This window comes from Eubalaena glacialis, chromosome 3 (genome assembly GCF_028564815.1).
Source record: "Eubalaena glacialis isolate mEubGla1 chromosome 3, mEubGla1.1.hap2.+ XY, whole genome shotgun sequence".
NCBI classification, from domain to species: Eukaryota; Metazoa; Chordata; class Mammalia; order Artiodactyla; family Balaenidae; genus Eubalaena; species Eubalaena glacialis.
In genome coordinates, this window is record NC_083718.1 from 101,573,565 (window position 1) to 101,645,653 (window position 72,089).

The window sequence follows — 72,089 nt, forward strand, 5'->3', positions numbered from 1 at the left end:
CTTATCATTCTGTGGGTCAGGAATTTGGGCAGTGCTTGGTTGGGATCATTCCATTGGCTTCATTCAACTGGTGGCTCGCCTGGGCCGGAAGAGCCAAGAAGACCTTACTCATATTTTTCTCACCTCTCTCTCTCTCTCTATGTGTGTGTGTGTGTATATATGTGTATATATATATATATATATATATACACACACATATATATATATATATATATGTATGTATGTATTTGGCCAACTTTGATTTCTCATAGTACAGTGGTCTCAAAATTGTCAAACTTCACCCATGGTTTCAGGAATGGTGAAGGTTCAATGCCCCAGCATCACATTCTCACATTCTCTTGGTCAATGCCAGTCACAGGGTCAGCCCAATGTGAAAGAAAGGAAGAACTGACACAACACTTTATATGAAGAACAGTTAAGGAATCATGACCTTACTCAATCCACCACACACAGGACCTGCTTTACAGGCATATAAGCTGTTTGGTTGCAGAGGGCTCCGCAGAAGGGGACTGCACTTGGTTTAATGAATCACTATTCACATTTCTAATAATTTTTGGACAATGGGTCTCATATTTTCATTTTGCACAGGGCACCACAAATTATGTAGCCATTTCTGACCACACACATTAACCAGAGAGGTTAAAAAAAAAGTGTCAATCTTATTCTTCCAATGATAAAACAGATTCATAAATGTTAAGTAATTTGTGAATTTCCATATACTGTATAGCAAGTGGTAGAATAAGATTTCTTATTCCAGATCCAGTATTCTTTCTACTACTCTATTTTACTTTGATCTTTTGTTATAAAATTGATCTTTCTCAAGTATAAAATAACATTTTCAAAATTTTATGATGTGTCTGTTCCTTGTCAAGCTAGGAACTTTAAAATCTTTTATGTATAATTAATAGCATTATTCTTTATCACCATTATGTTAGAAGGAGAAAAACTCTCTCTTTAGAAGCCATAGCAATCCCCATTGGCTCACTTTGGTCACATGCCCATCGCTGAGATCCAGCTCTGAGTAACACATTCCGATTGACCAGGTTTGAGTCTCTGCCCTAAACTGGAAGTCATACAAAGTACCACTCAAATCTTATGAACTAATATGGAGGACAGCTAGTTCCCTAAAACATTGGTTGACAGGCAGATACAATATTTCTACTAAGTAGTTAAGAAGGAATGTTAAAACATATTTATCATATTATAAAACCCATGTTCTTCTTAAAACCACAATGTATATTTCTGGGACTAACTCTATGTTAGTATTACCATCTCATGGTTCAATACATTCTCAGTGATACTACGTGGAATGATTTGCCTATGTTAGAAAAACTCCTTACACATAGTTATTGCTTAAATGTGATATTTCATAGGACATTTATAGAAGCAAGTATTGTTAGTAAATGGGCCATCCTAATACCTTATGAGTTTATATGCGATTTGAGGCTAGTCATTTGTAGACTGCATAGTTTATGATATTTTTATGTGGACAGAGTCTGTGATCATGGCCAAAAGAAAAATGTTATTGCAGAGTGACTGTGAAAAAATTAACTGTCATCCTTACCCCTTTGCTTTATACCAGTTTCTATACCAGCTAATTTTTGTATTAATTCATTGCAATTGTGGTATTCTAAACTGCATATGGAAACTAGCAGTCTTCTTTTCATCATGAAATATTTTGGCTCAAAGCAGTCCTGTGGGTTTTCCTTTCTTTGCTGTATCTTATTTCTTGTAATTTTTTGTGACGTATATAACATTATATAGTCATTTCCTGGGTAGAAATAGAAAGATACATACTGTGGACATTTTAAATGAAGTATTACTTTTTAGATACAATCCACTTATACTGAGAACAAGTAAAGCAACAAAAATAAAATATGTTGATAAAACCTAGAACAAATTTTTTTAAAATTGAATTTAAAGCATAACCAGAAAATGCATTTTTAGACATATCATAGCTAGAACTAGTCCTGACTTGGTGCTGATGAACTTCTGAGTAGTTACATTTTTTATTCCTTTTTTATCAGAAAGACAAGTCTTTGCCATCCTTTCCAAATAGTTCAACAACAGAGTAGAATAACTATCTTGTAGATTAAATAAATTTTTATACTCCTTTACCTTCTTATAATGGGAGTTCACTACTTGTGAATCTAGTATATATATTCTTCCTATCTCCGTTTTTGTTTTCATTTGGATGAAGAAATGCACTAAGCTTAACAAAAAACAAACAAATGAGGAAAAATTCTCCAAGTCATACTTTCACACAGGTTGGACAATGAGATAGAACTGAAATTTCTGGGAAAGTCTTTATAAGGGATTTTCTCATCTGGAAATGGCACCCACGTGTGATTCCTACAATGTGTACCTAATGGTGAGCGTTCCAGTAGCCATATTGTGTCCCTGAAGTTGGAAACTATGGTAATCAGAGAGAGAGAAAAAAAAACAAACCAAACCAAACCAAACCAAACAAAAACTTCAAGCTCTTAAAGTGTTTTCAGAACCATCAAACCAGTCCTGGACTAGCTACCTCTGGAACTCTTTCACATGAGAGTATAAACTCTTATTATAAACTGAAAGCTTTACCAATTTACGGCTTTGTTTGAAATGAAATCCCCAGGCTATAAATTTGTTCTCTTTGTATATCTGAGATTCTGGGGTTTTTTTTAAACTTATTTCTTCCTTTTTTGAATATTCAAATCATCTCTCCACACTAACATCAACATAATTAATTATTGTGCTTCAGTTCTATTCAGATTTGCATATTTTTCTTAGAATATAGCTCATGTAAATGGATTGGGGAATGTAAATTATTTATCCAAATGGATTCAAACAACACTAGTTAATTGATGTTTTTAGTAATATAGTTGTAGGAGCATACAGATGCTTTAAACATATTTGTGGGTTGATACAGCACTTTAAAAAAAATCCATGTATTTAGGATTCATATATAAAATCTAAGTTATAGTTGCTATTTATAAAGAAAAGTGTGATGGACTTAAATCTACATATATGGGTGAAACAATAATGATCAGCCCCTAACAGAGTTGTGCTCCCTGAAGCATACAGAGTCTCAATTGTGCTTTACCCACAGCTCTTCAAGAGATTTTTGATCCTTAGATAAAGAATTTGTTAATACTTTAAAGTTTTAAACTTAAGATCTGTAAAGATTTTTCTTTTTCTGAATCTGATATGTGATAGTTTTACTTAAGCAAGAAAATTCCTGCAATATCTAGACCAACGACTCACCCCAGGCATTTTTGGGATACTAACATTACAGTGAAAAAATATAAGAGATGTCCGAAAAAATATAGTTAAGGATATAATGCAATGAAAGAAAGAAATGACCTAAAGATTAGGTATTTTATGAATTCACATTGAGAGAGATTTAATTCTTTTCCTGTCCTTAAAACTGCTATTATTGCCCCTTCATAATGTTGCCTAACTCAAGGTGTAAATTTAATTTCATGTTCGTCATGAAAGACGTTCTTGATATCTCTTAATAACAATGAATTTGATTTTTCTTTTCTGTCTATTGCATGTTGGTTTTGCCTTTTTTTCTGGAATCTATCTCATTTTAACTTACATCATTGTTACCTGTGATTTTTCTTTTCTTCCCTATTGGATTTTAAGTTATTAGAACCCATCTATATTTTATTCTTCCTTGTAAACCCCACCATCCAGTTTCTTTCAATTGCAGGTGCTCAATTAATATGCTTGAGCACATCCATGAATGACTAAAAGAAATCTCATACTATAATTGCATCTAGAGAGGAAAGTACTATCACAGCATGTGAGGCTGAGAGAGATTATCAAGTTCACATACCCAAGTACTTAGAGAGTGTTCGTTGCTCAGGTGCTTCCTTAAGACATCTAATAGCTACAATTGTTCTTTGCAGCAGTACCTCCATCGCCTGAGGGATGTAAATAAAGGACAAATATTCCTTTTGCTTGATCATTCTTGGCCTATGATCTTTCATAGGCCTATGAAATTATTTTTTTAAATGAATATTCCTGGGAATATTCACCTCCCATTTCTGATTCAATTACAGATATCCCCCGCTTTTTGAAAGTCTGCTCTATGCCATTTCGCTTTTACAAAAGACTTGTCTTAGTCTTCTTTTTAGTACTTGTTTTCACTAACCCAAAGAAATCTGAAAAGGATTTTCCCTCTTACAAACAAAGGTGAAAAATGAAAATGGCATTCAGAGATTATTTTGCAGCTGGCGCGAACCCCAAGCAGCAAGAGTGGCACCACCAAGCTCCTTCCCTGGGAACTACGCTCAGCAACTCAGCATTAAGCCTCCATAGCTTAATGAACTAACTGTGAGCATCTGTGCTTTATCTTGATGTGTCCTGAGGTAACTGGTTCTTCTTTTTACAATATTTCCACTTACCATCGATGTCATATTTACACTCTATTTTCCGACGGTGGGGGAAATCTATACTATGGAGTGAAGCCCTGGGATCTGAATTGTTAAAAACAATTTAGGCAGTATTGAGGTAGATGGCTCAGACACTATCTTTTGGGAAACATTGTTCTAATTCTTTTCTTCCTCATATGGTTGGTTGTTAGCTTCTAAATACATCCCAAATTTCCTTTACATCTGTTAGAGCAAAAAGGAAAAGAAAAAAAGAAAGATGTATCCTGGCATAACTACAATTGTAATGGTGGTAGAATTATTTGACAAGAACTCAAACAGAAATTATAATTTCTTACTATCAACCCAGCTACAAATGAATTCTACCCGTGAGCAAGGTAGCACATCTTATTACTAACATTTTCATAGTTCACAACTTTTTTATGAAGAATGCATGATAGACTTAATTCTGGATATATAGTTGAAACAATAATGGCCAACCACAGGCATTCATATGACTCCAACTCAAAATGCCCAATAATTTCAACATTAGCATAATTTTCTTTACTGAGAATTAGAAAACACAAACTTGTTTTAGAATGACATTTCTTCATTTTGTGAAATCTAAATCCTCTATAGGAATATTGCAAAGAATAGAATTCCCACTTTTTGCTTCCTGTTAATAGTTTTATTCATTATAATTTCAATATTTAAAATTAGAAAGTGTTAAAGCAAAAATCAAGTATCTGCTTGGTGGAAATCTTTTCTTTTTTCATTCCAATATGATGCATTTTATTTATTTATTTTTTATACTATATGATTTATATACCTTTTTTTTTCATTTTTTGGGGGGAATCTCTATTTCATTTTAAAGTTCTGATTGCACAGGGTTGCATTTTGCTTTAAAATATTATTTCTCTTTTCGGACATTTAATTATCTTCAGTAAAATTAAAATTTAATTAGTATCTTTTGTTGGCTGTACTAAAATATTAATTTATTTTTCTATGTGTATCTAATACAATGTGATTTATCAGAAATTTAGATCACTTTTCTTGTGGAAATATGGTCTATTTAAAAATTTATTCGTATTTAACACTGATATAACATTTGTGGTATACTCTTGGAAATACATTTCATGATAATAATTTTTATGTCATATATTCATTTAAAAAATGGTTCTGGTAAAGTTGTATTATGGGATAAATTGATTGCTAAGCTGTTAATCCAGTGACTACATCATTTAAGTAGCTATTGTTCTTCCAGCTAATAAATTTTTGTTCAATAAATATTGTTTTTAATCCCTAAATTATTTTCTATATGGGTTTTCCCACTGGTAACTTTCAGTTTTCTCATAATGTTCTGGAGGGGGAAAACTGTAAGAAAGTATTTATGACAGAATTAGTTTTATTTCCAATGAAAATCTGAATTTGTGGTTAATCATCATGGTACCTAAAATTTATTGGCTGCCTAATATATCAGGATCTAGGCTAAGTGTTTTACATATACTATTTTCTTTAACATTTCAAAAATCTCATAAACAAGGTAAAATTACTGGTACATTGTAACAAGGTATTCATGAGTAACAAGGTACTCATGTTACTGCTGAAGATAATGGCATTGATTCAAGTAATATGCCTCGAGACATAGAACTAGGAAGTAGGAGTTAGGATTTAAACCCAGCCAGTCTAAGTCCATGGACTTCACTATATCTGTAATGATAATGGGTATTTGTATAAAATTCATTTTTTATGAAAGGAGGACATTTCCTGTTCTTAATTTTGTATTTTGGAGATATGCTGTCATATTTTGGAGGCTATGTCACTTTTTCTAATCAAGAAAAAGAAATACAAGCATTCTGAGAAGAGTAGTTTATGTGGAAAAAATTGCAAGAGTTTCAGGCTTTTGAAATATTGACTCACAGAAAAAAAAAATGTGAAAGGTATTTGTAGAGAAAAACAAAAACTCCAAAATATTTTGCAATGTAGTTAACAGTTAGCTCTTCTGAGAAGAAAAACAGCATGTTTCTCATAGAATTATCATATCTGCAAATGTTACATATCTTCAGATGTCACCATTCCAAAGTCAAGGATGAAATTATCTTTTCAGGAAATCTATAATTTACAGGGAAAAAAAGTTTTATTTTAATTTGAGGATGAGAACCAGACAAGGTGAATAAAGGGTCTTTTTTTTTTATTGTTTCTTTTTAATTCACAGTGCAAGTGCTTCTTTTCTCCCCTCATTTGTGGGATCTTATCTGCATGTCTATTTATAATGGAAATAGGACAAGAGTTGTCAATTTTGCTTCCCTGTTAGTGATCTTGGACAGATAACATCATCAAACACAATATCAAAAGACAACCAAATAGAATGCCATTTAGTTTACTGTATAATATGGTCACAGGTAAACTCAATTGAAAAAATACTCTTAATAATTTCTGCTGGGGTCAATGTATAAGAGATAATTTAAAGCTCATGGATCCAAAATAATTTATGAAGTTCATGCATCCAAGGTAATGTCAAGGAGTGGAAAAATGGTCTGCAAAATATAGGCAAGAACATTTATTAGGCCATATGGATAGAGACAGGAGCTTTTAGGATGGCAAATGAGGATTTAGAAGCTCTGATTTCTGTGGGGATGGCATCATTCTTTGCATTAGTCACTTGGAATTTGTGATCCTTGATCCTTTGAGTTGTAGTAGTGAAACAGAGAGCCTCTCATTTAAGAAGGATGGCAATGGGCAGATGAGACTAGCTCTGATTTGTGTCTTGGGTGAAACCCCTATTTCTTCTACTTTTTTTAGGGGTGACTAACCTCAATGTCTGACACCAGGCTGACATTACTTCAAGACTGTGGACCCATCAAATTTTACAATCTTGTAAGTTGGCTTTAGAGAACAATGCTACAGTCGCCAGACTAAATCTTCCTTCCCAATGCTACCTAAAATCATGTGAGTGGAGAGAAGAGCATTTTTCACTAATGCATATGCCTTTCCAAATTCCAAATCATGAGAAAAATCAGTTGCACAATTGGGGAAATGCAAAAAAGTTTTTGGGCTGAAAATAAGAAAACACTGATAGGTGGAGTCAAAGGTCAAGGTTGTCATTTTTGGGAACAGGAACAGGAGCTAGTTGAAAAGAAGCTATCAGGATCAATCTGTCACTCTTTCTTGTAGCTGATGCTATGCAATATGTACGTGTTTGTGATTGCATTTTCTGGTAATGATAAGTCATACTTGTAAATAAAATTAATATTAATAGGGAAGATTAATAGGCATGTATGCTTTACATAAATCCTATGAACATTGTTCCAAGATATAGAAAAGTTTTGAAAGAAAAGTTACTCATTAAATTCACAGTTTTGACATTTGATTCTGTGTCATGCTATAATCCTTGCTAGGAGATTTAATTGCTATTCGAATACCCAATAACACTCATTGGTATTTTCCAGTGTTTGAATTATTCATTATGGGTTACATTTCTTTGTAAAAACCATAGAAGAATTGATAATTCTTCTATATTAAACAATTTTCAGATATATCTAATAATTAATAAAAAGTATGAAGAATGTTGGTTTTGTTTACAGTTTCCTTTGCTGTGCAAAAGCTTTTAAGTTTAATTAGGTCCTATTTGTTTATTTTTGCTTTTTTTTCCATTACTCTAGGAGACAGATCCAAAAAAATATTGCTGCAATTTATGTCAAAGAGTATTCTGCCTTATGTTTTCCTCTAAGAGTTTTATAGTATATGGGCTTAAATTTAGGTCTCTAATCCATTTTGAGTTTATTTTTGTATATGATGTTAGAGAATGCTCTAATTTCATTCTTTTACATATAGCCATCCAGTTTTCCCAGCACGACTTATTGAAGAGACTGTCTTTTCTCCATTGTATATTCTTGCCTCCTTTGTTGTAGATTAACTGGCCACAAGTGCATGGGTTTATTTCTGGGCTTTCTATCCTGTTCCATTGATCTATGTGCCTGTTTTTGTGCCAGTACCATACTGTTTTGATTACTGTAGCTTTGTAGTATAGACTGAAGTCAGGGAGGCTGATTCCTCCAGCTCTGTTCCTCTTCTCCAAGATTGTTTTGGCTATTCGGAGTCTTTTGTGTTTCCATACAAATTTAAAATTTTTTTCTTTCAGTTCTGTAAAAAATGCCATTGGTAATTTGATAGGTATTGCACTGAATCTGTAGATTGCCTTGGGAGTATGGTCATTGTAACAATATGGATTCTTCCAATCCAAGAACACAATATATCTTTCCATCTGTTTATGCCATCTTCAGTTTCTTTCATCAGCGTCTTCCAGTTTTCAGAGTACAGGTTTTTGCCTCGTTAGGTAGGTTTACCCTTAGGTATTCTTTTCTTTTTGATGTGATGGTAAATGGGATTGTTTCCTTAATTTCTCTTTCTGATATTTTATTGTTAGTGTATAGAAATGCAACAGATTTCTGTATATTAATATTGTGTCCTATACTTTACTGAATTCATTGATGAGCTCTAGTAGTTTTCTGACGGTATCTTTAGGATTTTCTATGTATAGTGTCATGTCATCTACAAACAGTGACAACCATAAACAAAATGAAAAGACAACCTACAGAATGGGAGAAAATATTTGCAACTGATACGACCAACAAGGGATTAATTTCCAAAATATGCAAACAGCTTATACAGCTTCAATATATTTTAAAAATATAAATAAATCAAAAAATGGGTAGAAAACCTAAATAGATATTTCTCCAAAGAAGACATACAGATGACCAACAGTCACATGAAAAGATGCTCAACATCGCTAATAGAGAAATGCAAATCAAAACTACAATGAGGTATCACCTTACACCAGTCAGAATGGCCATCATTAAAAAGTACAAATAATAAATGCTAGAGAGGGTGTGGAGAAAAGGGAACCCTCCTACACTGTCAGTGGGAATGTAAATTGGCTCTGTCACTATGGAGAATAGTATGGAGGTTTCTTAAAAAACTAAAAATAGAGTTACTGTATGATCCAGCAATCCCACTCCTGGGTGTATATCCGGAAAAGATGAAAACTCTAATTCGAAAAGATACATGCACCCCAATGTACACTGCAGCACTGTTCACAATAGCCAAGACATGGAAGCAACCCAAATGTCCATTGACAGATGAACTGATATTGATAAAGAAGATATGATGTGTGTGTGTGTATATATATATACATATAAAGGAATGAAATAATGCCAGCTGTAAAAAGGAATGAAATAATGCCATTTGCAGCCACATGGATGGACGTAGAGATTATCATACTAAGTACAGTAAGTCAGAGAAAGACAAATATCATATGATATCACTTATATGTGGAACCTAAAAAAATGACACAAATGAACTTATTTACAAAACAGAAATAGACCCATAGACATAGAAAACAAACTTATGGTTACCAAAGGGGAAAGAGAGAGAGAGATAAATTGGAGTTTGGTATTAACAGATATACCCTACTATATATAAAATAGATAGACAACAAGGAACTACTGTATAGCACAGGGAACTATATTCAATATCTTATAATAACGAATAATGGAAAATAATCTGAAAATGAATACACATGTCATATATATATATATATATATATAAAATAACTGAATCACTTTGCTATACACCTGAAACATTATAAATCAACTGTACTTCAATTACAAAGAAGTACGAAGAATGACGGGAATATTTTTAAGAAAGATAGGGACTTCTCTGGTGGCACAGTGGTTAAGAATCCGCCTGCCAATGCAGGGGACATGGGTTCGAGCCCTGGTCTGGGAAGATTCCACATGATGCGGCACAACTAACCCGTGTGCCACAACTACTAAACCTACTCTATAGAGCCCATGAGCCACAACTACTCAGCCCACGTGCCACAACTACTGAAGCCTGCGCACCTAGAGCCCATGCTCCGCAATGAAGAGAAGCCACTGCAATGAGAAGCCCACGCACCGCAACGAAGAGTAGCCCCCACTCGCCGCAACTACAGAAAGCCTGCATGCAACAACGAAGACCCAACGCAGCCACAAAAAATTAATTAATTAATTAAAAAAATATATATAAAGGAAATCCCTTAGTTTATTGCCGGATATGTTTTAAATCACTGCAATAGAAAGTATCATTGACTAATGCACTTCATAGGCATCCTGAACATACTGATAACATACGAAGGACAAAACTCTGATAATCTTTTGAGCCAATGCCTACTGCTGCTTAGAAATAACACATAATTTTGCGGTATATCAAAGGACAGTATTTAGAAAAAAAATAAGATACTTTCTTTAGTTAACAAATTATCTATCAACTCCACCTCAAAGATAAGTGAGTTCTTGAGAACTCTAAGTAATTCTGATTTCTTGTTTCTAAATCTCAAACACTGATATCTTTCGGAACTTTAGAAACGCTGGCTAAGATCAAGTAGGTTCTGCCCAAGTTAGGTGCATGAAAATCTCTGACTTCTGAATGGAAACAATGCTGACCCAATAGCTTTGGTTCCCTGATGTTATTTTTCCAATTCAGTGAAACGGCTACTTATTGGTTATTTTAAAAATCTCTTCTTCTGTTCTAACATTTGCATTTAAGTTTATATATTTTCCTATAAACTTGTATTTTATAATTCAAACATTTCATTGTTATTCAGTTCAAAATAACAATGCCTAATACCCACTGTGATTTCTTTTTTAATCTATGTATTTCTTAATTGTAAATTACATAAGGAATTTTATAGTTATCTCTTTGTTACTGTTTCCAACTTATTTCCGCTGTGGTTAGAAAGTATACTTTGTATAATCTTAATCCTTTGAAATTATTTGAGGCTTGATTAATGGCCTAAGATATACTTATTTTTTGAAAATGTTCCAAGTATACTTGTAAAGAATATGCATTCTGACTTCTGGGAAGCAGTTTTCCTATATTTCTCAATTAGACCTTTTTAGTTAATCAAGCTTCTCTAAACTTATAAATCCTTAGTGATTTTTGTAATTATTTTTCATAATCATTCATAAGTGTGCTAAATCTCACACTATGCATATAGATTTGTCTGTTTTCTCTTTTATTTGGATTTGTTTTGTTATCTATTTTGAGGCTGTTATTGATTGAATATAAATTTATAAAAGTAAAATCTTCCTAATGACTGGATCCTTGTATTACTATGAAGTGTTCTTCTTTATTAGAATACTTTTTGCTTTAAAATCTACTTTTCTAACATAACTACAGAAGTTTTATTTTGATCAGTTATTTAGTGGTGATATGTTTTTTTAATTTTTTTTAACTTCTGATTTTTCTATATTCTTATATTTTAAGTGTTTCTAAGTGTCATATAGTTGATTTTTCATGTATTTATATTTAATGTAACCACAGACATTTTGGTTTCAATATACCCTCTAAGCATTTGCTTTGTTATTTTGGCCGCACTGCTCAGATTGTAGGATTTTAGTTCCCCGACCAGGGATGGATGGAACCTGGGCCCTTGGCAGTGAGAGTGTGGAGTCCTAACCACTGGACCGCCAGTGAATTCCCTAAGCATTTGTTTTCTATGTCTTTGTTCTATTCTATTTTTTTCTCTCATTTCCTTCATATTTCTAGATTGACTGAGCATACTTAACCATTTCTTCTCACCCTTCCATTTATATTGTTAATAATACACTCTTTTAATATTCTTTTTTTGTAGTTCTTTTAAAAATAACAACTTTCAACCTTACTTATCAAATATAATGTAAATTAATACTTTCCCCTCTTCCTTCGTAACACAAAGACTAGTTTAACAGTTTAGAACAGTTTAACTCCATTTACATACCTTCTGATTTACCTGTTTTAAGGCTTGCATTTGAATTCTCTGTATGCATTTAATTTTTAGATGTTTACTACTGCTTATAACTAGTTTAGATTTAGTTCTATATTTACTCTTTTTCTGTTTCTCAATATCTTTACTTCCTTTTGAAATTATCATTGTTCCTGAAGAACATCCAGTTTTTAATCTGAAAATTAATCTTATTTGACCTCCACTTTTGTAGAATCTTATTGAATTCTAGGTCGAATATTTTCAATTTTTTCAGCATTTTAAGATATAATTCCATTGTCTTTTGCCTTTTTTCTTTTCTTTTTTTATTAGAAGCCAGATATCATTCTACTTCTGCTCCTTTTGAGTAGTCTATAATTTTTCTCTGGCAGGTTTTGCAGTTTTCACCTTGACTTTGACTTTTGCAGTTTTACAATGATACGCCTGTTTGGTTTCTTTTGTATTTATCCTGCTCTAGGTTCATAGGCTTAATATCTTCCAAGGGTTTTGAAAAGCAAGCAGTCATTATTGACTCATTTATTGCTTTTGGCCCACTATTTTTCCCTTCCTTCTAGGATTCTAATTCCATGTATGTTAGGCTTTCTCAAGGTACCCCTTATATCTCTTTACCTCTCTTTTGTTTTTTCCTTTGTTTGGTCTCTCTCAGCTTCATTCTCAGGATTTTCTTTTGGTCTTCTAATATATATTCTGATGCAACAATTATCTTTTCAGCTGTGTCTAATCCCCTGTTAAAATTATGCACTGACTTCCAGGACACCATCGTATCCTGATTATTTTCCTACTTTACTAGATGATTCTCTCCATTCTCCTTTGATGGTTTATTCTCCTTTACCAAATCTTTAGGTGTTGGATTTTCTTTATTCTTGATCTTAGCCTCTCTCTTACTCTTTTAAAATTAATTATGAAAGTCATAAAGTCAAATATTATCTACCTTTTAACTCATTTATATCTTCCACTCCATTTTCTCTTCTGAGTTGAATGTCTATGTATGAAAATGTCTAAATTCTTCAGGCATCTTGTCCCATAAATTTTCTTCTTTTACTTCTGTTTATTCATGATTTCCATTTTTGCCGACTCCTTCCCTTCATGCCCTTCGTGAGTTTAAAATACTTATATCTTAATAAAAATATATCAGTGAAATTTACACAATTAGTTCAAACAGTGGAAGAAAGACAGTGCTTTCCAACAGAAATATAATATAAACCATATATATAATTTACATTTTTCTAATAGCTATACTTAAAAAGTTAAAAAATGGGTAAAATTAATTTTATTAATATATTTTATTTAACACAATATATCTAAAGTATTATCACTTTGACAGTATAAACATTTTTATTGTGAGAGGGTTGGGGGAGGGTGAACTGGATGAAGGTAGTCAACAAACTTCCAGTTATAAGATAAAGAAGTACTAGGGATGTAATGTACCCATCATAAATACAATTAACACTGCTCTATGTTAGATATGGAAAGTTGTTAAGAGAGTAAAACCTAAGAGTTCTCATCATGAGGAAAAAAAAATTTTTTCTTTATCTTTTATTTTGTATCTATATGAAATGATAGATGTTCACTAAACTTATTGTGGTAATCAGTTCGTAATGTATATAAGTCAAATTATTATGCTGTATACCTTAAACTTATACAGTTCTGTATATCAATTATATCCCAATAAAACTTAAAGAAAAATATTATTGAGATATTTTACATATATTTTTATTTCTAATTCTTATAATCCAGTGTGTATTTTATAATTACAGCATATCTCAATTAAGATTTTGAATTTTTATTGAAAATACATGACATATATGCAAGTTTCATAAAATTTGCAGTTAGAAAAGTAGATTCATTCCCACCAACAGTGTAGGAAGGTGGGAATGTAAACTGGTAGAGCCACTATGGAGAACAGTATGGAGGTTCCTTAAAATACTAAAAATAGAGCTACTCTATGATCCAGAAATCCCAATCCTGGGCATATATCCTGAGAAAAACATGGTTCAAAAGGATACATGCACACCAATGTTCATTTCAGTGCTGTCTACCATAGCCAAGACATGGAAACAATCTAAATGTCCATTAACAGGTGAATGGATAAAGAAGATATGGTACATATATACAATGGAATATTACTCAGCCATTAAAAAGAATGAAATAATGCCATTTGCAGCAACATGGATGGACCTGGAGATTATCATACTAAGTGAGGTAAGTCAGACAGAGACAGACAAATATTATATGATATTGCTTATATGCAGAATCTTAAAAAAAGATACAAAACAGAAACAGACTCACAGACTTAGAGAACGAACTTATGGTTACCAGGGGGGAAGGGCTGGGGGAAGAGATAGACTGGGAGTTTGAGATTGACATGTACACACTACTGTATTTAAAATAGATAACCAACAAGACCCTACTGTATAGCATAGGGAACTCTGTTCAATATTCTGTAATAACCTAAATGGGAAAAGAATTTGAAAAAGAATAGATACATGTATATGTATAACAGAATCACTTCGCTGTACACCTGAAACTAACACAACATTGTTAATCAACTATATAAAATTTTAAAGAACAAAGTGATTATTGATAAAAAAAAAAGTAGATAGCCAAGTTTTTCCAAATGTTTTACTGCAATGTTTTCTAAAAACCAAATCAAGTACCAAAAATATAGTTTTCCTTAATATCTGCATCCTATATAAAAAACTAGTTCTTTTTTTAGTAGAATTGATTTGGATTTAAATTAAAAGCATACGTATTTAAAAACTACCTATGTCCAAGTTGAACAACTTCTCTAATTCTTTTGTTACCCTCGTATTATTTTCATAAAATTCAAAATGGTGTTGCCTAAACTGAAAGCCATGCTAACTTTATCAATAGCAAAAAAAAACTTAGAATTTTCCTTTTTGCTCTTTTACAAAAGAAAAATCTTTTGCATATTGATTCATGTTAGAAGAAATACATGGAATCATTATTATTGACTGTATTACGTATGGTTTCAATTTCAACAGTGTGTTTTCTATTACACAACTCAAACTGTCCAGCTAGATCACAATAAGCACCATTCTTTGGTGCTTCAAAATGTCAGTGAAAAAATATGAATCACATTGTCATTTTTTGTCTCTGATTATTGAATAACTAGCAAGCATTTTTGTTTTATGAAAACTCTTGAATTTGAATTAACAATATACTAAATCTTTGTAAGACTCTTCACAACTCAACCAATGAACACTGACAACAGACAGGATATCAGTAAATAGATTGTCTATCATTTCTTTCAGTGGCTCCAAAAACGTGATTTTTCATGGTATTTGCATATATATACTGAAAAATTTTAACAACTATATCCTGACACCTTTTATATTTTTTATTTCAGAAAACTGAGTACAAATATTTTTAATATGGATCATACAATGCAATAAAGCAAGGTAAACATTAGTCTCTTCTTTTAAAATTCCAATAAATCTGGAACACAATCTTTAATCCAGCAGTAATTTTTCTTCGACAGATGTAAATGTGAATATGAGAAAAAAACATACTCAAATATTAATTGGTCAATGTCTCTTATATTGTAATCTAAACCTAAAATATGCAAACTTTAAAATTTTGAATCAATTCATCATTGATATTTTTAGAAAGATCTTGTATTATGTGAGCAATTGTTTGTCAACTTAATTGAAAGTCTTTCACTTTTTGTAAAATAGCTATATCTTTTTCTTTCACTCATAATTTTTAAACAAAATTTCCATAATTGAAATAATTTATTTTTGTCATCTACTCATATAATCATAATACTTTACTATTTTGAATGAGTTTTGAAGGTCGACAATTTAAACGAAAATTAAATTACTGGATCTGCACACAGCAAAGTTGTTGCTAGAGGTATCTGGTGTAACTTTTAAAAGGAAGTCTTATAATTTGGATTATTTCTCTTAGCCTATGCTTTGCCATATTTTAAATGTGTATTACCTAAGATTATTTAATTTAGCCCATGATCTGCCCTTCAGCTTAGGAAACAATAATTAGTGTCTTTCTGAAACAGACTCATATTAAGTGTCCCCAAAAGACTGATATATTAAACCATAAATTTTATGCATTTATGTTTTAGTCTTAGATAAATTTGTCACATGGGTGAAAATACTGATTTCAGTCAGTGTGGAAATATAACTAATAAACAGAGTGAGGATATTATCAGATAAGGTAAATTAGATAAGGCAACCTTATAAATAATTTCTCAGTGGAATGATCTAATCAAATCGAACAAACTCAAAATGCCCACATCTCCTTATATATCTTCACAACACAAAGAGCCATACCAATAGCACCGAAGCCTCTACACTCTCCTCTCTGTCAGTGTTAGCTCTCTTCCCCACTAGGGCTTGATTGAGAACTTTTGACTTTTACTTCATTTACTATCCTTCTATGAATCCAAGCTTGATCAACTCATCCTTACCCTCCAGCCTTTCCTCTTCTCACTACTTTTTCACTAGTTATGAAAATTCAACGAGGATAGTCAATTCTCATAAACCTGGGAGTTAGTTTCCTTGGGATGACTTTGTTTGGATATTAATGTATTATTTTTACAGTTTAAATTCACAGGATGTTCTTATATTCACATTTCCAATTTTTTGAGAGAAGTCTCAGTGTAATTCTCCAAGTACTGACAAAAGGCCTAAAAAAAGGATATACACAGGAAATTTAACATTTCTCTGCAAGTGCTGAGTCCACAGAATAAATGTGTGAGATCTGAGAAGTATTTGAAAGTATCAGTTGACCCGACTCATTGTCTTGACTTTCACATATTCCTCCTTTACCTATGAAATAGTTTCAGACCGAGAGACCTTTTAATAGTCATTCTCAGGATTTTGGTTTCTGATACGTGAATGAGGACAAATGATCAGAAATTGTCTCTCAGAACTTCCATAAAAAATTGAAACAAAACAAATCTAAGTACAATAGAATTGGTTCTAAAGTGTCTTGATTTCTCTTTTATTTTCTTTTTAAATACCTAATGAGCATTATTTATGGCAGAGGCATAAGTCTAATGAAAATTAGTATTCAGGAGTAATTCAAGCATGCCAGATTATCATTCATTGAATTTATAACCTTTTAATAAGAGCTAGTTCTCAAAAGCCAGGGTTGTTTTTACACATTTTTTTTTTTCCATTATACCTAGTACATTTAATAAGTGACTATCATATTTTGAAAAACAGTATCTTTTTAAAATAAAAAATAATATTGTAATCTTTTATTAAGAAAAAATATTAGATTCATCATCTCTTGGGTTATTAAGAAATATTACAATATTTCCATATTCTTCTATTTTTATGAAAAAATATTACATTAGCAAAGTTTAACACCTTGGCTTCTTGGCCTATCAATTTTGAGATTGTTTCCTATACCGTTAGTGTTTTGTTTCCAAGTTATTTTACTGCAGCAGGCAGGACATCTAACTGAATACACTGCTTCACTGAAACAGCCCGGACTTTAATTCTGTAACAGTCCTGTTACATTACCATCTTTTAGGAAGCCTGTCACTAAGCCATGGCAGTAGGAAAGAGGAGCAGGAAAGGAACGTTAATGAAGGCAGTTGTATTCTGGTGATTTCCCAAGAGAAGACAAACACCAATATACTGAAGGACTTTGGTTGCCAGCAGGTAAAATCAGGACACTGCCTTTATTTCCAGCATATTAGGGATGTTTCAATTCTGCCTTCCTCAGCTCGATGGAGAACCTGCTGACAGACTCTGACCTTTCATCAGTGGAAGCAGGGAATCTGAAGGTTATTTTAGAACTACCTAGCAACAAATTCATAAGCCTTACAATTTCTAAGAATTAAGTCTGTGGCCTCCTCATTTAGGAAATGTGGTAATCTGTTTCTGTTATAACTTTAGAAAAAATAATATGTTACAATATTTGTTAGTTTTTTTTCCCTTTTGTCTATTAAATGGAGATGATTACTCCTACTTCAGAAGTAAGGTTTTCCTATCTTTCTGGTGTTCACTGGCCCATTTTACAGTAGGTAAGGAATATATACATATCATCTATAATTTCAAGATGCAAACTGGATTTTCTTATTTGTGCAACTGGCTACTGAGGTTTATCACTCTCCAGCCAGCTTCTTGTCCTATTGTTCACCTGCGAGTGTCCTTCCCTCCATTCACAGTGAAGTTGTTCGCATCCATCCCATGCTTTTCACACCTTCCGTGACTTCACCCATGCTGCTGCTCTGACTGCAACATTCTCATCCATCTTTGCCCCTCTGCTAGACCACACTTCAACTTCTCCAGGAATCCTTCTTTAAATGCTATAATTAACTGAAGTGTCTTTTTGTTTGCAATGCATAGCAAAATGCAGTAGGCACTTATTAATTATTTAAATAAATGTACTAATAGTGATTTGTTATTTAATGTTTCCTAAAGAAGAGAATAATTTTTATAACTTTTTCTCCTTAAAGTGGGCCTCATTTCATAATTTTAATGCTTAAGTTTTTTCTACGTTAAAAGTTTATTAGAGAAAAGACCTACATATTTTTATTTCCATATAAATAATATGCCCTCTAAGTTTTAGAGAGATTTACCTCCACTCCTTAACTCTTCAATTATATAAAAATATTTAAACAAGGGTAATGTTATATACTATTTATTTATTCATGGATTTTACCACTTTTTCACTGTCTCTCACTGCCTTATGTCCTCTGTTCTGTCTTTTCAAGACCACAACCTGAAACCCCTTGCACCTTTTATCCAATTACGTCTATTGGCAAAAGCCCATGAGTTAAATCCAACTCTGCTAACCCATCCAACTGGCCTATAAATCCATCACTTGCTCTATCTGATCAATAATTTTACTCCCTTTTTCTCTATCATCTCCTGTAATCTTTACTCCTCTCTTTTTTACCCCTCTTGCTGAATGATTTCCCCTGAGCATGGAAATATGCTATCCCTTCTATCAATATAAGTATTTTTCCAGTCTATATCCTCTCCTGCTGTTAATTAATTTCTTTTCTCTCCCTTAGAGCAAGAACCCCTCAGAAGTTGTCTGTGCTCACAAATTCAATTCCTTTTCTTCATACTCCCTAGAACCTTCTCTGGTCAATGTTTTCCCCAGACCACTGAACTGCTCTAGTCAAGGTCACCCGTGACCTCCATTTTGGCGATTACAGAGGCTAATTCTCAGTGCTCAGATCAGTGTTTATTATAATTAACCATCAGCGGAATTTAACTCAGTTGATTATTACCTCCTCATTAAAAAAATCTTTTCATTTGACTTTTATAACACCACATCTCTAGTTTCCAAGAGGGATGTATTTGCCTAGATGCAGTGAGAAAGATTATGCATAGTCCATAGAGAAGTTAAAAATAATAATACAACTTACTAAAATGTTCTGTTTTTACTGTCACAATTCACGAGCAATACTCCTTACTGGAAAAAAAGGCATTTTGTTATGCCTATATTTAAGAATTGCTATAGTTCCTGTAGAATTTTAATAATTTATACTTAATCTTCAAGTTAGCACCTTTTCTGCCTTTGACTCACACGGACTAAGTTATAAGCCTTCCTTCTCAGAATGAGCTTGTGATGATTCAGAATTGTTTGAGCTCTTTTCCAGTGTGGTGTGTATCTCCAACCCATGTGAATCCTGCCTTTAAACAATAGATTCAAATAGGAGTGATGCACCAGTGACTGTAAAGGTGAGGAAAAAGGCCATGAATTACTTCAATTCTATTATTCTATATTACACTGGGATTTTTAATTTGTGTATAGAATTTAAAACAATGAAATAGCTAGGAAACTTCAATGTGTAATGTTTTTGTTTGCTCTATGTGAGCTTTAGGTCATAAGGGAAATAGTCTACTGAATTTGAATAATATCTTTAAAATTGGAATTAACTGGAATTTAGTCTTATTTTAATTATTTGTTTTAAAAATAAAAATGATTAAGAAAACTTCAGTATTATTATAAATTACTGTGATAGACCAATATGTCTTCCCTTTTTTCAAAAAATGTTATTAAAAATAATGAATTCATTTCATTAGTTGTAGTATAAAATTATTTTTATGTTCTACTTCTTATTGAAACTGACTACTCAAACAACAAAAATTTATTATCTCTAGAAGTTCAAAATCAAATGTCAGCAGGGTTGGCTCCTTCAGAGGGCTGTGAGGGAAAGATCTGTTCCAGGCCTCTCTCGTTGGCTTATAGATGGCTGTCCTCTCCCTGGAGGACATGTCATGTCATCTGCATACAAAGACAGTTTTATGTCTTCCTTCCTGATTTGCATATGCCCTTTATGTCATTTTCTTGCCTTACTGCATTACCAAAACTCTCAGTATGATGTTGAAAAGGAACGGTGAGAGGGGACGTCCTTGCCTTGTACCTGATCTTAGTGGGAAAGTTTCAGGTTTTTCATCAATGTTAACTGTAGGTATCTTGTAGATGGTCTTTACCAAGTTAAGAAAGTTCTCTATTCCTAGTTTCCTGGGTTTTTATCATGAATGGGTGTTGGATTTTATCAAATGCTTATACACTTATTGATATGATCATGAGATTTTTTTCCCTTTGAGTCTATTGATGTAATGGATTACATTAATTGACTTTTTTAAACATTTTTATTGGAGTATAATTGCTTTACAATGGTGTGTTAGTTTCTGCTTTATAACAAAGTGAATCAGTTATACATATACATATACCCCCATATCTCCTCCCTCTTGTGTCTCCCTCCTCCCACCCTCCCTATCCCACCCCTGTGGTCACAAAGCACCGAGCTGATCTCCCGGTGCTATGTGACTGCTTCCCACTAGCTATCTATTTTACATTTGAAAGTGTATATATGTCCATATATACACTACCACTCTCACTTTGTCCCAGCTTACCCGTCCCCGTCCCCGTGTCCTCAAGTCCATTCTATAGTAGGTCTGCGTCTTTATTCCTGTCTTGCCCCTAGGTTCTTCATGACTATTTTTTTTGCTTTAGATTCCATATATATGTATTAGCATACAGTATTTGTTTTTCTCTTTCTGACTTACCTCACTCTGCAGGACAGACTCTAGGTCCATCCACCTCACTAAAAATAACTCAATTTCATTTCTTTTTATGGCTGAGTAATATTCTATTATATATATATGTGCCACATCTTCTTTATCCATTCATCTGTCGATGGACACTTAGGTTGCTTCCATGTCCTGGCTATTGTAAATAGAGCTGCAATGAACATGGTGGTACATGACTCTTTTTGAATTATGGTTTTCTCAGGGTATTTGCCCAGTAGTGGGATTGCTGGGTCGTATGGTAGTTCTATTTGTAGTTTTTTAAGGAACCTCCATACTGTTCTCCATCGTGGCTGTATCAATTTACATTCCTACCAACAGTGTATGAGGTTTCCCTTTTCTCCACACCCTCTCCAGCATTTATTGTTTCTAGATTTTTTGATGATGGCCATTCTGACCGGTGTGAGATGATATCGCATTGTAGTTTTGATTTGCATTTCTCTAATGATTAATGATGTTGAGCATTCTTTCATGTGTTTGTGGGCAATCTGTATATGTTCTTGGAGAAATGTCTATTTAGGTCTTCTGCCCATTTTTGGATTGGGTTGTTTGTTTTTTTGATATTGAGCTGCATGAGCTGCTTGTAAATTTTGGAGATGAATCCTTTGTCAGTTGCTTCATTGGCCAATATTTTCCCCCATGCTGAGGGTTGTCTTACGTTTTGTTTATGATTTCCTTTGCCGTGCAAAAGCTTTTAAGTTTCATTAGGTCACATTTGTTTATTTTTGTTTTTATTACCATTTCTCTAGGAGCTGGGTCAAAAAGGATCTTGCTGTGATTTATGTCATAGAGTGTTCTGCCTCTGTTTTCCTCTAAGAGTTTGATAGTGTCTGGCCTTACATTTAGGTCTTTAATCCATTTTGAGTTTACTTTTGTGTAGGGTGTTAGGGAGTGTTCTAATTTCATTCTTTTACATGTAGCTGTCCAGTTTTCCCAGCACCACTTATTGAAGAGGCTGTCTTTTCTCCATTTTATACTCTTGCCTCCTTTATCAAAGATAAGGTGACCATATGTGTGTGGGTTTATCTCTGGGCTTTCTATCCTGTTCCATTGATCTGTATTTTTGTTTTTGTGCCAGTACCATACTGTCTTGATTACTGTAGCTTTGTAATATAGTCTGAAGTCCAGGAGCCTGATTCCTCCAGGTCCGTTTTTCTTTCTCAAGATTGCTTTGGCTATTCGGGGTCTTTTATGTTTCCATATAAACTGTGAAATTTTTTGTCCTGGTTCTGTGAAAAATGCCAGTGGTAGTTTGACAGGGATTTCATTGAATCTGTAGATTGCTTTGGGTAGGATAGTCATTTTCACAATGTTGATTCTTCCAATCCAAGAATATGGTATATCTTTCCATCTATTTGTATCATCTTTAATTTCTTTCATCAATGTCTTATAATTTTCTGCATACAGGTCTTTTGTCTCCTTAGGTAGGTTTATTCCTAGGTATTTTATTCTTTTTGTTGCAATGGTAAATGGGAGTGTTTCCTTAATTTCACTTTCAGATTTTTCATCATCAGTGTATAGGAATGCAAGAGATTTCTGTGCATTAATTTTGAATCCTGCTACTTTGCCAAATTCATTGATTAGTTCTAGTAGTTTTCTGGTAGCATCTTTAGGATTCTATATGTATAGTATCATATCATCTGCAAACAGTGACAGCTTTACTTCTTCTTTTCCGATTTGGATTCCATTTATTTCTTTCTCTTCTCTGATTGCTGTGGCTAAAACTTCCAAAACTATGTTGAATAATAGTGGCGTGAGTGGGCAACCTAGTCTTGTTCCTGATCTTAGTGGAAATGGTTTCAGTTTTTCACCATTGAGGATGATGTTGGCTGTGGGTTTGTTATATATGGCCTTTATTATGTTGAGGAAAGTTCCCTCTATGCCTACTTTCTGGAGAGTTTTTATCATAAATGGGTGTAGAATTTTGTCAAAATATTTTTCTGCATCGAGATAATCATATGGTTTTTATTTTTCAATTTGTTAATATGGTGTATCACATTGATTGATTTGTGTATATTGAAGAATCCTTGCATTCCTGGGATAAACCCACTTGATCATGGTGTTTGATCCTTTAAATGTGCTGTTGGATTCTATTTGCTAGTATTTTGTTGAGGATTTTTGCATCTATGTTCACCAGTGATATTGGTCTGTAGTTTTGTTTTTTTGTGACATCTTTGTCTGGTTTTGGTATTAGGGTGATGGTGGCCTCATAGAATGAGTTTGGGAGTGTTCCTCCCTCTGCAATATTTTGGAAGAGTTTGAGAAGGATAGGTGTTAGCTCTTCTCTAAATGTTTGATAGAATTCGCCTGTGAAGCCATCTGGTCCTGGGCTTTTGTGTGTTGGAAGATTTTAAATCACAGTTTCAATTTCAGTGCTTGTGATTGGTCTGTTCATATTTTCTATTTCTTCCTGGTTCAGTCTCAGAACATTGTGCATTTCTAAGAATTTGTCCATTTCTTCCAGGTTGTCCATTTTATTGGCATACAGTTGCTTGTAGTAATCTCTCATGATCCTTTGTTTTTCTGCAGTGTCAGTTGTTACTTCTCCTGTTTCATTTCTAATTCTATTGATTTGAGTCTTCTCCCTTTTTTTCTTGATGAGTCTGGCTAACGGTTTATCAATTTTGTTTATCTTCTCAAAGAACCAGCTTTTAGTTTTATAGATCTTTGCTATCATTTCTTTTTCATTTATTTCTGATCTAATCTTTATGATTTCTTTCCTTCTGCTAACTTTGGGTTTTTTTAATTCCTCTTTCTCTAATTGCTTTAGGTGTAAGGTTAGGTTGTTTATTTGAGATGTTTCTTGTTTCTTAAGGGAGGATTGTATTGCTATAAACTTCCCTCTTTGAACTGCTTTTGCTGCATCCCATAGGTTTTGTGTCATCGTGTTTTCATTGTCATTTGTTTCTAGGTATTTTTTGATTTCTCTTTGATTTCTTCAGTGATCTTTTGGTTATTAAGTAGTGTATTGTTTAGCCTCCATGTGTTTGTATTTTTTACAGATCTTTTCCTGTAATTGATATCTAGCTCATAGCATTGTGGTCAGAAAAGATACTTGATACTGTTTCAATTTTCTTAAATTTACCAAGGCTTGATTTGTGACCCAAGATATGATCTATCCTGGAGAATGTTCCATGAGCACTTGAGAAGAAAGTATATTCTGTTTTTTTTGGATGGAATGTCCTATAAATATCACTTAAGTCCATCTTGTGTATCATTTAAAGCTTGTGTTTCCTTATTTATTTTCATTTTGGATGATCTTTCCAATGGTGAAAGTGGGGTGTTAAAGTCCCCTACTATATTGTGTTATTGTCGATTTCCCCTTTTATGGCTGTTAGTATTTGCCTTATGTATTGAGGTGCTCCTATGTTGGGTGCATAAATATTTACAATTGTTACATCTTCTTCTTGGATTGATCCCTTGATCATTATGTGGTGTCCTTCTTTATCTCTTGTAATAGTCTTTGTTTTAAAGTCTATTTTGCCTGATATGAGAATTGCTACTCCAGCATTCTTTTGATTTCCATTTGCATGGAATATCTTTTTCCATCCCCTCACTTTCAGTCTGTATGTGTCCTTAGGTCTGAAGTGGGTCTCTTGTAGACAGCATATATACGGGTCTTGTTTTTGTGTCCATTCAGCCAGTCTATGTCTTTTGGTTGGAGCATTTAATTCATTTACATTTAAGGTTATTATCAATATGTATGTTCCTATTACCATTTTCTTAATTGTTTTGGTTTATTATTGTAGGTCTTTTCCTTCTCTTGTGTTTCCTGCCTAGAGAAGTTCCTTTAGCATTTTTTGTAAAGCTTGTTTGGTGGTGCTGAATTCTCTTAGCTTTTGCTTGTCTGTAAGCTTTTAATTTCTCCATCAAATCTGAATGAGATCCTTGCTGGGTAGAGTAATCTTGGTTGTAGGTTTTTCCCTTTCATCACTTTAAATATGTTCTGTCACTCCCTTCTGCCTTGCAGAGTTTCTCCTGAAAGATCAGCTGTTAACCTTATGGGGATTCCCTTGTATGTTACTTGTTTTTCCTTGCTGCTTTTAATATTTTTCCTTTGTATCTAATTTTTGATAGTTTGATTAATATGTGTCTTGGTGTGTTTCTCCTTGGATTTATTCTGTATGGGATTCTCTGTGCTTCCTGGACTTGATTAACTATTTCCTTTCCCATATTAGGGAAGTTTTTAACTATAATCTCTTCAAATATTTTCTCAGTCCCTTTCTTTTTCTCTTCTTCTTCTGGGACCCCTATAATTCGAATGTTGGTGCGTTTAATGTTGTCCCAGAGATCTCTGAGACTGTCCTCAATTTTTTTCATTCGCTTTTCTTTATTCTGCTCTGCAGTAGTTATTTCCACTATTTTATCTTCCAGGTCACTTATCCGTTCTTCTGCCTCAGTTATTCTGCCTGATCCCTCCTAGAGAATGTTTAATTTCATTTATTGTGTTGTTCATCATTGTTTGTTTGCTCTTTAGTTCTTCTAGGTCCTTGTTAAACGTTTCTTGTATTTTCTCCATTATATTTCCAAGATTTTGGATCACTTTTACTATCATTATTCTGAATTCTTTTTCAGGTAGACTGCCCATTTCCTCTTCATTTGTTAGGTCTGGTGGGTTTTTGCCTTGCTTCTTCATCTGCTGTGTGTTTCTCTGTCTTCTCATTTTGCTTAACTTACTGTGTTTGGGTTCTCCTTTTCGCAGGCTGCAGGTTCGTAGTTTCCATTGTTTTTGGTGTCTGTCCCCAGTGGCTAAGGTTGGTTCAGTGGGTTGTGTAGGCTTCCTGGTGGAGGGGACAAGTGCCTGTGTTCTGGTGGATGAGGCTGGATCTTGTCTTTCTGGTGGGCAGGTCCCCGTCTGGTGGTGTGTTTTGGGGTGTCTGTGACCTTATTATGATTTTAGGTAGCCTCTCTGCTAATGGGTGGGGTTATGTTCCTGTCTTGCTAGTTGTTTGGCATAGGGTGTGCAGCACTGTAGCTTGCTGGTCGTTGAGTAGAGCTGGGTCTTAGCGTTGAGATGGAGATCTCTGGGAGAGCTTTCACCATTTGATATTATGTGGAGCTGGGCGGTCTCTTGGGGACCAATGTCCTGAACTTGGCTCTCCCACCTCAGAGGCACAGCCCTGATACCTGGCTGGAGCACCAAGAGCATGTCATCCACACGGCAACTATGAGGTGTCTCCAAAGAATCCACAAGTGCACTTGAACACCAATGGGGTAGTGAGACAACTGAATGAGGAGATGCAATGCTGAGCTTGAGACCATCCAGAGGCATAGGGAGAACACTGGGTACCACTAGGGAGCCATGTGCAGAGGCCTTATACCTAACATGTCAGACTAGAGTTCACAGTACAGAACTACCACATTGACACCCCAACTCCATGGACCCTGTGCCAAAGAGCTGCTTGGGGCACCTCAATTCAAGATGACTGCACCGGGCACCTCCCATTAATTGACTTTTGAATGTTGAACCAACCTTACATACCTGAGATAAGTCCTACTGGGTCATGGTGCATAATTCTTGTCATACTTTTTGGATTCCATTTATTAATTTCTTGCTGAGGATTTTTACATTTGTTCATGAAGGATACTAGTCTGCAGTTTTCTTGTAGTATCTTTGTCTGGTTTGGTTTTAGCATACTGGTAGCCTTATAGAATGAGTTAGAAAGTATTCTCTCTGCTTTTATCCTCTGACAGAGATTGTAGAGAATTGATATAACTTCTTTTTTAAATGTTTGGTTAGAATTCAACAGTGAACTTATTTGGCTTTGGTTTTTTTTTTCTTTTGGAAAGTATTAATTATTAATTTATTAAAATACATATAGGCCTATTCAAATTCTCTAATTCTGGGGTGAGTTTTGGTAGCGTGTGTCTTTCAAGGAACTGGTCCATTTCATTTAGGTTATCAAATTTTGGGGCATGTAATTGTTCATAGTATTCCTGATTATCTTTTTAATTTCCATGGGATCTGTAATGATGTCCTCTCTTTAATTTCTCATATTAGTAATTTGTGTTCCCTCTCTTTTTTTCTTAGTTAGCCTGACTAGTGTGTTATTGATTTTATTGAACTTTCCAAAGAATTAGCTTTTGATTTTGTTGATTTTCTCTATTGATTTCCTGTTTCAAATTTCACTGATTTCTGCTCTAATTCTTATGTATTTATTTATTGCTTACATTGGGTTTAATTTGTTCCTCTTTTTCTAATTTCCTATGGTGGAGACTTAGATTCTTGATTTTAAATCTTCTTTTCTAACCCAGGTCAGTTAGGCTTTGCTACGGCAGGTTAGGCTCTGGTTAAGTAGTTCCCTCTGACGGCAGACCTTGTTAAGAAGGACAAGATGCTCTGGATTATTTCAAAATGGTTCCTTTCCCTCTCTCTGCTGGAAGCCCAAGGAGATTTTCCTGTGATATTTACCATGGGAACCTGGTCAAACTCCTAGAGATAAATTTTAAAATATTGTATGGGTTCCTCTATGATTCCTGGGACTAATAAGTGATTACACCAAGGTTACAGAATACAAGGCTAGTGTACAAAAGTCAATTGTTTTCCTATATACCAACATTGAACAGGTGGAATTTGAAATTTAAAACACAATACCATTTATATTAGTATCCTCCAAAATGAAATAATTAGGTATAAATCTAACAAACTATGTGCAAGAGCTATGTGAGGAAAACTACAAAATTCTGATGTACAAAATCAAATAAAAAATAATAAAGAGCTAGTCCATGTTCATTAATAGGAAGACTCAATACTGTCAAGATGTCAATTCTTAACTTGATCTACAGTTTCTATGCAATCCCATTCAAAATTCCAACAAGTTATTTTATGGATATGGACAAACCTATGCTGAAGTTTACATGGAGAGACAAAAGACCCAAGAATAGCCAACATGATATTGAGGAAAAGAACAAAGTTGGTGGACTGATATTACCTGTCTTAAAGAATTACTATAAAGCTACAATAATCAAGACAGTGTGGTAACACTGAGAAAAGACAAACAGATCAATGGAACAATATAGAGAACCCAGAAATAGACTCCCATAAATATAGTCAATTTGATATTTGGCAAAGGACCCAAAGCAATGCAATGGAGCAAAGACAGTCTCTTCAACAAATGATGCTGGAACAATGGTACATCTACTTTCAAAAACATGACTCTAGAAACAGACCTAACACACTTCACAAAACTTAACTTAAAATGGATCTTAGACATAAATCTAAAATGCAAAACCATGAAACTTCTAGAAAACAACATATGAGAAAAATCTACATGACCATGGGTATGGTGATAGCTTCTTAGATATAAAACCAAAGGCACAGTCCATGAAAGAAATTGATAAGCTGGGCTTCATTAAAGTTAAAAACTTCTGCTATGTCAAAGACCATGTCAAGAGAAGCTGAAGATGAGCCACAGACTGAGAGAAAATATTTGCAAAATACACTTCTGATCAAGGACTACTATAGAAAATATACAAAGAACTAAAAAACTCATAATATTGAAACAAACAACTCCATTTAAAAATGGGCCTAAGACCTTTAACAGGCATCTCATCAAAAAAGATGTACAGATGGCTATTAAGCATATGAAGAGATGGTCCACATCATACGTCACTGGAAATGTAAATTACAACAGTGAAGTACCACTACACACCTACTGGAACGGCCAGAACCCAGAACACTGACAACATCAAATGTTGGTATGGATGTAGGGCAAAAGGAACTCTCATCCATTGCTGGTGGGAATGCAAAATGTTACAGCTACTTGAGAAGACAGTTTGACGATTTGTTACAAAACTAAACATATTTTTACCGAATGATTCAGCAAATCACACCCCTTGGTATTTAGCCAATGGATTTGCAAACTTAGGTCTACACAAAAACCTGAACACAGATGTGTATAGCAGCTTTATTAATAATTGCCCAACCTTGGAAGCAACCAAGATGTCCTTTAGTAAGTGAATGGATACATAAACTGTGGCAATATCCAGACAATGGGATATTATTCAGTGCTAACAAGAAATGAGTTATCAAGTCACAAAAAGACATGGAGGAACCTTAAATAAATACTATTAAGTGAAAGAAGCTAATCTGTGAAGGCTACCTATGTTGATTCCAGCTATATAACATGCTGGAAAAGGCAAACTATGGAGGCAATAAAAAGGTCATTGGTTGCCAGGAGTGGGGGGGGGCATGGGGGAGAGATGAAGAGGCACAGCACAGATTTTAGGTCAGTGAAAATACTCTGTATGATATTAATGATGGATATATGACATTATACATTTCTCCAAACCCATATACCGTACAAAATCAACCCTAACCAACCCCATAGTCAGATAAACTATGGACCATGGGTGATATGTCAATGTAGGTTCATCAATTGTAACAACTGTACCATTCTGGTGAGTGATACTGATACTTGGGGAGGCTATGCATGTGTGGCGGTTAAGGAAAATCTCTGTACCATCTTCTCATTTTTGTTGTAAACCAAAACCTCTCTGAAAAATTAAAGTCTTAAAATAAAATTATACACTCTGGGTGTCAAATATGTCAGGTATGCTATTACACAGTAATCTGATTTTGCACTTAACTTACTGCTTACACCTCGATCTCATGTTCTTAAATACCTCTATGAACTGTCTTGCAAATGTAAATCTCTAGCCCCAACTTCACCCCTGAACACTAATTTCATAATTCCAAATGCTTTCTGCTATATCACTTGAATGTCTTATAGATGACACAAAACTAACAGGTCCAAAATGGTACTCTCAATCTTCCCCTATCAGACTTGATTTTCCCTCAGTTTGATCCACATAGTAAATGGCAACTGTATTCTGCCAGTTACTCAGGCCACTTTCTGGAGTCATATATGGCTCTTTCTTTTTCTATTATACACCATATCTAGACTATTAGAATGGTACCCTATTTTATTATTTTACTTTATTTTATATAGTACTGATTTACTATGTAGTTATATATTTATTTACCTGTTCTATCTCCACAGCAGCCTTGCTAACCTCCAGTGAATGGAAACTTCAGGAATACTTTGGTTGTCTGTTTTTCATTTTTAAAAAATTCCTTTATCTGCAAGGATTTATCTGGTACATTGTAAGTGCTCAATAAATATCACTGAATTGGGACTTCCCTGGCAGTCAGTGGTTAAGACTCCATGCTTCACTGCAGGAGGCGTGGGTTCCCTGGTCAGGGAACTAAGATCCCGATGCCGTGCAGTGTGGCCAAAAGTTTAAAAAAAAAAAAAAAGTTAAAAAAAATCACTGAATTTATTGAAAAAAACTTTGAACTTAGAAACAAATATCAAAATTGTAAATAGATCTCAGTATGTCACACACAAAAAATGACAGGGGTTCTATAACAGATATACCTGAACTGTCAGTCGCTAAACTTTGCTTAAGTAATAGTTTGAGAAATATGTTTGAAGTCAGTAATTCTTCTCCAAACGATGATTTAAGGATTCTGACTCCTTCTACAGTGTGAATCAACCATTTTCACATGCAGTTTCCAAGATTATCTGGGGAACTGCACTCATTCTGGGAACATTCTGGGTACATTTTAAAGGGCTAAACCTTGAATTGGTTTACAACGCTTTCACTCACATTCCATGGGCTAGCATTCAGTCTGATGGCCACATTAGAAGAGGAAATGGCCAGTTAGAAGAGGAAATGGGTTTGATAAAGAAGTAATGATGGCCAGTTAGAAGAGGAAATGGGTTTGATAAAGAAGTAATATTCTCTGACACAGCAAGTAATTAAAAGGACAAAATAAACATAGGGTATCTGCTTAAATATGAATGCCTAATAATACCCATTACATTTCAACAAATTATGAGGTCATAACTATATAACTGTCTTAAGGGATTTTTTTTCTAATTATCAGTGTTTAAAATATATAATTTTGGCCATTTTGCTTATTCCATGAAAAATTCAAGGAGAGAAGAAAAGAAATTATAAAGATCAGATCAGAAATAAATGAAAAAGAAATGAAGGAAACAATAGCAAAAATCAATGAAACTAAAAGCTGGTTCTTTGAGAAGATAAACAAAATTGATAAACCATTAGCCAGACTCATCAAGAGAAAAAGGGAGAAGACTCAAATTAATAGAATTAGAAATGAAAAAGGAGAAGTAACCACTGACACTGCAGAAATACAAACGATCATGAGAGATTACTACAAGCAACTCTATGCCAATAAAATGGACAACCTGGAAGAAATGGACAGATTCTTAGAAATGCACAACCTGCCAAGACTGAACCAGGAAGAAATAGAAAATATGAACAGACCAATCACAAGCACTGAAATTGAAACTGTGATTAAAAATCTTCCAACACACAAAAGCCCAGGACCAGATGGCTTCACAAGCGAAGTCTATCAAACATTTAGAGAAGAGCTAACACCTATCCTTCTCAAACTCTTCCAAAATATTGCAAAGGGAGGAACACTCCCAAACTCATTCTACGAGGCCACCATCACCCTGATACCAAAACCAGACAAAGATGTCACAAAGAAAGAAAACTACAGGCCAATTATCACTGATGAACATAGATGCAAAAATCCTCAACAAAATACTAGCAAACAGAATCCAACAGCACATTAAAAGGATTATACACCATGATCAAGTGGGGTTTATTCCAGGAATGCAAGGATTCTTCAATATACGCAAATCAATCAACGTGATACATCATATTAACAAATTGAAGGAGAAAAACCATATGATCATCTCAATAGATGCAGAGAAAGCTTTCGACAAAATTCAACACCCATTTATGATAAAAGTCCTGCAGAAAGTAGGCATAGAGGGAACTTTCCTCAACATAATAAAGGCTGTATATGACAAACCCACAGCCAACATTGTCCTCAATGGTGAAAAACTGAAACCATTTCCACTAAGATCAGGAACAAGACAAGGTTGCCCACTCTCACCACTATTATTCAACATAGTTTTGGAAGTGTTAGCCACAGCAATCAGAGAAGAAAAAGAAATAAAAGGAATACAAATCGGAAAAGAAGAAGTAAAGCTGTCACTATTTGCAGATGACATGATACTATACATAGAGAATCCAAAAGATGCTACCAGAAAACTACTAGAGCTAATCAATGAATTTGGTAAAGTAGCAGGATACAAAATTAATGCACAGAAATCTCTTGCATTCCTGTATACTAATGATGAAAAATCTGAAAGTGAAATTAAGAAAACACTCCCGTTTACCATTGCAACAAAAAGAATAAAATATCTAGGAATAAACCTACCTAAGGAGACAAAAGACCTGTATGCAGAAAATTATAGGACACTGATGAAAGAAATTAAAGATGATACAAATAGATGGAGAGATATACGATGTTCCTGGATTGGAAGAATCAACATTGTGAAAATGACTCTGCTACCCAAAGCAATCTACAGATTCAATGCAATCCCTATCAAACTACCACTGGCATTTTTCACAGAACTAGAACAAAAAATTTCACAATTTGTATGGAAACACAAAAGACCCCGAATAGCCAAAGCAATCTTGAGAACGAAAAATGGAGCTGGAGGAATCAGGCTCCCTGACTTCAGACTATATTACAAAGCTACAGTAATCAAGACAGTTTGGTACCGGCACAAAAACAGAAATATAGATCAATGGAACAGGATAGAAAGCCCAGAGATAAGCCCACGCACATATGGTCACCTTATCTTTGATAAAGGAGGCAAGCATATACAGTGGAGAAAAGACAGCCTCTTCAATAAGTGGTGCTGGGAAAATTGGACAGGTACATGTAAAAGTATGAAATTAGAACACTCCCTGACACCATACACAAAAATAAACTCAAAATGGATTAAAGACCTAAGTGTAAGGCCAGACACTATCAAACTCTTAGAAGAAAACAGAGGCAGAACACTCTATGACATAAATCACAGCAAGATCCTTTATGACCCAGGTCCTAGAGAAATGGAAATAAAAACACAAATAAACAAATGGGACCTAATGAAACTTAAAAGCTTTTGCACAGCAAAGGAAACCATAAACAAGACCAAAAGACAACCCTCAGAATGGGAGAAAATATTTGCAAATGAAGCAACTGACAAAGGATTAATCTCCAAGATTTACAAGCAGCTCATGCAGCTCAATAACAAAAAAACAAACAACCCAATCCAAAAATGGGCAGAAGACCTAAATAGACATTTCTCCAAAGAAGATATACAGATTGCCAACAGACACATGAAAGAATGCTCAACATCATTAATCATTAGAGAAATGCAAATCAAAACTACAATGAGGTATCATCTCACACCGGTCAGAATGGCCATCATCAAAAAATCTAGAAACAATAAATGCTGGAGAGGGTGTGGAGAAAAGGGAACACTCTTGCACTGTTGGTGGGAATGTAAATTGATACAGCCACTATGGAGAACAGTATGGAGGTTCCTTAAAAAACTACAAATAGAACTACCATACGACCCAGCAATCCCACTTCTGGGCATATACCCTGAGAAAACCATAATTCAGAAAGAGTCATGTACCAAAATACTCATTGCAGCTCTGTTTACAATAGCCAGGACATGGAAGCAACCTAGGTGTCCATCATCGGATGAATGGATAAAGAAGATGTGGCACATATATACAATGGAATATTACTCAGCCATAAAAAGAAATGAAATGGAGGTGTTTGTAATGAGGTGGATGGAGTTAGAGTCTGTCATACAGAGTGAAGTAAGTCAGAAAGAGAAAAAGAAATACAGTATGCTAACACATATATATGGAATCTAAGGAAAAAAAAAAAAAAGGTCATGAAGAACCTAGTGGCAAGATGGGAATAAAGACACAGACCTACTAGAGAATGGACTTGAGGATATGGGGAGGGGGAGGGGTGAGATGTGACAGGGTGAGAGAGTGTCATGGACATATATACACTACCAAATGTAAAATAGATAGCTAGTGGGAAGCAGCCGCATAGCACAGGGAGATCAGCTCGGTGCTTTGTGACCACCTAGAGGGGTGGGATAGGGAGGGTGGGAGGGAGGGAGATGCAAGAGGGAAGAGATATGGGAACATATGTATATGTATAACTGATTCACTTTGTTATAAAGCAGAAGCTAACACACCATTGTAAAGCAATTATACTTCAATAAAGATGTTTAAAAAAAAAAAAAAATTCAAGGAGAACATGTTCAGTAGGAATCTTGCCCAACCGAATATTTGAATTGTTACATTTGGTGTTGCTTTATGTTTACCTGGCGGGTGGATTCTTGAAACTAATATGGTATTATGTTCTTACAGATGTTCTTGCCAATCTGAGAGGGTCTGGTTTTGTAAATTCCGCTTCCAACAAAAATTTCTCAGGCTGAGATTTACTATCAAGTGCACAACTGGCGTTCAGAGAACTTCTAATGGAAATGTATATTAAGGCTAAAGAATGAAGCACAATTAAAAGGTTCACTGATTCAACCTGAGGGAAAATGATGTTCTTTGAGTTTTCTAAGTATTATAGTGATTATTTAAATTTAAACACTCTATTTCTGCATTCCACAAATTCTGTTCCATAGAGCAGTAGTTATGTGACATGACCAATGCGGAAAAAGTTTTATACCATTAACAAATATTTTTAAAAATATTTTATTCAGGGCTTCCCTGGTGGCGCAGTGGTTGAGAATCTGCCTGCCAATGCAGGGGACACGGGTTCGAGCCCTGGTCTGGGAAGATCCCACATGCCACGGAGCAACTGGGCCCGTGAGCCACAACTACTGAGCCTGCGCGTCTGGAGCCTGTGTTCCGCAATGAGAGGCCGCGATAGTGAGAGGCCCGCGCGCGCACTGCGATGAAGACTGGCCCCCGCTTACCGCAACTAGAGAAAGCCCTCGCACAGAAACAAAGACCCAACACAGCCAAAAATAAATACAAAAATAAATTAAAAAAAAAAAAAAGAAATATTTTATTCAATAGTTTCACTCTAGGAACATCAAAATAAGGGTTGATACAGTGAAGTCACTGAGATATTCTTAAATTCCGTCTAGTTGTTTGTAAAAGTATGTTTCTCACTTTGTTTTGACCATGAAATTATTTTCTTACCTCAGTATCTATTGTATTAGTTTCCTAGGGCTGCCGTAGCAAAGTACCATAACTGGATGTCTTAGAGCAATAGAAATGTATTATCTTACAGTTCTGTAGACTACAAATCTGAAATCAAGGTATTGGCAGGGACATGCTTCCTCTGAAACCTATAGAAAAAGGATATTTTCTAGCCTCTTCCAGCTTTTATTAGCCCCAGACATTCCTTAGTTTGTGGCAGCATAATTCTAATCTCTGTCTCCATCTTCACATGTTCAAAATACCCCTTTTGGTCATACTGGATTATGGCCTAGCATAATGCCCACATTTCAGCTTGATTACTTTGATAAAGTAATAAAGTTTGGAAACACGGTCACATTCTGAGGTACTGGGGGTTAGGACTTTAGCATATATTTGGGGGGTAGGGTGCATAATCTAACCCATAACACCTATCTACGTATTTTCTGAGGAATGCCATTTGGAATATATTATGCTACATAATTGCATCTCAACTATTGCAAGGGGAATGTGTTGTATGACTTTTAAAAAAATTCTGAAGTTATAAAAACATCAGAGCCAAATACAAACAGATGAAGTTAATAATTGTTCCATAACCACAATTTATCTGATCTATCTCCATTTATGTCTACTCAATTACTAATACCATTACTAAAAATTACTCAAAATTTATTACCTGCTGATACTTGATTAGCAATATCTATGTAAAATATTATAGCAAACCATATCCCTTTGTATACCATATAAGTTTACAATATAAGGTTCACACTCAATTGTTAACACTTGAGAATGTACATACATTTTAATCTTCATCTTGAGTCAAAGCCTCTCATACACTAGAATGTTGACACGTACATTGTATACATTGCCTGGTTGTCCTTTAATACTTTAGTTCATAATATCTTTTCCCATATACCTTTCAATCTATAGCAACATATGCAAATTGAAACCCCACTCACTATTCAATCCTTACTGAAATGTTACTTCTCTCTTCAGCCTTTCTGAAGAGAGTCTTCTAACTAATAAGTAATCATTCCTCCTTCCTGCCCGCCACCCCCCCCACCTTTCCCCTACACACATACCTCTTGGCAACCACTGATCTTTTAATTGTCTATTTGTCTATTCTTTCACCAGTACCACATTGTCTTGATTATTGTAATTTTATAGTAAGTCTTGAAGACAGGTAGTATGAGTCCTCCAACTTTGTTCTTTTCCTTCAATATTGTGCTGGCTATTCTGAGTCTTTTGCCTCTCCATATAAACTTTAGAGTCAGTTTGTCCATATCCATAAAATAACTTGCTGGGATTTTACTGGGATTTCACTGAATCTATAAATCAAGTTAGGAAGTACTGACATCTTGATAATATTGAGTTTTCCTATCCATGAACATGGACTATCTCTCCATTTATTTAGTTCTTTCTTTATTTCACTCATCAGAGTTTTGTAGTCTCAGGCACAGAATTTTCTTAGTACTGTAATTCCTTCAGATAAGTCAGGAACTGGACTTGAAGAATTTTCTGTTCTTTTTCTGAAATCTCAGATATCAGCTCAATACTTCCTCACTATCTTCATGTGTTATCTCTTCCAATCAACCCCTTGTTTGGGCCATGCCATTATCTTTTTCTTATATTTTTCCTGCTATTTCCTATAATTTTTGTCATCTCACTTAGGGTTTGGCTTCATGAACATGATAGGGGAAAAAATCCTGTGCTGAACTGTATCCAAGGTAGAAATTTATAGTGCCAAAATTTAACAGAAACATTAACACATTTTGTTCCAAGATTCCAGAAACCACTCCCAGATTGGTAGGAAGACTGGCTGCAAAATTTCTCTTTGTTTCAGAGTCTTTAAATCAATATTTGCAACAACTGCAAATGGTGAAGGCAAAACAAGAATATTCTCCAGGAATTATAAACTGCATATGTTCTGAAAGTGCATTTTCACTGAACTCTATACATCTTTGTTCAAGTTCATTAAAAGCCCTATTTCTTGTTATTTGAACTTTAAAATTGTCCTCAAAGCTAAGAATTAGTTCAATAGGTTTTCCCTCTTCTAACTCACCATTACTTATTCTACCCATGAAAAACTGAAAATTTTTCAATGTGATGATATTATTGTTGTAAATTTCATAAAGAAAATCAGAATTAATAATTTTCAATCTATGTTCTGCTTATTTTCATTATATAGCTTTAAGATACTTAGTTAATAATCTTCTTCCTGTCCCTTGTACTCGAGTTCTGGCATCTGATTCCTAACCTTTTTACCTTCTCTATCTTAAACAATTCTACTAACCTAATGAGTATCATTAGTTCCACCAGAACTAAAGTTATGCCTTCCCCCTCACCCACTGTTGTCCTATTTTATTCCTTCATTGTGAACAATGTTTTAATTTGGGTTCCCCAGAAGCAGAGCCTGAGAGGAGGATTGGTGTGAAAGAGATTAATTTGAAGTGTTCCCAGGGGAAACTGGTAGGAGAGTGGGGAACTGGGACTGAGAAAGGAGGAAGTCCAAGTAAGGGCACCCTACTAATCTATGTTTACGAATATTACTTTTGGCTTAATGATACAGGAGAAATTTGGAGATGGTATATGTTACAGTGCAAACTTTTCTTTATTAGTATACAAGAAACCTGAAATATTTGTATCTCTTCATCTTTCAGTCATTAGTTAAATGCTAGTTCTGGGGAGACATTAATTCCCAGACATTTTCAACTCTTCCTGCAGGCAAATGGGTATGTGAAGCCCAACAACAAAGAGCGGCAAGTACTGCTCTTGGGAGTGTAAACAAACTGGGATTCAGGCAAAGACTTCTTTAAGCTACCTCTCTTAGGATTCCATGCTATAACACTCCACTTACTTGTTTGAACACTCATATTAAAACATGGTCTATCTCTCTAGAAAAGTCTGCTTACACAAACCACCACCTGTGGCATGCTGCTATACCTTCTAGATACAATGCTCTGTCTTTAGATTTGAATTATCTAGTGTAGTGTGTATTAAAAATCCACTGATGGCAGATCTAATCTACTCCCCATACTAAACAATTAGCTTTCAAAGTCCAATCATATGGCCAGACATTTGTGCCCAGAATAGTATGTAACATCAAAATATAATAATAATAATAATGTATTAATTTAATAATAATATAGTACTCTATGTTCATGGAGAGCACTAAATACCTGGCTTTCCTAAGGTGGAAAATACTCTAAAATCTAATCTTCTGATTTCTACTTTAGATATGTTTATTCAAAACAAACTTTAATCCTTACTTTTAGGACAAATTTAAATTATATATATTTACATATAAACATATGTAACCCTACATATATTCTTACATTAATATATATATACATATTCTTATAATATGTTCCCATTTTGTTATGTTATTATTCTAATATTAACCCATGTATACATATATTAATTCAAATAGTCATATATATGTATATATATATATATGTATTTCACCCTATATATATTCTTCAAGTTAATCACTTAATTAACACCGACCTGAAAAGTGGTAACATTGTGGATCTAACTTGGTAGAGATGGAAGACATTTTTCACATATTGAGGTATGGGGAAGTCGTTCTGACTTATACATGATTTAACTTAAATTTTAGGCTAACCAAAACAACTTCTTCATGGCCTATTAAACATTCATTATACATTGGCTTTAACCATTAAAGAAAACAAAGCATTTATAAATCAGAATGTAGTACTGTGGTTCAGGCATTCAAAATGGAGCTGGGTGGCCATTGTGGTTGTGGCTTCAGATACATTCCTGTATTACTGAGAATTTGAACTTTCTGAACTGTATCACACTCAAGGACATCACCAGCTGTTCTTAAAACAATATCTACTAGTAGCTGCAGGATCCTTACTTCTTGCCAGCTCCAAACCTAACTATTGAAAAACAGTTTATGTAATTTTGTGGGTTTTGCCTTTATAAGCCTCCTTCATTTTGTATTCCAGTGTAACACAATTAAAATGCTTCTTGAATCTGTGTCTCCCAGGCTATAGTCCTCAGTTTGGCTCAGAAAAACTCTTTTCTATTCCTATTATAGATTAATTCATTATTTCCATTGACAGTGCTAACTACAAGACATAAATATATGTTAATGTGAAAATATGTATTTTTATTTTAAAGTTAATGTGTGATGTCAAAAAAAAAAATTCTTGCTTTAAAACACCATACTGATTAATTGGAGATGTAAAAATAAACTAAATTTTTAAAATTGATAATTTCTTCTGCCTTTTTTTTTTTTTTGAATGTCTGTAATTATTTTGTGAATAAGTGTTGTGAGGTACACAATTTTTTAAAAGATCTAATATAAGAGGTAGTTTTTCCTTAGAAACTAGATTTCCTATATAAACAGTACTAAATTAAATTTTGTATAAAAGATGCAACCTTGTGATTTATAATAATAAATATATATTTGGTCTTCATCTCTGTTTCTGGCACAGAGATTCTAAAACCCTTATAATTTCCTAAGTGATGACAGCAAAACGTGTCTTTTGTTATTTAATGAGGTTACTTTTGGAAAGCACCTAAGGCTGTTGGCTGGTTGGCTGAAGAGTCAACCACGTGATTAGAGGGGTGGAACTTTTAGTCTTCAGTCCCACCCTTCTGAGCTCTGGGGACAGGGGTAGAGCTGGAGGTTGGATCAATTACCCATAGCCAATGATTTAATCAATCATTACATAATGAAACCTCCACAAAAACCCAAAAGGATGGGGTCTGAGAGCTTCCAGGTTGGTGAACAAGTGGAGATTTAGGGAGAGTGGCACTCAGAGAGAGCATGGAAACTCCATGTCCTTTTCCCATACCTTGCCCTGTGCATCTCTTCCATCTGGCTATTCTTGAGTTATGTCCTCTTATAATAAACTAGTGATCTAGTTAGTAAAATGTTTCTCTGAGTTCTGTGAGCCATTCTAGCAAATCAATAGAACCCGAGGAGAGGATTTATGGGAACCTCTGATTTATAGCTAGTTGGACAGAAGCACAGGTAACAGCTGAAATGGTGGGGGTGGGGGGCAGTCTTGTAAGACTGAATGCTTAACCTGTGGAATCTGATGCTATCTCCAAGTAAGTAGTGTCACAACTGAGTTAAATTATAAGACACCCAGCTGGTGTCAGAGCACTGCTTGTTGTATGTGTGGGGACTCCACCCATACATGTTGAAATCAGGTCCAGGAATCCAAAAATAAAGGGTAAAACAATACTTCTTATACATTTGTAAGACAATTTAATGACAAAACAAACTTGAAAACAAGCAGAAATGGAACGCACGCTAATTAAGGAATTGTATTATATTCTGCCTGCTTTCTACCCATCCAGAAAGAAAAAAGAACAAAATTTGCTGTTAACTCTTCAGTTCTAATCATTGTTTTATATGCCAGTATACAGATAGAATATCCTAGAGTATTTCCTCAAATTTTGTAAAACAAAATATTTTAAAACTCTTCAAAAATGAATGGGACTTTAATTTCTTATGAATCAAATAGCTTTCCTACTGTACACAGAATTTTTAGGTGCCAGTTGATATGTGAGTCACTCTACATGTATTCTTCAATTTAATAGACAATTACCTGAAAATGTGGTAACACTGTGGATTTATTTTAGTACTAATTGCAATAATTGAACCAACTACCCCTGCCCCCCAAGGCAGACCAAGCATCCATTCATACTCCAATCATTTGTATACAAAGGTGGAATTAGGTAGTTCATTATTTTGATGGCCATACACCTCATTCTGCCCTGCACAGTTCTGATTTTGTTTGTTAATATCATCTTTCTTTTAATCTCAACTGTGGTCCCTTTTGAATGCTAAATCATACAGAAATTGTGGATTTACCAAAAGCTGGTATGTGTACTTCAGGAAATAATTCTAATTTTTAGTATGAAGTAGCTAAAAGAAATTGGAAAGAAATCAATAAATAACTGTGCCAAAGATGCTTCTAGAGAAAAATATGCTGAAGATATAGAAAATAATTGATGCGCCAAAATCAACAAACAGCTGAAAACAAATAGAATTGAGGGGAAAAAATTGAAAACAATAAAATTTCTGAGATGGAAAGAAATAAGTAAAAATAGGTATTTAATAGATAATCATGGGGACACAAGTCATTAAGTTGAAGATTCTCCTACATGATGATTTCGCTGTTCTATATGCTGTAGGAGATATGTTTTTTAAAGTAATTAATCTAAAGGTACAGTAAGATACTTAAAAGCAATTAAGTTTTTTATAGCAAACTTGGGTAACAGGAAATGGAGTTAAGACAAATAAAAATAAGGATATTGAGGATCCATTTAAAATTTAATACCATGTATATTTGTAGTTGCAACAATGTGCACAGTTTTGTGATTTCTTGCAGTCATACTTACCAACTGTGTACGTATGGGGAAGCTAAATGTTTAGATTGATTCAGGATTGTAGACACAAAAGGACAGAGGATGGAAGACCTTGAGAAAGCTCACAAGAGAGTAATTAACAAATTATACCATCAATTCATCGTTAGATAAGAAAGACTGAAAACAGGAGGGAGAGTACTTATAAACCAGAAGAAAATGGAAGCATAACAAGAGGTGGTTAGGATGAGAGCAGAGAGTGGTTGAAGATGAAACAAGGGAGGTGGTAGAAAAGGCAAGACAGGAAATTGTTGTCACAGAAGAGGAATTAAGGTTGTGACATCAAGCAATCCCTATATAAGACAATGTCCAGTTGCGGCCTTTGCACTTGTTCTAATAATTGGCAGTTGAAATGTGTAGCCTTTAATAATCCTTATAATTCTGATATTATTTTAGAATTGTATTCTCTGCAGGGGATAAAGCAGTATTTGAGCGATGAAGTTATGTGAAAAATGTTGTTTGTAGACCTGGGAAAACTTACACTGTTTCCAGGCTGACACTTTCTTGTAGAATTCTTTTCCTTAAGCTATAAAAGAAAACACCTGTGTTTGTATTGTTCCCTATGATATGAGGGTTGGCCCAGGTAACGTCCAACCCAAGAGTTCCTATGTTTTCTGGTTTGGTTGGAGTCTTCTGTGGTTGAAGTGATGATGTCTAATTGGGCAATTATTTTTTTCTGAAAAGGGGCCACGCATCTAAACTAAGAACTAAAACCACCCCGAGCACAAGGCCAGGACAACCTGATTTTCATCATCACATTAAGTCATTTTCCATCTGCTCGCTTGCTTGTTTACTCTCTCTCTCTCTCTGTCTTGCTCTCTGTCTCTCTCTCCCACACCACTTTTATACTACCATCTATCCAAGGTCCTACTCATTTCTAAAGATTTCCCAATTTCTCCTTCCTCTTATTGCATTTTTCTTTGATTTTTTTGTGTTATTTTCCACCACTCATTTTTCTTCTTAACTCTGTATTTTCTATAGAGATATTGTTTCTTTCTCTCAGTGTGCTTTATTATTCCTGGAGATAAAGGACTCCTACTTACTGTGTAGCACCTATCAGAGAAGATTATTAATAAATGCTTTTAGAATTGAATTGACTTATCAAGAGGATTCTTCAGTAAGTTGGGGCATAGGAGATGTACAAGGAAGCAAGGCTGCATCTTTAGAGACTACCTTGGTCACCATCCCTTCATCATCTCCTGTGTTATTCTAGCAGTTTTATAAATTATTTATCTGCATTGATGTTCTGTGAAGACAATAGGGAGGAATTCATTATGCTTTCAAGGCAGCACATAGTACTAAATGTGGTTACAAGTCACCAATTTTTCCATTATTCTTGGGAGCCCTTAATTGCGCACACTATTAGTATTGTTTCTTTTCAGGCCATAGAAAAATGAGTCTTCATAAATGTTAAGCATATCATTCCATAAATGTGCAAATTGTATATGCTGCTTAATGTAGTGTTGCTGATGTGGCCCAATTGGATTTATGACATGCATATCCTTTACTCACTAACGAGGCCGGAGGAATCCATGAGCATGTGTTTCTAATGCCTTTTACTGCCCTTACTGTATGAATAGGGTCATGGCCTTGATGAGGTTTCTTTCTTCAAAACAAAAACCTGGTTTTCCAACATATAAAGGTTAAAAGGAGACATTTTTACATATTTTTACACAAATTTTTACTGAATTTAAAACTTCTGTTTTTTTTATTGGAAAGTTAATAGTAATTTGAAAAAAGAATTGAAATCTGTCAATATGCATTCATGACCAGCTAGTTTATAATTAGTGATAATTCCTATACATCTGAGTCTCTTATGCATGTTCACCAAATAACAACTTAATTGTAAAATCCACCAGGAATGCTGTTAATATTAAACAGCCAAGATAACAGTGTTTCAAGAAAGATGTTTTTACTCACATCATAATTATCACCAATTTCACTAAATATATGGTAATATGCATTTCTAATGACATTCTTATTTTCCTAAGAAATTAAGGGCAAGAGAATATAAAGTCATAATAAATATTTTTAAACATAATTCCTAAAATCTAAGTTCTGTATGAAACTTATGCCAACACTAGATTATCCATGCACCTGATACTCCATAAACATGGGCTGCCTTGCTGACTGACCGACCACAAGCACTTGGGATAAATCTTAAGAATGTCTGGAAGCAGCTGGTCATAAAACATAGATAAATTATTGAAATGTCTGAAGGATAAACTCATTTTCCAATAAAATGTAGAGGTTTCATATAAAAAGTAAAATAAGTGATAATTTAAAGTCATTTCTTTGCGTTCCAAGAACTATGGAAATTTAATGAAAAAACTGGAGAGGTATTTCAGGTGAAAAAATGAGAATGCTCCTGTGATTTGTAAAAAAGGAATTTCTTCTTTAGAAAACACTCCTTTTTACTTGGGAGAAAAGAGACTTGTCTGCTTTTAGTTATAAAATATGCCCTCTGCCATTCCTTTTGAAAGGCATTGAGTGTCCCCGCTTTTCAACCTCATCCACAGGAACTACTAGAAAGTATTACTGTGATGGAAATAACTGTTTTTTTTCCCTCAGAAATAAACTCATTGAATGCATGCCTTGTTTATTACTGAGGGGTGAGCTTCTTTATGGATATAAATTTACTTCATGAGTAGGAAAAAGAGACGTTTTGATGCTCACATAATAATATAGCACAACATTCACAGTACCTAGTGAAATGACTTGAATGATAGAGCTATATGCAATTTTGTTAATTCACAGCAAGCTTAGGCCTAAATCATAATTGATAATAACCATGATGTGGCACTGCAAATATTTATGGATGTTTCCACATTTGTATCAATTTTAAACAAATGTAAGTATGTAATGAATTATTTCTACTCTGCATTGATTGCTATGGAGAAAATTTAGAAGTTAGATGTTTGATATTAAGGGGAAATTTTGAATGAAACTAAATATCTAAGAGTAAGCTATTTTTTGGGATGTACCAATTGTCATTTTAACCAAATGTTTGAGTTGATCAACTTGTTTTCAACCAAAAATTGCTCCAGCCTAACAATATTCAGACAACTATGACTAGAGTCTTATAAATAACACTGCTTATCTCACTCAATCGTGGTAGAAATAGTGGATCTTATACTGTGAGATGAGAACAGATGAGAAGTCTGCAATTCACCCATAAGCAAGTAACAGGAAGGTTACCTGGTGAGAGTGTGTGAAGTAGTGAAAGTACAAGTGGAAACCAGTAGGCTTGTGCTGGATCATGCTTTGCCACTACTACTAATGTGGCCTTAGAAAAATCACACTTTTCTTCTTTGGATTTCAGTTTTCTCATCTTTTATATCTGTGGATCTCTGACCTTTTTTTGACTTTTATATTGTATAGAAATCAAAATGTGGAATTCATTGACTAGAACATACATTATATACATATATGTTATGTCTATACTTAATTTCATAACTCTAGACTAGGAAATGTTAATACATAAATCAAAATATTGTCCCTAATGATAGACTTTAGGCCAAGGAAAGAATACAGAAACTACTCTTCTATTTTGTACCTTAATTTCACTTTTAACTGCTTTAAACATGTATGACAATTTATGGCTTCTTGGGTAATCTCTCTTCTTCACCTTCTAAATTTTCAGTTGTAGACATGACAAATGTTAAAAGGAGGTATTTTCAAACAGATTTTACTGAAAAAACTTTAATGTTTTAATGTTTAATAGTCGGCCACTCTTACCTATGGTTTACCCACCAGCAAAGATCTAGGAGAAGTCCAGCTACTGAACTGTAGCCGTAGTGTTTTCAATAAAGCATATGAGCCAAAAAGGGCAACTGAGATATTATAGGTTGATAAGCAAGAAATAACTCATGGGAAAATAAGTTTTAACTTTTATAGTCCTAAAAGGTCATTGGCAATTTACTTTTGAGTCTCATTCTAGTTAACAGAAGAGCCATGATAGATAAAAATATTTTCAGTTGTAATCTAATTGTCTTGATTCTTTCCCATAACATCTATAACTGTTCTAAGGAATAAAAATTAGCTTAGATAATACTACAGTATATTATTTTATAAAGAATTGACCATACGAAGATTTCACATGTAATTGAAGATATACTGACACATGTTTAGAGGCAATGACCTATTAAGAAGTATACTTTAGGTGCCATATTTAGTTGTTTTTTCCATCTAAAGATATTTATCTTTTCCAGGTCAGTCATAGGAATGTGGTTGAACCTTATAAACATATCTTAATAACTAATATTTAAGGACCTAATAAATATCAGAGCCTGAAAATAAGCCCATAACTAGGATAGCCAGAATCATATGTACATAGAGAAATGAGGGTTATTCTTTCACAGTGGTGATCCTATTCAGTACATTTTTGGTTTCTGAGATAAGTATCTCTTTGTTTGTTAAATATCCTCCAACCAGATTTTTTCCCCAAAGACTCACTTTCAATACACACAAAACAATAATGTTTTATACCAGTTAATCAGTCCAAGGATATTTTCTGATCTATGGTCATTTCTCTGGGAATTTAGAATTGTGACTAAGGAATTTAATTTTCAATATGTGTTTGCCTTTTAAAGAGAGAAGATGTAAGACTGTATTGTCATCATGTGCATTTAGAAACAGAAAAGCCAGTGCACAGAGTCAGAAAAGAATGAAGCAGATGCTGAAAGAGGAGCAGAAATGAAAGATGGCAAGAGTTGTCCCTCCTCTGGTTTCATGTATTTTCCCTGCATTCCCATAATAAACTTGAATATCTTTTGCTTAAGCTAGTTTCAATTGGTTTCTCTAACTTGTGAACAATTTTCCTTAATAAATGGAGTTTCTAACTAAAATTAATAATGGTGATTTAGAACTTTATGTCATTGGACTAGAGTTACTTAGAGGATCCAAGCACCAAAGGAAACTGTGTAGTCCAATCTCCTTTATCCCATAGGCCAATCAACTAAGGCAGGTCTTAAAAGAGGTCTAATTGGTTAATCCTATGGAGAACAAAAGCAATAATCAGTTCCACTTATGGTCCCCAAAGAAGAACATTCTTTTGGCCTAGGTATCCTTCCTCAATGGGTATTGTAGGGATGCCTCATTTTGGACAAAGGTTTGGATAGATATGGTCCATAATTTTAATTTCTTTTTTACAGAGAAAGCAAAAAGAGTTGATTTATTCTCAAAATATCATTCAGATAAGTAAGATATGCACTACAACCTGCCAAACCAGTTACTGAAAGACCATTTACTATTGTGATTTCTCCCCAATCCTTTTTCCTGAAAATTTTCAGTAGTCCATGTCACAAAAGTTATACCAGAAGCAATAGTTTATTCATGCACTTATTTATTCTAAGCTAAACATCTATGTTGTTTAATTTGTTCAATGAGACAATAATTGAGTATACTAAATACTCAATATTAGTGCCAGTAGTCAGAGTGTTATGACATTGATATTTCACTTGTTTATTTTCAATACTTTTAGTTCATAAACAGACATCGCTTTCTTTCCTTATGTCTAAAAGCAGAGTTTTGAGAAATTCTTAATTGGATAGCCACTAACAAAACAGAAATACAATACAATTAGCTTCTGTACTGTATGGATTAAACAAAGTAGTTAAAAGAAATCTGTTAATCCAACCTAAAGCTGGAAGAAAAAATAAGCAAAGAAAGAAAACAACTCACAGTATGATATTACTAATAATTACATATATGTGTATATGTGTGCATGCAAATGTGTGTATAAAATCACTACAATAAATGTGAATGTAATAAATCATTAATAATATTATAAAAGCTAATTTTATGTTAAGTACTTTACATAAACTAGTCACTATTCTAAAGGCTTTACGTATATTAAATTTTTTACTTCTCCAAGCAAACTCATCATATAAGTACTATAATTATTCTTATTTCACAAAAAGGAAGCCACAGTCTAGATAATTTAATTAAATTTGTCCAAGGTCACAAAACTGAATCCAGAGAACATTTTGTTGATTACCATTCTATTCTGTCTCATAAAAATATAGACAATCATAGGTTAGATAAAAACAATATCCATTGATGGTCACTTAGGTTATTTCTATATCTTGGCTATTGTGAATAATGCTGCAATAAACATGGGAGTGTGGTATATTTATACAATGGAATACTATCTGGCCATGAGAAAAAAGGAAATTCTTCCATTTGCAACAACATAGATGGATCTTGAGGACATTATGATATGTGAGATAAATCAGACAGAGAAAGACAAATACTATATGATATCTCTTATATGTGACATCTAAAAAAACCTGAAATTGTAAAAGCAGAGAGTAAAATGATGGTTACCAGGAGTTGGGGCATGGGGGTTATGGGAGAGATGTTGTTTAAGGGTACATACTTGCAACCAGTAGATAAATAAGTCTTAGACACTTAATAAACAGTACAGTGATTATAGACAACCAACCTATATTATCAACATTAAACTTTCTAAGAGATTAGGTTTTAATTGTTCTCAAGACAAGAAAAACTGACAATTACATGAAGCAATACAAGTGTTAGCTAATGCCACTATGGTAATCATACCACAATATAAATGTATCAAATCAATGTTGTACATCTTAAACTTACAGTGTTGTATGTCAAATATAACTCAATTAAAACAAACAAGCAGCAAGGTGCTCTTTAAAAGATACACATAAAACAAAATTACCTATACTGTATCAAAATAAGAGATGGAAGAAAATACGCCTAGTAAATACTAATAATAGAAATCTGCTTCAGCAGATTTAACAGACTTTAGTAGCTTTCAGTACCAAATGGATCAAAACTCAAATTTAATCCATGGCTTAAACTCTTCCTCTAACACCACTTTATTCCACATTTCCCATTGCTCACTCTAGCCAGGTAGCCTTTCCATTACTGAAATTTTCCTTTAAGCCTACCTTCCCCAGACCTGGAAGAACCTGTGGTTACTTCCTGGAACACTATTTGCCAGTAACCAACATGACTTAATCTATCACGCACTCTCAGGACTCTATTCCAAAGCATCGCCTCAAAGCGGCTTGCCATCACACGCTATCTCTTTACCTAGCTTTATTTTTCCTTATATCAGATGTCACTACCCAATATTACAGAGTAATCAGTTTTAATGTTCATTGTTCACCCCAGTAAAAGGTAAGTTAACGTAAGCTAATCCTCTTTTTTCAAAATAATATTTGCACAAATATAGAAATAAAAAGTGTTTATAACAGCAAAAAGAACAATACACACTATGATGTTAGTAAAGTTACTACCAGAGATATTTTTAAATAATGCTAATAATTAAAAGGAGAAATTGGTAAATCCACAATCACAGCAGGAGATTTTCACGCATCTGTCTCAGAGACTGATAAAGTTGAAAGTGAGTGAAGTAATAGAACAGTAGTACAAAAAAAAAAATCACATAAAATGATTTAGATAAAGCCTTACAATTTTAGTGAGGCAATATGAGTTGAACAGAAAAACTTAAAATTTTGATTTTATGTCTGTGTATGAATTCATTGACACATAGACAAACAGATTGATCCTATTCCTGAAAAATAGATGATGCATATTCTCTTCATGCATGTGTAATAGGTCACAAAGGATTTTCAAACCAAAAAATCCTAAAATGAGTCCTTTTATGCAAATTTCATTCTCAGAGTATAATTTAATAAAGTTATTAACTAACAATAAAATAATATCCCAATCTCTCTCTCAATACACTTAGAAGTTAAGAACACATATTTCATATGCCCTGTAATTCACAAATCTGTACCTCACTATTTTTGTGGTAGGTGTCCTGCACTGCTGTTTAATCAAATTTCTACTTTTATTTCTGCCACATGTGGTATGTAGCTTCTTGTACAGTGGAATTGCTTTTAACCAACATTGGTTGTTGTTCCATTTAAATGCTTTTCATACTAATTATGGTATTTATGTTCTGGACACAGTCACAATTACAGATTAAAGCCCAATATATGAATAAACGACACAATAATAAAAGATCTGATTTTTTTTGGAGGAAAAAAATTGCAGCATATCATCTTGAAGTAATACAGTTCTTGTGAAATCTCTTAAGTGTGTTTATTTTCACATCCCTCAGGAAACTGCAGAATAGAAAGAAGTGCATAAGGAATAAAAATGACACCTATATTTAATAGGAACCTCTCTGCTAGTGCTGCCCTCTTAACACAAGAGGATGGATGTGGCATTGAGGTCTAACTTTATTATTTTCTAATCAATATTTTCAGTTAGTAAAGCGGAATTGAAGAATAAAAAAATAACTCTTAGGTCACAACTATTTCTCATCTGAGAGTCTCTCTTGCCCTGTTAATTGGACATCAAAATAATATACTCTTTTTTCCTTCTAACTCTCTTATAAAGGCTTAATACCATGTATTATGATCTTTAGATCAATAATTGAAAAATAATCTAAGCAACATAATATTGAATTGAATATTATTCTAAAATCAATACCTGATGTAGTTGAATACTGTAAAACAAGTAGTTTTCTTTTGGGGTGGAGCTTAGCAACAATTGTTTTAGCTTTCAGGAGAGAAGAAAACTAACTAGGGGTGATTTGTGATTGTTTAACCAGTTACTGAAGTCTTTGCGGAAGGTGTTTCCCCACTGTTCGTAAGTCAATGAAAGTTTAGGACTCCCACGGAAACACACACACACACACACACACACACACACAATTTTCAGACTTTTTCATTCTGTGATGCAATCCAGACCTATCATGGATCCTAGATTAGGGCCCTTGTTAGATGTGGTCTCATGTCAATAACATGTGCCTCTTTTGTCTTAATAATTGCCTCAAAAATAATAAACATTCATTGCTAGTTTTACCACTAATTCCTAACAAGACCATTCATATGATCATGTCTAACATAAAAAGAGCGCTAGTTTGTAAACTTGGGTGGGAGGGTTTCAAATTGTGGAGAGCAAATTGCATTTCACAATAAGAGAACATAGTGAAAGGAACTACAGAAATGATGGTAATAAAAAAAAAATTAGATGAATGGGAAAGGTTGAATTTAACAATTGAATGCAGTCACCCTATTGTATCTTTGGTCTACAATGTAAATTCAAATGTGTAAAACAAAGGTTTGGCAAAGGTTTACTGATAAAAAATCTTTGATAAAAAAAATCAAAGATATTGAACAGGAAAATCTCAATTTGGGGAAACAATCCCTGGTTTATTGGTAGCTTTTTTTTCCTTTGGAGACTTAAGAATTAAGAATTTAACCAATTTAGGGTGTGTATGTGTATGTGTGTGTGTGCAGTATTTTCTAGTGTATATAAATGTATTTTTATCCATTTGCTTATTTTTAGGAATGCATTATATTGTCTATAAAATGACTCTTCAGAACTCAAAGTAATTGTAAAATATATTTACATACAATGAGTTATTTTAGGATATACATCTTCTCTTTTGAAATTAATTGTGTTGAAAAATAATAGGCATGGTTCTAATTTTAAAGTTAGTATGTATTTGGTATATCCTCTATTATCTGAGTTCAATGTTTTAACTGATACAACAAAATTTATTATTATTGTAATAATTACTTCATCACCCTTAATTGAAATTTAATGATTTACATAATTAGTCTTTGGGTACTGATATCAGGACTTATTTTCTATAGAATTAACTGTCACCCAATACTTCCACCTCTCTTTGTTTTCGGTAGTTGGAATATCAATTACTTCTGGACATCCTGATTGCCTCCAGAGTGAGTGTTTTAATTTTTACTTTTTAGGTTTTTAAAAAATCTCATTAAGAATTACTTCTGATGAATAAAAACTATGATTTTGGAAAAAAAAGAGTAAAAATGGAAATTATTAGTGAGCTTTCAATTGCTAAAATAATTAAATGCAATAAAAAGTTTATTATTCTATATAATACCCAGATAACACAGGAGGATTTAGTGAAATCCAACCTAACAGCAATAAAGTATGACTGAACAAAGCAAAAGCAAGTCATTTTTCTAAAAGTGAAAATGTTTATTCCCTTGATAAAAAAAGATGGCATTTATAATTTTTCAGTTTCAAACGATAATATCAGATTCAGCATACTAATTAAGGAAAATTAAATCAGCTCCGACCTTAATGGCAGTGAATTAAATGGCAGCAAGTGGCATGCTTTTCTTATCATTATTAACTATAATAATACTATTATGAAAGTAGTGTACACCATGGGACAAAGAGTAGAAAGTAAAAATTCATGAACCTCAATCAGTACAACCATTGTCAAAGATTTGTAGTGTATTCTTTCCTAAATTTTCTATGCAGACACAAAGTATGGATAATTGTATTTTATAAATGATTGATATCTTCCTGCTTAATCTGGATATTATGTAAAAATGTAAAAATATTTTACATATCATTCTGAAATCAGATGTTTTTAATTAACAAAATATCTTGGAAGATCTACATCTTTACTTAAAGCCCACTTTACATTTATTTTTACACCCTCCAAACACTGCATTGTTACTATATAACATACATATTTTTTGCTATTAGAAAAAAAATCACAGAGATTATTCATATTTATCTCTACGCATTTGTTTTTGATTAGAAAAAGTATAAATTCCTAACTTTTGATCAGAAAAAGTGTAAATTCCTAAATAAAGGAATATATGTGTTCAGGTGTTCATTGCTGCCTACCCTCCTAAACTGTGTCATCCATTAATACTCTCAGTAATAGTATGAGTATGATTTTTCCCCCATCCATTGGGTAATAGGAAGATTCTTAATATTCCAATCTGACAGATACAAATGGTAATATCATTTATGATTTTTTAAATTGATAAACTATTAATGATATTGACCATTTTTATTGGTCAATGTATTTTTAAATTCATTCATGCCTAAGTCTTGGTAAGCTTATTTTAAATATTTGAACTTTATAGTGGAAGTATGAGAGTAGATAATTTAAGCTTTTTGAATATTTTCTGATTCAAAATAATTTAGCAAATGCAAAAATTGTGAGAGAAAAAAATCACTCTCCGTAATTCCAGAAACCAAATATAACCCTCATTAAAATGTGGTATATTTCGCATAAGGCATTTCTTCCCTACACACACCGTGACACTCTCTTTTTGTCCACACATTCCCACACCTACACCCACACATGTACGAGATACAATAGATCATAATGCAGAGACATCCTTACATTATGCTTTTTTAAACTTCTGGTATTATAATTCTTCAAAACTTATTTTTAATAAATACATATTACATCCTATGGCTGCATGATAGTTTATTTTTTATTGTTGAATATTTAGCTGGTTTCCAATTATTTACTTTAGTAAATAACAGTGTTGTAAACATATTTGATCATATCTGTAAAAAATACATCGGCCACTGCTTCTAGTTTTGTTAGTTTGTTTTTAGCTGTTAAGATATTAGTCTTATTCTGCAATATTTTGATAAGTTATCTTGTAGGTATCACAGAGTAAGCTTACAGTCCTTTTCAGGTAGGTGTGGGCCTCTCCTGCATAAGTGGGATCTCTAATACAGAAACTGGATATAGGAAGAAAGTCAATCTGTTTTTAGACTGGAGGGAGAACACATTTTTGCAGAACGAATCTTTTTAATCTCTACTTCAAAAAATACAATCGTACTTGAGGGAAAGGAAGACCTTACTTCCTGAAGGTAAGAGAAAAGCAAATTTCCAAATTACTTTCTACACAGATATTGTTCAACTTTAATTTTCTATGTGTAGTGTATTAGCCCATCTCTTTTTACCTCTTCAACATTGAATAGAATGCATGTGTTTTACTTAATCTGTCAAATTTAGAGTTGAAAATTTTACAATGGTTACACTTACATAGCTTTAATTGCTTAAGATTATGAACAATATTCCCATGTTTATTAATTATTTATAGTTATTTGATGGATTGCCTGTTCTTTCTCTGCTTTTTCTTTTTTATCTTACATACACTCATTTATACAGAGGTTAACTTTTAAAAATTGATTTAAATGCAGCTTACCAAAAATACTTGCTGTTGTATTGAACTCATTTATACTTTACATGTCACTATTTTAATTTTTCAATATAAAATGTGTAGCTTTTAAAACGTTTGGTAATATGTTTCTAATTATAATATAATACATATTTATTGATGAAATTTGAAAACAGAGAAATATAATTTAATGTATAGAATAAGGTATGGATATCACACAGTAATATCTACTCTAAAAATGTGGTAATTTATTGTATGGCTATTTCATGTATAAATGTATATGTATATTTATAAAATATACATTTTATTTTACATTGTATTAAATACATTGTATCTTACACTATATAAAGCTTTATTTCTTGATTTTTTGCTTACAATTACATTATCACTATATACTATATCTCATTTCTTAGATAGTTTTGAAAATGTGATTTCTAAAATTCTACACATAGATAGATAATGTTTTATTTAATATATTTGCAATTTGGACATTAGGTTTATTTGTCATTTATGCAATCATAAATAAAAACAGCGCTGAAAATTCTTGTTTACAGTTATTTGAGGGCATTTATGCTAAGATTATTTTCATGGGATGAATTCTTAGAAGAATTAGTAGATCTAAGAATATGAAGATTTCTAAAACGTATTATACATATTGTCATATTTATCTTTAACTTTGTTAAAGTGTTTCTTAATACCTTGTCCAAGAATGTGTGTGTAGGGGATGACTGTATAAGTGTGTAACAAAAAAAAAGAATTTTATTATAATTGCTTTATTGATTTTTAGAAGGTTGATTTTTTAAAAAACATGCATATTCACCATTTGTATTACTTCTTTTTAAAATATCTGTTCATGTATTTGTATATTTAATTAAGGTAATATTTATATTATTGATCTGTAAGAACTATGTATATATTAAGTCTATATTTATACTTATAATATATCAGATAATATACAATATATAATATCATACTATAACATATATTCATCTTACTTCCAAAATCCTTGCTCATAAGGATTAACACTGATTGGATGGCTTCTTCTGTCTCTAACATAGGTGATCACTTAATCAACCTTTCTAAATTAATTTCTGGTGTAAAAGATATGTGTGGACAAATTGAATGAGTGACCCTCAGGGAATTATTTATTTTAGAGAAGAAACTGAAAAGGCATTTTTACCCACTTCATATTGAATGGTACCATGAAAATAAGGGAGAATAAGGTTGAAAATACTGTGTTACTTTTTGTGCTTTTTGCAAAGATGAATAATCATTATTCAGCTCCCTAAATAGAAAAATGCAATTTGGACCATTTTCTTATTAATCTCTAGGACTTCACAAATGAAATTGAAAGTAATTGTGTAAACTAAAACTAAATTGAGAAAATAAGTATTACTGATAATAACTTTTAAATGCTTTCTAAATTCCTAAGATTGTTGATTCAAATTAGAATTTACTCTGTAATTATTCATAGAATAGAAAAAAGAATCTGTTCTCTTCATTGAATGTGGAAAATACTGGAAAATAAGAGAATACTATGTTGATACAATGGCTCCAATGAATAAAAATGTCTCTAACCTGAGGAAAAGATGAACATTTTTTTCCCCCTGAGGCTAATAGAAAGTTAATTATTTAACATCAATAATATTAAAATTTCATACATTAGCTATAGCAAATACTATTAACATTGATATTTGGATTCATTTTCCATTATAGATTTCTATAAATTATTATCTGAGGTTGAGGAGGTAATAAGATAAGGAGGTAAATTAAGAGAAATATAAATGTAAAGTCAAAAGTATTAGCCAGGCTCTCAGGTATACAACGTGCCTTTCAGTGCTGGGATCAATGAAATGCATATTCAGAAGGCAATGCCAAGCAACATTTCTAAAATGATACACTATGCATTCTTTGAGAGCATTCTATTATTTCCCTATCAATTAATCAGTTTACTAATCACCTAATGAAGTCAAGTGTCAGCTATAATTTTCAGTATTTATGAGATCCTCATCTACGATTAGCACTTTTATGAGCCCATTCCAAGGTGAGTAGAATATATAGATTCTACCCAGTCTACACACCTTCTCTTACTCAGGTGACAGCTATGGCACCCTAGGAAGCTCACTGGTCTTTACTTTTGTTTGGGTTTGTGTTCTGTCTCACCCAATTACCAGAAGGATAAACAATGTTTCAGAGTTTCTGTATCTGTAAACTCATATAACAGTCTGCCCATAGATCTACTGTATAGATAAAATACAATAAAATGCTCATAATCCTTATGAGCATGTATATAATTAATGTAATGTGAAAAATTTACATTTTGTTATTAAAAATAATAAATACAGAGAGATACATATAGAAATGAGGATAATTAAGCCAGACAGCAAGGAATGTTTACTTTTAGTGAGGAGATATAATTGTGATACCCATTCTTCAAGCTAATTGTGAGGTACAATATAATAAGTAGGATGTTCAAAGAGTAGGTTTATCAAGGCTTTTGGGGAGTTAACAAAGCCAGGATCAGTAAATCCTACCTTTAGGATGGAAAAAAAAGAATTTTTGGAAGGCAAGAGTTTGGTGACAAATGGAATTGCTAAAAAATGACTTGCAGTTATCACTGAAGATGCTGGTATTTCCTGAAAGGACAGGGGGCAAATTAACATCTCTCCCCTGCAACTGTGCATTGGAGGTTATTGGGAATATTTCAAAGAACAAATGATTATGATAAACTGTCAATGATAATAAAAGAAAATTAAAAAGGAAAGAAAATGGGACCAAAAGAGTTACAAGTTAAGATTTGAAATTTGTTAAATGTATAACTCCCATTAAAACTTATCTCATTATTTTCAATAAATCAAGCATAATAAAAAAATTAAATCATTAAATCAGTAAAGCTTCTCAAAATGTTTACAGTTACATGTAATATCCAAGAGAAAAAAACAATATAAAGTAAGCTGTAGGAAAAAAAGAGTGAAGTAACTTGTTGGCAATATTAATAGACTTTTTGAGTTTAAAAATTCATCACCTCACATAAAGATGTAAATTTCTATTTTATTTTAGAGAAGTGCAAAAGTTATTTGATTTTTGAAAAATTCAGGAAAAGAGTAGGTATGTTTTGCCACAAAGAGTCTGTTGAAAATAAGAGATTCAAAAAAAAGGCAAAGAAATATAACTTCTAGAATATGTCTTCTGAGATCACTGATAAAATGCGCACTGTCACCTTAGGCCATTTTGAAAGGTTGCATTCATATGATCAAGGGAAGGACTGGGGGAAACAATGCCACATTTTTTTTTTTCTTTCTCACAGTTAAAAGAAAAGGAAATATGTCTGATTGCAACCTTTGTGTTGTCTTTTTTGTGAGCTCTAGAGATTTAAATAAAATAAAATAACACATATGAAACTGGCTCTTTGTTTTAAAGTCAAATAATATTTACTTTGTTGAATTTGTTAATACTTTATTCACCTGAGCCACCACTGGAAATTTACTTCAAAGTTGCTCTATTTTAATCCTACCTGAATGATATATAATAGGAACTACATTTACTGGCCCTCAAATTTATAATCATAAGTACCAAATACAATATTTGAATGTTTAGAATTACTTTGAACTACTTAGAAAAACATTTTCTTATGAAAGAACAATTCTATTACATTCCTGATAAAGAAATACATACACACACACACAAACACACACACATACACACACACACACAGTCTTACATGCCAATGCATAAAGTTAAAGGTTTTTGTTGGTTATAATATTTATAATATCTTTCTTGTTATGACATTATTAGAACAAAAACTAGAATGCAGCATGCAATTTAACTCAGCAAGTCTAAAATTGCTCGTGAACATAGGCACATTCACACAAACTTAAAAAAAGATACATCAACCAAAATCTAACAATTTTACAGTGAATTATCCCATGAGGTCAATAAATAGCTCTCTTTTTTTCTTTATTTGAGTTTTCATGATAATTATTTGAGGTAAACAAGGCTATTGACTGTTTCTGATTTAAAGAGTCACAATTCTAAAGCAATGAGACAAAAAGATGCTAGCTTCTTAATTACAGGTAATGTTCCAAAATACTTCTTATAAACCTTTTTGCAAAAAAATCCAAAGTAACAACATGCAAATGAATCTGTTTTCAAATAACTGCTATCTCCATTTTGTGTGCCTGGGTACAGGGTTTGGAGAAGGGGGGCAGTGGCTTTGCTTTACCAGTAGCTTTGTTCATACTACAAAAGATTAAATATTGACATTTCATAATTAGAGATGCTTCTCTTTTTTATGGAAAACCTCATGTTTTTGAAAAACATTTGCAAGATGAATTAGAGTGGCATATATAGATTAGTATCATGTTTTATTCCACTTTATTTTTTTCCTTTTAGTAAGATACAAAGCAGATCAGAGAAGATACCCTTTATTCATTTGTTTTTACCATCCTCTGAGCAGATTTTTTTTAAAATAGAGAGAAATGGGGCAATGCATCTAGGAGGGTGACTAGTGTATCTTCTGAATTGTCATACTGTCTGGAACCTTAGTTTATATAAGATATACAAATATTGTACCTTAAAAATATATAAAATGTAATAATTGTTAGAATAACATTCATTGTGCCAGTTTGGGTCATTTTGCCCACTCTTCTCAGAAGGTTGTGCTGGGGGCTACTAATATTTTTAACAATTAAAAATAAAACATTCTATTTTTAGTTTTTTAAGAAACCTCCATACTGTTCTCCATAGTGGCTGTATCAATTTACATTCCCACCAACAGTGCAAGAGGGTTCCCTTTTCTCCATAACCTCTCCAGCATTTATTGTTTGTAGATTTTTTGAGATGGCCATTATGACCGGTGTGAGGTGATACCTCATTGTAGTTTTGATTTGCATTTCTCTAATGATTAGTGATGTTGAGCATTCTTTCATGTGTTTGTTGGCAATCTGTATATCTTCTCTGGAGAAATGTCTATTTAGGTCCTCTGCTCATTTTTGGATTGGGTTGTGTTTTTGATATTGAGCTGCATGAGCTGCTTGTAAATTTTGGAGATAAATCCTTTGTCGGTTGCTTCATTTGCAAATATTTTCTCCCATTCTGAGGGTTGTCTTTTCGTCTACCATACGACCCAGCAATCCCACTACTGGGCATATACCCTGAGAAAACCATAATTCAAAAAGAGTCATGTGCTGCAATGTTCATTGCAGCTCTATTTACAGTAGCCAGGACATGGAAGCAACCTAAGTGTCCATCGACAGATGAATGGATAAAGAAGATGTGGCACATATATACAATGGAATATTACTCAGCCATATAAAGAAACGAAATAGAGTTATTTGTAGTGAGGTGGATGGACCTAGAGTCTGTCATAGAGAGTGAAGTAAGTCAGAAAGAAAAAAACAAATACCGTATGCTAACACATATATATATGGAATCTAAAAAAAAAAAAAATGGTTCTGAAGAACCTAGGGGCAGGACAGGAATAAAGATGCAGACGTAGAGAACAGACTTGAGGATATGTGGAGGGGGAAGGGTAAGCTGGGACAAAGTGAGAGTGGCATGGACTTATATACACTACCAAATGTAAAATAGACAGCTAGTGGGAAGCAGCCACAGGGAGATCAGCTCAGTGCTTTGTGACCACCTAGAGGGGTGGGATAGGGAGGGTGGGAGGGAGACGCAAGACGGAGGAGATATGGGTATCTATGTATATGTATAGCTGATTCACTTTCTTATAAAGCAGAAACTAACACACCATTGTAAAGCAATTATACTCCAATAAAGATGTTAAAAAATAAATAAATAAATAAATAAAACATTCTTCTCAGCAGAAGTATCACAAATGTCAGTGATCCTTTCAGTTGATTTCATCTTTAAGTTAAATTAACACAGGTCTTATTGCAGAAAAAAAAAAAAAAGTATTTATTTTCCCTGATCAAATTGCTTCATCACATTGTCCAAACTTTGAGCATGAAAGTCAAAGGTCCAGAAGATCTGGCATATATTCATTTACCTTTCAAAAATATTTAATTTTTCAAAATTAATTAATTATTCAAAAGCATTTGCTGAGTGGCTTCTCTGTGATAGACACTGGGCTAGGAACAGGGAACTGAGAAGTGAACATTCCCAAGCTTACTTAAATGGACTATTGGGTTGGCCAAAAAGTGCCTTCGGTTTTAAAGTAAAAATAAAAGACACATTTTTCATTTTCACCAAGAACTTTATTGAACAATGTATTCACCCTTTTGTTCCACTACCTTCTGCCATTTTTCAGGCAACTTCATAACTCCATCTTCCCAAAACTTTTTATCTTTTTGAGCAAAGAACTGTTCCAGGTTCCTTTTACACTTTTCCAGGGAACTGAAATTTTTTCCATTAAGAGAATTTTGTAAAGACCTAAATAAATGGAAATCTGAAGGTGAAATGTCTGAATATGATGGATGAATCAGAACTTTCCAGCCATGCTGTAACAGTTTTTTCCTGGTCAACAAAGAAACATGTGGTCTTGTGTTATCCTGATGGAAAATTATGCGTTTTCTGTTAACTAATTCTGGACGCTTTTCTTCTAGTGCTGCTTTCAGTTGGTCTAACTGGGAGCAGCACTTTTTGGAATTAATCAATTGGTTTTCCAGAAACAGCTCATAATAGCGGACTCCCTTCCAATCCCACCATATACACAACATCACCTTCTTTGGATGAAGACTGGCCTTTGGTGTGGTTAGTGGTGGTTCATTTCACTTGCCCCATGATCTCTTCCATTCCACATTATTGAACAGTAGTCACTTTTCATTGCCTGTCACAATTTGTTTTCAAAACAGAATGTTTTCATTATGTTTAAGTAGAGAATCGCACATAGAAATACGGTCAAGATGGTTATTTTTGCTTAACTTATGTGGAACCCAAACATCAAAGTGATTCACATAACTAAGCTGGTGCAAATGATTTTCAATGCTTGACTTGGATATTTTGAGTATGTCAGCTATCTCCTGCATTGTATAACATTGATTTTTCTCAATTAATATCTTGATTTGATCACTATCAACTTCAACTGGCCTACCCAACCGTGGAGCATCATCCAGAGAGAAATTACCGGTACGAAACTTCACAATTTTGACACATTCGATCAGTCACAGTATCTTCTCCATACACTGAACAAATCTTTTTTTGCATTTCAGTTACGTTTTTACCTTTCTTGAAATAATAAAGCACAATATGCCAAAAATGTTGCTTTTTTCTTCCATCTTCAATATTAAAATGGTTACACAAAAATTCACCAATTTTGATGTCTTTTTTTAAATGCATGCTGATATGACAGGTGTCACATACAATCTAACAAAATTGTTTTGAATGAAGTTAAAGACAACTAAGTGCTACTAGAGCCATCTTATGGAAAAACTGAACAAACCTTTTGGCCAACCCAATAGATTCTCATGCAAATTAGAGAACCATGTGCTATGGTTCTAATAAAGGTTCTTTCAAGTTGCAGTGGAATGCATATGAGAAGAAGCATTATTTCTCTTAGAGGATTTTGGGGGGTGATAGTTAAAAGATTTATAAATGCAGCCTCAAATCTTGCCTAATAGGCAGTTTCTACTTGTCAATCAGTTTGAGTAAAAGTTAAAGCATATTTACTATCCCTTCTCTGCCAGTAAAAATTATATAGAGGCTAGAAGTAGAAACTGAGAATTAAGATGAGAGTACCATAGTGTGAAAACTGGAAAACTTCCAGTAAATTTAATAATGAGGAAGTGCTCATCAACGTCAAAAACTACAGAGATGTTAGATCAATACTTTAAAAGGGGAACTGTAGATAGCTAAAACAAATGAGTAGACTTTACAAGCACACATTCTGTAGAATGGAGGCACCATTGAGAATACGAAGGTTGAGGTGCAGGTTGTGAGAATTCAATTCCAGGCCTGTTCCCTTTCTTACTTCTGTTGGAACCTGTTAGTAACTTATTTTGAGGTAAAAACTGTAAGTATTGTTTATAGAAATGTGTTGCTGCTGTGCCATTGAAATTGAATTTAAACAGTAAAAACCTAAACTATATTATTTTGAAGGAAAATAATATTTTATGAGATATTATCATATAATGGAACTAAAAACACTCTTGAAAATAATCAGAGGTTAAAGATTTTGTATAACACATACCTATTCCATCTTTAAACTGCTACTTTGCATTGAGAAAGCTTTCTATTTGAACTGTGGTCAGGCATGAGAGACACTAACTGGAAAGAGCTTACCTAGTTCTTAAGAATTTACATAGAAAGTTTTATAGATTCAGATAGCAAAATGATATTTTAATGGATATATTTTGTGTGTGTGTGTATACACTGAAGAATGAAGATCAAGTATAGTGTCCTAATATGAATGAAATTAGGAAATTTGAAGGGTAAATAAAAGACTTTTAACAAATTAAGATGCCTAGATTAGATGATGATAGGAATACAAAATATGCTGTCAACCCGAATTATTTGCAACACATGGGTATTTATAGAGGACGTTTTTCTCTCTGTGTAGTTAGGCAACTCTTGGTGCCCTTTACAAAGGTCAGCAACTCCCAGGAAGATGGATTATATATAGGTAGAACAATCTGGCATCTGTTATGTTAAATTCCTGCTAACACTAATAAGATTATCTCTGCCCTTTTCCTCCATTTCCAAATAGTTTTGGAGATCTCATTTTTAGAAAAGTATTTGGTATAGTTTATATGCAAAGAGTATTCCCCTTTCCTATTATTTGATAATAAGTTAAGCTATTTTACAAGAAATATTAGTTAGAACAAAGCCGTTTTGGAAATGAAGAAAGCACTGGAGTATAAAGGGCGTTTCTCAATTTGTAACTGAGCTCCATTTCATTTTATTTGGAAAAGCACTACTACAATACCTATACTAACCTTTTACTATATTTTAAATTACTACAAAGTAATCAGTCCCTTTACAAACAAAATAAAGTACTTTATCAGTAATGTCTGGTTTCCCTAGGTGCTCACTTACTAGGTGAGCCCCGCCATAGACTACTGACCATGCTATTATCTTTCCTGAGTTTTTAAGGTGCTTTGCTTATGGAATACAGAACAATGCACCACTTGCAAAAGTAGCCTGCTCACTGAATGAGAACTAAAGCGATGACTATCTTTTCTTCATGCAAAGGCTTGCATTAAATAAGATCGTCATGAAAAATTTAGTTAGTAGACAAAAAAAACCGGTACAATCTCATTTCACTTGTGTATGCAGACTTAGAGTGGACAGAACATTTATTGTGGGGATACAGATTGATATTTGAAAGAACATGAGTAGGAAGATCTCTTTTACCGAACACACATGATAAATGATGATGTTGTGCATAAAATGCATAAAATGAAATGAGAAATAGCAAAGATCATACTTAATTTATTCCAAGTAGTCTTTTCAAAGAATTTAAAAATGTCAAGTGCTAATTTATCCATTAAGAATATTACATTTCCTAATAGCAACCAGTTTGTTGGAAGCAATCCCTTGAAAACAAACAAAAGCTTAATTGTACTATTTATTAATCATTTAAGATAATAGTGAAATTGATAATGGATATATTACCTTAAAGAAGAATTATTCTGAATTCGAATTTCTTGGTTATGTATTTTAAAAATTGTCAAGGGCAAATTCTGTTCACATCCCTATGTCTTCCTCTTATAGTTTTATAGTAAAATCATATTTTCAAACTCTAATTTCTAATCATACTTTTGGAGTAAAGATTAACAATGACTTGGTTTTTATGCCTCTGATTTCTCTGTATGGAATGCAGCACAACACAAATTATTACGGTGTTATAATTTTAAATAGACACACTTTTATCATCAAAGTAATACACACTCAAGGGCAAAATAAATAAGTAAAATGCACTAAAAGTCCCACAACCCAGAGACCGGTATTGTTAACATCTTACTCTGTGTAACCTAATCTAGACATTTTTATATACTTAAGGTGAAAATCGAATCATTCAGCAAATTTCTGTAATATCTTTTCTCCTCCTGCATTTTTACAGTATTTTTGATATGTTCTACATGTCATCATGTATTTAATCAACATTCTTAATGTTGGAAATTATAGTAAATACTAAATCTGGATTTTTATAAACAACTTTGTGAGATGCACTGTTGCAGCTACATCTTTCCTATAACCCTCTAAAAAGCCTTTGGGAGAATGCACAAATGGCCTTCAGAAAATTTGTGCCAAGCAGTTCGTGCAAGTGAATTTTTTAAGCAGTTCAGGTAAGTGCTAGTTTCTTGCATGCATTAATTACCCTATTGAACATGATTTTGTTTTAATTTGCTTTTCTGATTTTAAAAAGTGGATAATTTAAATATCCTTCTTGGATTTCTAAAAAATAAATTTCTCATTCAAGTTATTTGTCTGTGTTTCTATTGGCATATTCATCGTTTTCTAATGAATTTGTAGATGTCCTTTAGGTATTTTTATAGATACTGACTTTTGCAAAATTTCTCATTCTGAGCTATATGAGACACTCAATATTGAATTAATAAAATTTGCATTTTTAAAGAATCAGTCATATAACTGACCAACTTAAATGTTACATGAAAACCATTGCTATGTGTGGTTAATATTAACCTGAAATAATATAGTGACTTTCTGTAACATATAGCATGTTATTTAGACAAATAATAAAGCTGAATAAATTATAGAATGCAGATGCTGAAAACAGGAGTTGCTTGTGCTCTTGTGAAATACGTTTAACACTGACCATGTTTAAGAAGAAAAATAATAACATGCTAATGAAATAAATTTAAAAGAATAATTAATAAACAGTATACTATTAGAAGTACAAACTGGCAGAATATAAAGCCTGTTGGCCTAGTATTTTGGGTAGAAAATAATCTTTGTGTCATAGTGGACCATAACCTTGAAGTGTTTCAAGGATAAGGAGGTACTGGTGATGACAAAGCATGATATTTGATAGCATTAATGACTTACGTAATAGGAAATTGATTTCCTAACACCTTTCCCTTGCATAGTGGCTTTTCCCTTAGATTGAAAGAGAATCAATATGTGAATATCTGAGTATACGAAAGGCAACCAAGCACAAAGAAAACACTATTCAATTAGCAGTTAGGAGACCTGATTTCTTAACCTAGTTGTGCCACAAATGAGTTGTGTGACCTCGGGCAAGTCATTTGGTCTTTCCAAGGTTTACTTTCTTCATCCAAAAAAGAAAATGGTATCCAAGGCCCAGAACTAAATTCATTAAATTCAATTTTGAAATAAATTTAAATAAAAAGGAAAGTATTAAAAATACCTTGAATATCCTTTGATGATGTTGCCTAAACTGTCTTTATGAAGGCCGTTTTCCTTTTTGTAATAACTATTGTTTCGTGAGAGTTTAATTTGGAATAAGTACTATTCTTATTGAATGCTCACAAAACTGTAGAAGGTGAGTATTGCCCTTATTTCATTTTATAAGTGAAGAAACTGATCTAAGAGAAGCTAAACAATTTGCCCTGCTTCACAGTGCTAGTGAGCAGTCAGACTAGTATTCAAAGGCAGGCAGTCTGACTCTGTAATCTAACTTTAAGCATCACCTACACTTTCATCAGTATGTATTTTTGCTCAAATAAACTTGGGAAACACTGGCTTCACCAGAGCAAAATCAGTTGAACACAGGACATTTTAGAATACTTAAAATTTGTTTTGAATATCCAAGAGCGAATCACATGCAGAGCTGCCCACTTTTTTTTTTTTTTTTGACTATAGAAGTCCTATGAAAAGGAATACTGAACATGTCAAAGGCACTAATGTTCTGCAAAATTCTTTTGGAAAATGCCGAGTCTTCACAGACATCCAATGGTACTTTCACTCAGGCAGATCTTTATAAAAAACAATTCCTTAAATAATTTGGAGAAGTATTAAAGATGAAAAATCTATCTATGGGATTTACTTTCCCATAAGACTAAATCCCATTTTCCATGTTTTTTTCCTGTTTAGTACATTTTAATGTAAGAAATTTTACCAGTGCATTACAGATGTGTTTACCGGGGCTCCCCTGGTGACGCAGTGGTTAAGAATCCTCCTGCCAATGCAGGGGTCATGGGTTCAAGCCCTGGTCTGGGAAGATCCCACATGCCGCGGAGCAACTAAGCCCGTGCGCCACAACTACTGAGCCTGTGCTCTAGGGCTCGCAAGCCACAACTACTGAAGCCTGTGCACGACAACTACTGAAGCCCACACGCCTAGAGCCCGTGCTCCACAACAAGAGAAGCCACCGCAATGAGAAGCCCACGCACCACAAGGAAGAGTAGCCCCCACTCGCCGCAACTAAAGAAAGACCGAGCGCAGCGACGAAGACCCAACACAGCCAAAAATAAATAAACATATATATACATTTATTTCTGTATATAGAACGTTCTCTCTCTCTCTCTCTCTATATATATATATATATAGAGAGAGAGAGAGAGAGAGAGAGAGAAAGAGAGAGAGAACGATGTGTTTACCAAGGGAAAACTGGCTTCAGGATGGTAGTGTTCTGGAAAGATGTTGATACTTTTATACTAAGAGCATTCTTTCCCAGCAGCTTTGCTTAGGACATTGTGGAGAACATTTTTTACCATCTCTTAGTAGTTCTGAAATTCAAACATAGTGATTGTTTGAAAAATATTTTCTATAATACATTATAAAGGAATAAAAATAACCCATAATTTATAGCATTATCCTGTGAATGTCTAAGTATTTCAATTATATTCATCAAATAAGCAAGCTATGATAAAACAAAAATCACGATTGTTCCAAATTAGATACTTCATCATATTTAATCATCTGAGATTTTCTAAATACCACTTTGAACAAAAATGTTTACAGACAAAATCACAAAATCAAAAAAAAAAAAGAATTTATACTCAGTGAGAGTGTCAATGATATATATATTTAATGGATAGATTAGTATCTGATATATTTCAAATTGATTTTTCTCTTTCTCCTGAGACTCATAAAATATATTCAATCTCATAAAACACCCCAGAATTAGAATACAGGGAGAACAACATAATAGAGTTGATCCTCATTATTCACAGATTCTGTATTTGTAAATTAGCTTACTCACTAAAATGTATTTGCAACCCCAAAAGCAATACTTTGTGGTCATTAGCAGACATGCTCAGAATGGAGAAAAATTTGTCTCATTCAACTCGTTTATTCCCAGTTCAGGTTGAAGGAGATGGTGCTCTGCCTTCTTGTTCCAGCTCTCACACTGTAATAGTGTCCTTTCCTTGATCCATTTATTACCATTGTTTTTCATTTTTAATCAACTGTACATTTTAAGATTTTGTTTCCAGATACTCCCCTGACATACTTCTAAAATGTATAGAAAGAAGTCTTGCAAATAAAAGCTGAATTACTTTTTTAAGCCACAAAATCACTGCTCTGGGTTCCTAATGGAAAAGAAAGTGGGATCGAACGTGGTGGGCAGAATGTCCCCATTCTAAAATGACTTGTTTATAGTGAGGACTGAGGAGCCACGGTTCCACTTTGAAATCTCAAAGCAGAGTTGAGAGAGAGAACCCATGACATAAAAATCAGAATTCTTAAAGCAATGTGGGTAGAAAAAAGACCCTCCAATCCCCTAAAGTAGATTCTTGGACAGGAAACTGCCAGAGTGGGAGAATATGACAGGATGGGTCTTGAGCATGAATTGCCAAAGTTACTGAGACTTACCAGATATACTTGGAAAATTAAGAAGGAGGTGAGTTTATTCTTTATGCAAATATACAGTAAAGTTTAAATTATTCTCATTCATATGATATAGTCACTCATTTTAGAAGGTACTACAGTTAAGCAAAGCTTATAAAATCTAGGATAATAGCAGACATATGAGAAGACATGAGATTTTATGTGGTGGATAGGCTTCTCTATATACAATCTAGTATTATACATGTAAAATTTGAGAAAGAGCAGTTATTTGGAAAAGCAGATCTCTGGTTCAAGAGAAAGGGGTATAGATTTTAGGTGATTATAGATATAGCTATAGAGAATTATAGCTACTAGTACACATACATATATACATTAATATATATTATCAATATTAAGTATATATATATAGTTAGCATATATTTATACTATATAGTATCTATGTATGTTATCCATACAAACCACAGTATATAGACTTGGTAGTTAGCTACAAATAGGAGTTATTGAGCACAAAGGTACAGATGAGAATCTCCAAGGCAAACTGCATAAGAAATGTGTATTAGCAGCAGTAACTAGAGGAATGTCCACTTCTAGGGAGTTTGTAGAAGAAAATTAACAAAATAGAAGACATGTCATAATGCTGTGAAGAAAGTAAGGTAGAATATAATGATGTGACCATTGGGACTGGATGTCATTACTGATGTGATTTTCATGTCAACGGAGGTAACAGGCTGAAACAAGGTATGTTATATTTAAGGCAATCAGTATGCATCAGAAAAATAAAGCTGAGGGAACATTATATGGAAAACTTATGATAGGGAGGTGGGTGGAGGGATGACAGAAGCAGCAAAACTACCCTTCCTCAAGTTTCTGCAGCCTACATACTTAAACTTTTAAAAAGAATTTCACAGTGCTTGGTACTTGGAAGTACTCAACAGATTTCATTTAAATAAAATATATTATTTAGGCTCCAGTGAAAAAAAATAAACATGTGATCTGTATATAATCAACATTCTTATTAACACGGGAAAAAAACTGAGACAATGACATTAAGTAAACTGTATCAGGATACACAGTACAGACTCAGGGTGTGAATGCAGGCAAGTTCAAATTCTAAGCATGAGCTCTTACTCTGTTTTAATGCCTAACCATTTAAGTTGGGATGCTGATGTGTAAAGCTCCCTCTCTAAAGAATGATTTGTTTACTTATTTAAATAGACTATATTTTTTAGACTTGTTTTAGGTTCACAGCAAAATTGAGGAAAAAGTATGGAGATTTCCTATATACACCCTGTCCCTAAACATACATAGTTTCCCCGGTTATTAATTTCTCCCACCAGACTGGTACAATTGTTACAACTGATGAACCAACATTAACATATCAATATCATCCAAAGTTCATAGTTTACATTAGGTTTCACTCTTGGTGTTACACCTTCTATTGGTTTGGACAAATGTGTAATGGCATGTATCCACCATTATAGTATCATACAGAACAGTTTCACTGCCCTAAAAATTCTCTGTGCTCTGCCTATTCATCCCTCCCTCTCCCTTAACTCCTAGTAATCACTGATTTATTTACTGTGTCCACAGTTTTGCCTTTTCCAGACTGTCATATAGGTGGAATCATATACTATATAGACTTTCCAGATTGGCTTATTTCACTTAGTAATATCCACTTAGGGTCCCTCCGTGTCTTTTCATGGCTTGATAGCTCTGAAAAACATTCCATTCCTTGGATGCACCACAGTTTATTTATCTATTCACCTCCTGAAGAACATCTTGGTTGCTTCCAGGTTTGGGCAATTATGAATAAAGCTGCTATAAACATTTGTGTGCTTTTGTGTAGATATAAATTTGGAACTTTTGGGGGGTAAATACCAAGGAGTATAATTGCTGGACTGCATAGTAAGAGTACGTTTTGTTTTGTAAGAAACTGCCAAGTGGTCTGCCAAAGCTGCTGTACCATATTGTAGCCCCACTAGCCCCACTATGAGAGTTCCTGTTGCTGCATAGCCTCACCAGCATTTGGTGTCATCAGTTTCTTGGATTTTGGCCATTCTCTAATAGGTGTGTGGTGGTATCTCATTGTTGTTTTAATTTGTATTTCCCTGATGGCATATAATGTGGAACATTTTTTTTCATATATGTATTCATCATCTGTATATTGTCTTTGGCAAAGTGTTAAGGTCTGTGGCCCATTTTTAAAACAAGTTGATTGTTTTCTTATTGCTGAGTTTTAAGAGTTCTTTGTTATAGGATAGTTATTTTGGATAAATATCCTTTATATGTCTTTTGCAAATATTTTCTCCTAATTTGGGGTTTTTCTTTTCATTCTTTTGACACTGTCTTTCGTGGAGCAGAAGTTTATAATTTTAATGAAGTCCAGCTTATCAATTCTTTCTTTCATGGATTGTGCCTTTTATCTAAAGTCATCAACAAACTCAAGGTTGTCTAGATTTTCTCCTGTGTTACCTTCTGGGAGTTTTATAGTTTTGGTGTTACCTTTAGGTTAGGTCTGTTACTCACTTTGAATTAATTTTTGTGAGGGATATAAGGTCTGTGTTTAGATTAATTTTTTTGCATATATATGTCCAGTTGTTTCAGCACCATTTGTTAAAAAGATTATCTTTGTTTCATTGTATTGTTTTTGCTCCTTTGTCAAAGATCAGTTGTCGATATTTAGGTGATTCTATTTCTGAACTCTCTATTCTGGTTCAGTGATTTGTCTATTTCACCAATATCAAACTGTCTTAATTACTATAGCTTTATAGTATGTCTTGAAGTCATGTAGTGTCAGTCCTCCTACTTTGTACTCCTTCAATATTATGCTGGTTATTTTGGCTCTTTTGCCTGTCCATATAAGTTAAGGATCAGCTTGTTTATATCTATAAAATAAGTTGCTGAATTTTGATTGGGATTCCAAGAATCTGTAGATCAAGGTTAGAAAGAAATGACATTGACAGTATTGAGTCTTCTCATCCACAAACTACTATGGAATATCTCTACATTTATTTAGATCTTTGATTTCTTTCATCTGTGTTTTGTAGTTTTTCTCATATAGATCTTGTACATACATTTTTTTAGATTTATATCTAAGTATTTCATTTTGGGGGTGCTAATGTAAATGGTATTGTGGTTTCAATTTCAAATTCTTTTAGTTCACTGGTAGATAGGAAATCAAAGGACCTTCGTGTATTAAACTTGAAACCTGCAAACTTGCTATAATCACGTATTTGTTCCAGGAGTTTTTTTGGTCGATTCTTTTGAACTTTCTACTTAGTCCAGCATGTCATCTGTGAACAAAGTGTGTTTTATTCTTTCCTTCCTAATCTATATACTTTTAATTTTCTTTTCTTGTCTTACTGCATTAGCTAGGACTTCTAGTACAGTGTTGAAAAGGAGGGGTAAGAGGGGACATTCTTATCTTAGTGAGAAAACTTTTAGTTTATCACTACTAATTATGATGTTAGCTGTAAATTTGATGTCGACATTCTTTATCAAGTTGAAGAAGTTCCCCTCAATTCATAATGTAGTGGGAATTTTTATCATGAATTGGTCTTGAATTTTGTCAAATGATTTTCTGCATCATGTAATTTTTCTTTTTTAAAGTTTTTGATCTGTTGATGTGATGAATTATATTAATTGATTTTCAAATGTTGAACAAGCCATACTTGGAATAAATCCCACTTTGCCATGGTATATAATTCTTTTTACACATTGTTGGATTTGATTTCTATTTTGTTGAGAATTTTTTCATCTATGTTCATGAAAGATATTGGTCTGTATTTTTCTTTTCTTGTAATGTTTTTATCTGGTTTTGGTATTAGTTACTGGCCTCATAGAATGAGTTAGGAAGTATTCCCTATGCTTCTGTCTTCAGCAAGAGATTGTAGACAATTGGTACAATCTTCCTTAAATGTTTGGTAGACTTCACCAGTGAACCAATCTAGGCCTGGTGTTTTCTGTTTTGGTAGATTATTAATTATTGATTCAATTTCTTTAATAGATATAGGTCTAATAAAATTGTCTCTTTCTTCTTATGTAAATTTTGGCAATTTCTCATCCCTCTTTATCTCTGATAACATTCTTTGGTCTGTAGTGTGCTCTGTCTGAAATTAATATAGCTATTCCTGCTTTCTTTTGGTTAGTTTCAGCATGGTATCTTTCTCTATTAACTTTTAATTTATGTGTATCTTTATATTTAAAGTGGATTTCTTGAGGACAACATATAGTTATTTCTTGTTTCTTGATCCACTCTGTCAATCTCTGTCTTTTAATTGGTGCATTTAGACCATTAACTTTCAAAGTGTTTATTGATGTAGCTGGATTAGTACCTGTCATATTGTTTACTATTTTCTATTTGTTACCCTTATTTTTTGTTCCTATTTTTGTCTTCCACTCTTTTTCTGCCTTTTGTGGTTTTAATTGAGCATTTTATATGATTTCATTTTCTCTTCTTTCTTAGCATATTAGTTATACTTCTTTTTATCTCATTTTAGTAGTGAATAATTTACTCTTATTTGTATTTTTATTACTAGGATAGTATTTGTAAATGTGCAATTTTCTATCTTGTATATGTAAAAATAATACATATCCACAAAAGCAATGTCTTTTTCTTATATTTTTCATTATAAAACTCATTTTGACATGGTTAGCTTTCAAAGTTTGTTTTTAAAGAGTTTATTTTCAATTACATCATAAATGTAAGCATTCATTTTAATGGTATTTGTGTTTTAATTCAAAAATATTGAGTGCCCACTACTATATG

The 72,089-nt window shown here is 33.4% G+C and overlaps 1 pseudogene; it reads right to left on the reverse strand.

The window, feature by feature from the left end:
- Nucleotides 1–36,717: 36,717 nt before the first annotated feature.
- On the reverse strand, nt 36,718–48,725 carry LOC133087117 (ubiquitin-like modifier-activating enzyme 5; annotated as a pseudogene).
- Between the last annotated feature and the right edge of the window lie 23,364 nt (nt 48,726–72,089).